Below are 72,089 nucleotides of genomic sequence, written 5' to 3'. Positions count from 1 at the left end.
CAATTTTAAATAAGGTCTAAATTTATCAAATGCAAAAACCACAACTAGTAATTCTTTCTCTGTAGTTGTATAATTCTCTTGTGTATCCATTAAAGTCTTGCTAGAATAATATATCGGCTGAAAATGCTTGTCTCTTTACAGTAAAAAAACTGCAGCTACTACAAAATCACATGTATCACACTTAGTTCAAAAGGTAAATTCCAATCGGGCTCAACCATAATCGAAGCATAGATCAATTTTTCCTTAAGAACATTAAATTCCTCTAAACATTCCTAAGTGAAATTAAATGGTCCATATTTTTCTAACAAGTTAGCTAAATGCTTAGCTATTTTAGAAAATTCTTTAATAATTTTCTTATAGAAATCATCATGTCCTAAAAAGCTTCTAATAGCCTTAACTAAAATAGGAGGAGGTATTTTCTTAATAGTTTCAATTTTTGCTCTATCAATCTCAATCTCTTTACTAGAAATTTTATGACCCAATACAATACCCTATTGAACCATAAAGTGATATTTGTCCCAATTAAGCACATGATTAGTTTCCTCACACCGCATTAACACTCATTTCAAATTTTGATGGCATAGATAGAAAGAGTTACCAAACATCAAGAAATCATCCATGAATACTTCCATAATGTCTTCAAAAAATCCATCAAATATAGTTAGCATACATCACTGAAAAGTAGAAGGTGCATTATATAATTCAAAATGCATTCTTTGATAAGAAAACGTATAATATGGACATGTAACTGTCACCTTTTCTTGATTCTCTAGAGCTATCGAGATTTGAAAGTAGCCAAAAAGTCCATCTAGAAAGCAATAGTACATTTGACCAAACAACCTCTTCAACATTTGATCCACAAATGGTAGCGAAAAATGATCTTTTCTTGTAGCATCATTTAACTTCTTGTAGCCAATGCATACCTCCACCCCGTGACTATTCTTGTAATGATCAAATCATTCTTCTCATTAGCCAAAACAACCATGCCTCATTTCTTAAGAACAACCTGGACAGGATTCACCCAAGTACTATCAGATATAAGGCAAATAACTCCAACGTCTAGAAGTTTAATTACCTCAGCCTTTACAACTTCCCTTATGTTGGGATGTAACCTCCTTTGAGCTTCCACACATACCTTCTAATTGTATTCTATCAAGATCTTGTGGGTGCAAAAAGAAGGATTGGTCCCTCTAATGTCTGAAATCTTCCAGGCTCTATCTCTTTTGTGTTCCTTAAGTACTTGGAGTAACTCATCATTCTAATGTAGTTTTAATCACTGGGAATGTAGAATTGTCTCTAAGGAAGGCATACTCCAGATAATTTGGCAATTATTTCAACTCTACTTTAGGAGGTTTTTCAATAAAAGGCTTCAATTTCAAATCCTTAGTCACCTCAATCATCTCAAACCTACTGTGTCTGCATGATGGATCTTTAGCGTCCATGAACTACCATTTCACTTTTCATAACATTGTCTTCATCATCCCCCTCACCTTTAAAAATACATAGTTCCAATGTGTTTTTATAGATAATTTCTTACAATGAAATTTGAGCTGTATGATCAATAGAATCTATAAAATAACAAGTATCATCTTGCTGAAAAAAGACTATCATAGCATCATGTATTTGAAAAATAACTTCTTCATCACCTACTCTAAGCACAAGTTTACCATTACCAACATCATTAATAGCTCTAGCAGTAGCTAAAAATGGTCAGCCTAAAATCTTGGGTACTTCAATATCCTCATCTATGTCAAGTATTACAAAATCAACAGGGAATATAAATTTATCCACTTTAACGAGTACAATCAATAATATCCCTAGGATACTTAATGGATCTGTCAACTATTAATGTTGGATCTGGTGCCCCAAGTATAGTATTTTTGTCAATATACATTTGTAATTTGTCTGAACAGATTGGTTAATAAAAAATTCATTGATTACATTAATGTACTTTGTATAATTTTCCTCAAATGGTTTTTGCACGCAAAGAAAAATGGAAGCAAATGTTGCTTATTGGTTGTTTAAATGTTTAACTAATACTAAGCGGTATTGCGTGGTCAGATTGTAGCACGAAAAGACAACTTGTATTAGTAGACAAACCTAAACATGCCCTTAGTCTAATCAGAAATGAGAAAACCAATTAAAAGACTAATATGTCATCTATCAAGTCCAATTGGGGGGATGCATTATCTTGGGCATTAGAGCGGATGACTCCTAGAAGATAGAAACATAGATGTGACTGATTGGACTGACAGTACATTAGATAGGACCCTAGTAAAATAGATCCTGAATTTGTTTATCGATTTATTCACTTGTGATGTTCATAGTGTGGCATACCTAAATCCTAAATGGATAGCAGGCTATGAATGTTTGATTCATACACTTTGATGTCAGTAAAAGCCCGAGTTCAAATAAATAAAGAATCGAAAGCTAATACGTCGGGTGTACGACTTCTGTAGTATGTAGTGTCATTCACATCAGTGGAATTTATAGCCTAAAACATGGGTAAATGATATCCTCTTATTGGTATTACATGGCTAATGAAAAGAAAACATGGCCACGGGTCGTCCGTTTGTATGGCCACTAGTCATCCGTTTGTGTGATGGATGACCTAATCACTATTTGACAGTGTTTGAATTTTTATGAAGGAAAATGTAATGGTTACTACGAGATAAAATAGGATCCTATGAGGGTAACACACTAATGACGAGCACTAAGTAGTTGGATGAGCATTAAGTAGTTACTTTTGTAATGGTATGTCGTTAAGGAGAGCTCAGTCATGATACTCTAGTGGAATGGCTTCATGACTAAATGAGTTTATAATTAATTAGTGAAAAGCCAAAACTTAATTATAAATCATTTGAGCCTCAACTTCATATGTCCAATTGGTCCCTCTGCTAACTCATTGAAACCAGAAATGAAATGAGAAACATTTAGGAATGATTATGGTTTTCTTCAAAATAAAGAAATGGAATAATTTGGAAATGAATATAGGTTTCAAAAAATGGAAATGAAAATGAAAATGGAAACTTGGAATCCTATATAGGGTTAATTAAAAAATATGGAAGAATGATTTTATGTTTTTAAACTGTTTTGAAGCTCGAAAATGAAAATAAATCATTTAGTCACAGTGAACATGTTGAGTTGTAACATATTGAACGAATTTTTTCAAAATTTTATTAAGGGTAAAATTATCAAAATTTTATTGGGATAAAATTGGGTGAGAAAATTATTTAATATGTAGATATGAAAGTTTATTTTGGGAAATAGAAAAACTTAGTCGGGTTGGGTCATATTATAGAGTACGGGGTCAAAAAAGCCCAGGAAGTATTCGTAATTGGAACTAATGTGAGAGACACCAAAAACCTCTCATATAACATGAAGGGGGCGACAACCCTAGTAGTAAAACAAGGGTGAGTCGTTCACCTTTCTCTTACTCTAAGTCGGATTGTTTTTCTATTTAAAATAAACTTCTACAACTCTACAAGGATTCTACTTTCTCTTCTTACAAAAAGATGGCACCAATAGAGCTATTTACACAATTTTTGAGAGATTGTTATTTTGACAAAAAATAGAGAAAATTTATTCTCAATTTATAAACATATTTTTCAAAACAAATTGTTATTTTGACAAAAAATAGAGAAAATTTATTCTCAATTTTATAAACATATTTTTCAAAACAACAATTTTATTGGTTTCTATTAGGGAAGAGAGAATTTTCGTTTTCTCCCCGAAAGAAATTTTTTTTCTAGTTCTATGTTTTGATTCGAGCCCACACCATGCAGTTCGCGGTACTAGAATAGCGGAGACGATAATTTGGTTAAAAGGTGGAAAAGATCAAGGATCCATTTATTCAAAAACACAAGTATGAATTCAATTAAGGTTTATTGCTATAAATATCACAAACCAAGTCGATTTTCAAAATTTTAATATTTCGTTGTGCAAGAAAACTGTTTTCAAACTGGTTTTTTTTAACAGTGGAAAATTCATCCTAGTGGGGTTCGGTTCCCCAAGACTAAGTTTCTTGAACATTTTATAGGGCATCAAATTTATACTAGCACCTAAATCAGCTAAAGCTTTCTCAACAGATAAACTACCAATAAAACAAGTAGTAAAACTCCTTGGATCTTTAAGCTTGGCTGGTAGTTTGTTTTGGAGAATAGTTGAGCACTCCTCATTAAGTTCCATAATAGACAGCTTCTTTAACCTCCTCTTATTTTTCAAAATCTCTTTTAAGAATTTTGCATATTTGGGCATCTGCGAAAAGCTTCAATAAAGAGTAAGTTAATATGCATCTGTTTAAAAATTTCAAGAAATTTATCAATTTGTTCAACTTTGCTAGGTATGTGATTAGGGGTTTGTATTCTCTCAATACTAGTTTTTGCTCTTTCTTTCTATCCTTAACCCAATTATCTTTCTCAACAGCTTCTTGTTTCAGCTTCTCTTTAGATTCGGGTAACACTTTTCCACTCCTCAAAGTGACTGTTTTTACTTGCTCTTTTAGGTTAGTTTCATTGTTACTAGGTAAGCTACCTTGTTTTCATTTTTAAACCAATTTAGCAAGCTGACCAATTTGATTCTTGAGTCCCTAAATCGGTGCTTGCTCAATTTTAAAAATTGCTTCAGTATTTTGAAATCTAGTTTCTGACACTAAAATACATTCAGCCAACATCTTTTCAATATTTGGCATCTTCTCTTGTTGATAAGGTTGCTGAAAGCCGGAAGAGGGTTATGATCATTGATTCCCTTGACCACCTCAAGAAAACCTTAGATGATTCATCCATCCTGTGTTATAAGTATTGTTAAAAAGGTTATTCTAAGGTCTAGAACTATTACCCATAAAGTCCACTCGCCCATGCCCTATGTTAGACTTCAAATTCAAGCATTCCTGCCTGATCATACCTACTTTAGTCACATTACATTACATCACAAGAGTCTTTTATTTTTCTAAACTCAAACCATCAATTTTTCTACCAAGAGATTCAACCCGACTTGCCAACATAGTAACTTCATCTACATTAAAAACAATAGCTCCTTTAGCAGGCTTTGCTCTCGTAACTTGCCGTAGATAATTATTCACTGGCATCTCCTCAATAAAATCCTAAGGGATTCAAACCATTATAAAAGGTTTGAACCTGTAGCCATAAAGGAAAACCATGATAAGGACATCTTCGTAAAGGATCCTTAAATCTCTCCAATGTATCATAAAGGATCCTTAAACCTCAAGCTCTGATTGGGAAAACGAAGAAATATCATTCCTTAAATTAGCTGTTTTTGCCGATGGAAAATACTTCAACTGGAATTTCTAAATCATCAAAGCCCAAGTAGTGATGGAACCCCGTGCAAGTAAATTCAACCATTAGGAACAATCTCAACCGTATGACATCATCACAAATACCATTGATCTTGAAAGTATCACAGATCTACAAGAAATTGCTAGATGTACATTTGGATTTTCATCTTGTAACCTATCAAACTGAACATACTAATGCACCATCTGAATTGTATTCGGCTTGATTTCAAATTTTTTTGCAGCGACAGTTGGTCTAATGATACTAGACTCAGTCCAAGTTAGAGTTGGTTTGGTATAGTCATACATCGTCAATGGAGGAAGATCTATCTTTTCAATAACGTTTTTCTCTCTTGACTGTCTATAACAGTCTAAAGGTGACTTGCCTTCCTTCTCTAGCCTCTCTTCGATTTCTGTGAGTAGTTCTTTTAATCTCAATATAAAAAATTATCAATTCCAACTGGTTACCTCTAACCATAAACCAAAAGTACCTGTCAAAAACTAAATAAAATCGAATCAAAATCTCAAAATTAAATGAAAAAACGAAATTAATATAAAATAAAATAAAATAGGTTAAATTAACAAAAATAAGACTTTCTTGATATTTAGTCCCCATAAATGGTGCCAAAAACTTGGTGTCCACTAAATTAACTAATAAATCAACTAAGGCAACTGTACCTATCAATTAATAGTATAGCTATGATGAGCACAAATATCGTTCCCTCGAAGACTACAATTACTAGTAATTATCATCTCTCTATTATTTAACCTATCAACTAAAATGATTGATTAAAACTAAAATTAACTAATGAATGCGCCAAATAGCAAATCATGAAAATTATCAAATATCAATCAAGTGACAAAACAACACCTAGGTAAGAATCCACCTAGATTTCATCTATAACTTCTGTTTTTAGATCTTTGATACGTAGAAATTTCTTTCTAATTAAAATTCCTATTATTGCATTAATTCACTTGATAGATCCTCATATTAGATTTGACTCTAATATGATAGATTTATGTCATCCTATTTCTAGGATTGCATGCAACTCCATCCAATTATGCAATATCTAGTCGCAAGAAGGGTCTATTCAACCTCAACCTCAGACACATGAAACATGGATTAATACTCTAGAAATATTAACCAAAGAACAATTAAGCATTCATAATTGAAAACAAGGAAACTAAGATTTTATTGAATAAAACTAGAAATTAAGTAATAGAATCCATCTTAGGGTTCATCTCCCCTAGGTATATAGAAAATTAGTTTATACTTGCAAGAATAAACATCGAAAATACAATATAATCATAAAAGTAAAATAAACCCATGATAACTTCCTAGGAAATCATCTTGGAAACTTGAATATTGATGGAGAACTATTTAGAAACCAGCTTCAATGGTGTTCTTTTGGGTAATTTTCGTGCTAAACTTAGACAGCAGGTTCCTCTTTTTTTATCATTTATACCTACCCAAAGTGCCAAAACACTTAAAAAATGAAATTTCCTATTCTTAATGCACATGGTCCACGAAATCGACATGGCTTGGCTACATGCCTGTGTGGTCTGGGTGTGTCCAGACTACTCCAATGTTTTTAATTTAACTCATTTTTCGCTGCTATTGCTCCCAACGACTCTATTAAGCTTCAAAACATGAATTTAAAGTATTAGAAGTATATAATTCATAATTAACAACATTTAATCGCCTAAAGAGGCATTAAGAATGAGACTAAAATATGTTACTTTTGACACTTATCAGGTGGTGACGACAAAATGACGACGTGAATCGATTTGACAGCATATGTCAATGGTGGCACAATAGAACTCTCAAAGTATGCTTTGTTGTGACTTTTTAATTTTTTTTCTAGGAAAAATCATGGAAACGTTGGCTGGTCAAGGTGCTTTTATTTCTAATAGTATGATGATATTTATTTGACTGCGTATTTATGTTCATGCATATGTATGATAAGCATGCCATATAGTTTAGGGAAAGAATGTCACATGTACTTGTCATGCATTTCTAAATAATTCATTATTGAGATCGGACATTAAAAACCTTGCATGTTTTTAAAAGATTCAGTGGGAAAAAGTCCCCAAACAAGACCTTCGACTTCCATCAATGGTCTCTTGTGACGACATGGTAATTTAACTACCTCATGGTAGGATTTCCATGTAGATCATCACTAATGAGATTTCTTGAAAATAGGTAGAACTCTCTTCTATTCCTATGATAATTAGATCGGCCTTTATGGTAGGTATTATCATGCAATATTACAAAAAATTATTCTCCAAATATGACAACTAGTTACAACATGTTACTTGGTGATATTGTCCAGGGATGACTCATTTGTGGTACATAATATGATAGTTATTGAGTTGATGGTTATACATTCAAGATGTTCTAGTTAAGCAACTTCTCATTAAGCTCTACTTAGGTTAGAATGATGGTCAAACGTTAAATGATAATTAGTATGTGTGAATGCCTGAGGAATTAGGTTCATGTACTAATTGGATGAAAATCCAAGTTCTTACTCTCTGTAAAATCACCCCACCATGACTTGATTCAATGGATTTAAGAAATTATCATTACAACGACTTACTTTCAAGCTGATGCTAGAAAACATTGAGAGGAGTCTTATGAGATAGCTCATTGCTATATGCTAAAAAGCATGACCAAATTCCTTTATAAGCAACTAGAAAGTTGTAAGACTGCCAAAGTGATTCTAGACAAACCAAAGGACATGTTTATAGGCCAAGCTGCCTTGGCTTTACATTTGGTTATAACTAGTTTGGTGAATGCCCGGTAAAAGACCGACACTCCTGTCAAAGACCATATGATTACTTTTATGGGATACTTTATTAATGCTACAGATAATGAAGACAATCTAGACCAGAACACACAAATAGAGACGATGTTTAAAAGTTTTACCAAGGACTTTGTAGGCTTTAGGGCCAAATATAACCATGGGAACAAGAATATGACGCTTACACAACTCATGACAGAATTACAATCCTATGAGTCGATGTTGAATGATGGTTAACCAGTCTAAAAAGCAAAAAAAAACATAGTTGTTGCTTCTTTCTCCTAAGGGAAAGGAAAGCATGCTAAAACAAATGAGGCTCAGTTCTCTAGGTAACCTCAAGTGGAAAGGAAGAAAACCTAGAAGTCTAAAGATTTATCCAAGTCTAAATGTTTTTTCTTCAAAAATAAAGGGCACTTCAAGCCAAACAGCAAAGGGTGGAAGGATTACTGATCTGCCATAAATCATACTATAATTTACATCCCTTTTTACACATAACTATAGCTTGTTTAATAGTAATCTATGATTTCTAATAGTTTTTATTACATTTTATATATCTAAATAAGGTTACATGGTCTTGTAGGTCAAGTCGGGAGCTAAAAATGCTTATTCTGGCCAAAACTGATGCCTATGTTTCGACACTAAGATACTGACGTCTCAGCATCGAATACAGAAGCTAAAAATGAGTTTTAGAATGAAATTTCCTTCGATGTCACGACATAGCCCTTGCACAACCCAAAATTCTTGCACATTTTAACTATGTTTTGGAGACAAATTAGGTGTATTTGTCCTAATTGAACTCTAAAAACTTCAAGGATAATTTAGGCACTTTAATATTCCAAGTTGAGCCTATATAAAGGTCATTATAATCAGGTTAAACATACAATTTGAGGGTTTTGATTCTTAGGTTTTTCTTTAATTCTTAGTTTTTACTTAGGTTATTTTATGTTCTTGTAATCGGAAGAGCTTCTTTTGAAGTGAGACTTCCGCGAGGGGAGATTGTTCTGAAACCACACTTTCATTGATAAATTCATGAGCATCATTTTTCCTTATTCTCTTCTATTATTTCTCTCTTTAACATTGTTAGAATAATGTTTGTGTAAAGATTAGAACCAACTTGTGCTTTCTACATATTTTACATGTTTCAATTATTTTAACTTAATTAATTGCTTCAATGATAGAGTTTCTTAGCAAATCAGTTATAACATGAAACAAACCTTAGGCCTGACAACCTTAAGAAGTCATTTAGATGGTAATTAATCAAAAATTGGTATGGCCTATCTGAGAAACGTTAACCCTGAAATGGTCTGGACGATGAGGTTGGAAGATAAGTAGTTGTTGCTAACTCATTATTCTAGTGGAAGATCGAAAGATCTTGCTAAGGTATCGACTAGTTGATTGGTTAGAACTGTACTTCAATAATTAATTAGGTATAAAATTGGATCTAGGCTAAATGGAACTCACGTAGTCAAAACAAGGAATAGAAAAAGCCGATACAGGAACGTAGAAGTAGATTTAAGTTTAGTTAAAATTATTTAGTTTCTTATTATCATTATCACCTTACTTCTTGATTAACACTACTAATTCATGACTCAAGTAGATTAGTAATTATTTCCTGTAATTGGCTTGATAATTGTTTTCCCCAAGCTGCAATCCCTTGGGTATGATTCTCAGAATACTTACCAAGTGTTTCATTGTAAACAAATATATTACAACCTGCCCATATACTAGCAGACATCTCCTCAAACCTATATCTTTAGTTGCAATATTCACACTCTGGTACATCCAGAGGCTATCAATTACCTAGCCACTAAGTGAAAAGGTATGGAATTCTTTATTATAGAAGCTTACTTAGTGAAAGATCCAATGACCATTTGTAACAGCCTGATTTTCAGTGGTGACAGAACAGTGGTTTCGGGACCACAAATTAACATTTTGTTGACTTGTAAATATTATTTATAGAATATTTACGGAGACATTAGAGTCGTATTAAAAATTGGTTAAGAAATTTTAATGTTTAGATAGCTAATTAACGAAAAAGGACTAAATTTTAATAAGTGAAAAACTTGTTAATATTACATTTTTGTGATTTAATGGCTTAATAATAAATGTGGGAGGACCAATAAGGTAAATAGGCCTTATTAGTAAATAGTCGACGGTCTAGTGTGGTTCTAATGATTTTAATTGATTTTAAAAGGGTAAGAAGGTAATAAATTAATAATTAAACAAAAACAAAACATGAAATTTGCCATCATCTTCTTTAATTTTCTTGTGGTAAACCAAATGACCATGGCTTCTCAAGCTTGGAGAATTAGCTAGGTTCAAAGCTTTGCGTGTAAGTGATTTTTATATATGTTTCTTGTAATTTTTATGTTTTTGAGATCATTGCAACTAGGTCCAGCTAGCTTGTACCCTCTTTTTTAATCTGTTAAAAATTTTAGAAGTTGCCATTGATGAATATTGAATTTTTTTATGATACTATGTATTTGAATCTTTGATTGTGATATTTGATGATTTTGTGAAATGATTTTTCTTAGATTTTGATTTAAGGATTAAATTGAGAAAAAATCAAAATTTTAGGGTTTGATAGTGAATTTTATGCTTAATAGGGGTTGTTTAAGGGCCTAGTATATTCGGCTGAAATGTTGACTTGAGAAAAATGGTTAATTTGATGATTTTCAGTTAAGGGACTAAATTGAAAAAGTTGTAAAAGTTAGGGGTAATTGTGTAAATTTGAAAAATAAAAGGGTATGAAATGTTAAGTGAATTTGAAGGTGAAATGTAAGCTAATAATTGAGAAATTTTACATTTTAGATCACGATCCTGTTGATATACGTGGAAAAGAAAAAATCGCGGATTAGCCCCTGAACTTCTACAACTACTACAATTCAGTTCAGGTAAGTTATACAGTTTACAATTTAATATCTATATGAAACGTGTGATGATATAATATGATATAATATTTATAATATTTTTATCGTTGAAGTAAAGTTGTTTGAGAAATATTAATGAATTTCAATACTTGAATTGGATGAACATAGGATAGAGTACAATCGAATTATGGCATGTTATGGGAGGATTGGAGTGGAGATTATTATGGAGTGATATATATATATTTTTCCTAAGTAGGCCGAGGTTCAGCATTTGTTGCAAACTCTTGCGTTATACTCCTTGTTTTGGCGTGTTTTCAGTTGGACTAGCTCTTATGAGCATCTGGCGTGTTATCGGGTGGACTAACTATTATGAGCATCTGGCATGTTATTCATGTGGATTAGCTCTTATGAGCGATTGGCGTGTTTCGATTGGAATATCTATGTACTCATATCCATAAATTCTTCATCAAATCGTAAATATCTAACTCATAACTTGTTTAGTGATTTTGATAGTTAGAATATGTATTTGAGCTTTGAATTGAACTATGCAATTTACCGGGTTGAGATTTTGGATGATAAGGAACACATGTAGTTGAATTATTATTGAATAATTTATTGAATTACTTCAGTAAGATTTATCGTTTTTGTACGTCAACTTACTAAGCTTCAATGAGCTTATTTATGTTATTTTCTGTTCTTGTAGATTCTTTGAAGGTTGGACAGTCGGACCGGCACTCAAGTCACACTATCCTCCTCTTTTTGGTGGTTTTTGGAACATTCATTTTGGATTATATGGCATGTAATAGGCTTTTTTGTCATTGCCTTTTTTTTATATATGTAAAACTTTAATGTATGATCTTAAATGCAAGTAGTTAACCTAATATGACATATGTGAACTAAGGAAAATGTTTTAGTGCAAGTTTATGGTAAGTGCTAATGGAATGTCGTGATTAAGGTTCCTATAATAGGCACATTAGTTTAATGTTAAATTGTGTGAATTAACATGCTTTGGGTGATAGTTCATTTTGTTGTGAAATTGTGTATACTTGTACCAATGAGGGTACATTGGTTAGACACTTAGGATGGTTGATTTAGCATGTTTTAAGCTTGTTTAATGTCATTTTAAGTAGGTTTTTTGGTTTGTAAATGGATTACTTAGGGTCCAAGTAAGCTTGAAATGGTAAACTTTTCATTTAAGGTTTATTTGGGTCCACACAGGCATGTGACTCATTCGTGTGAGACACACGGCATGGCGACACGGCCGTGTGTCATCTAATGATTTCCTTAGGCTGCAAGTCAGTGAGTTACACAGCCTAGCACACGGGCATGTGGGGCAAATTTGAAGTTATACGGCCTGGCACACGGGCGTGTGACACAGTCGTGTGACCTTACTTAAAGAGTTACACAGGTGAGGACACGGGCTAAGACATTGTTGTCTGTCCCTAGTTCGATAGTTACACAGCCGTGTGACCCCTATTTTGCAAATTTTTTATCTTTTTCTAAACTTTCCAAACTATTTCAAATTGGTCCTAAATTGTTTCTAAGTTATTTTTAGAGCCTCGAGGGCTCGATTTAGGGACAATATGCATGTGTATGAATGGTATAACGTACAAATGTTTTTGACTATTTAATAATCGTAACCTTAATCTAGCGACAGACACGGGTTAGGGGAGTTACACCATTGAGTCATTGTCTCTAGAGCCACTAATCTTGTGTATGTTTCTTTACAAAGATTTGAGGAAACAAAAGGTCTTAAAGATAAGAGACTATCGTTGCGAACCAAAAATGGGAAATGTGTGGCAACTGAAGTAATGAAAGATATAAATCTTTATTTTAATAATCTTAGGAATATTATTTTAAAAGGCATTTTTTATGTACCAAGTTGGATATTTGTATAGTATATTCGTTTGTGTACTTTTTTTTTAATAAATTAGTGAATAAAATTATTCATGGATTACATTAATTACCTTTATATAATATATTCGTGTGGTTTTTGCATCTAAAGAAAAATAGAAGCAAATATTAGCTCATTGGTTGTCTAACGTTTAACTAATATTAAGCGGTATTACCTGGTCAGATCGTAATATGGAAAGACAACTTATATTAGTACACGAACCTAAACATGTTCTTAGTCTAATCAGAAATGAGCAAACCGGTTGAAAAATTATTATGTCGTCTATCAAGTACAATTGGGGAGATGTTTTGTCTTGGGCATCGGAGCAAATAACTCCTAGAAGATAGAGACATAAATATGACTAATTGGACTAACAGTACATCGAACAAAACCCAAACAGAATAGATCTTGAATCCACTTATGGATTTATTTACTTGTGACGATCATGGTATGACATACATTAATCCTGAGTGGATGGTGGACTATGTATGTGTGACTCGTATACTTTGATGTAAGTAAAAGTTTGAGTTCAAATAGATAAGAAACTGAAAGTTGTTGCGTTGGGTATACGACTTTTGTAATGTGTAGCATCATTCACAATAGTAGAATTCATAATCCAAGACATAAGTAAATAATATCCTCTCATTGGAATTACATGATAAATGAAAAGTTATCGTGGCCACGGATCGTTCGTCTTTGTGATGAATGACTTAATTACTATTTGATAGTAATTGACTTTTCATGAATGGAGATGTAAAGGTTACCATGAGATAAATAGGATCATATTGGGAGAGCGGATTTATCCCAAAGAGATTAAGGATATCTTATAGCGGTAATACACTTATGACAATGTCATTGGACGAGCATTGATCGAGTAGCTTTCGTAATGGTATGTCATTAGTGAGAGCTCAATCACTATACTATAGTGGAATGACTTCATCACTAAATGATTTTATAATTAATATGTGAAAACTTGGAACTGAATTATCAATCATTAGAGTCTCAATCACATATGTCCAATCAGTCCCTCCACTAGCTCGTTGAAACTAGAAATGAATTGCATGTTGAGTTAAATGAACATACCTGGATAGAAATGATAAAGTTGGAGAAATGTGAAAATTTTGGAAATGAATGTGGTTTTCTCACTAAAGTATAGAGATAACATGAGAATTAATTTATAGTTTTTTAATTATTAATGAATTAATTAATTAATTAAAGTTCAAAAATGGAATTAAATTCATTGGTCAGTAAGAAATCCGTTGAATATAGAAATTAAATGTATTTTCTTATAGATCCTTTTACGGTAAAGTTGTCATGATTTTAATGGGATTTGAATTTGGTTGAGAAAATTATTTAATTCAAATTTTAATTTATGATGTTTATTTTAGTGAATAGAAAAACATGTATTGTATTGGATTGAATTATAAAATGTTGGATTAAAAGTCCATGAAACACTTATAATTGAGCCCGATACAAGAGAGACCCAAGAGCCCCTCATAATGAATACAAAGGATGGCAAACCCTAGTATGTTTAAACTAGATTTGCTACCCCTCTCTCTCTTTCTTAATTCAACTAGGGGATTGTTTTTCTATTAAATAAGCATTAAATGTTTTTACTTATTCAACAAAGTTTTGTTTAGTTGGGCTAAACACAATAAGTTTTACACAATTTTCGAGTAAAATTGAGTAAGTTCCCTTATTAAATTCGATTGAATTCATGATTTCTGCTTGTACTTCGTGGTATGTTTTGAATTGCGTATTCTATGGTTGTTGGGTGATTTTTTTGACAATCAACCGGTTGGTTTCCCTTTTAGGCGGGGATATTGGAAGTAGCGAACCCCAAAACGTTAATTTGGGCAATCGTTGTTGATCTTTTGGTAAGTGTTGATTTCGTTGGAGGTTTTGTGTCAAAACTTTCAACATCGATGTTCTACTTACAATTGTACGTTATTGTCGTTAAAGAAAGTTTATTGAGTTATTGAGTGGTCATTTTAGGCTTTGGAAGCGTTTTACGTTGTTACTGCTTTAACATCAGTTTAGGTGTGTACCAAAACCTTTAATTATATGAATTTTAGACGTAGGAAAACATGGCTATCGACGCCACATAGCTACGCACATTGGCGTTTGCCCAGGCCGTGTGGTTGGCCATGTAACTCACTATTCATCGAATTTGTGCCACATAAGAAAGACACACAGACGTGTGTTTAGGTCGTGTAACTCACTATTTATGTTTTAGGACCACACAGCCAGAGACATGAGCATTTGTCCAGGCCGTGTGAGTTACACGGGTAAGGACATGGGCGTGTGTCCAAGCTGTGTGAGTCACACGGGCAAGGACATGGGCATGTGTCTAGGCCATGTGAGCCACACGGGCAAGGACATGGGCGTGTGTCTAGGCCATGTGAGCCACACGGGCAAGTACATGGACATGTGTCCAGGTTGTGTGGCATATAAATAGGGTACAAATCTTGTTTATAAGGCCGTGAGTGTTAACCAACACTAATACTGACCTCCCCAATGCATGAATGATTTGAATTTGATTGTACAAGGACTCTCTGATGCTCTGTGACTGACATATGAATAACACAATTGTATGTGTACTGTGAAAAGGCTATTTCTGATACTGAACTGTATTTTCTATTTGTGAAATGAATTAGGATGACTAAACACATGTTGTGGATATTTGTGCTCTACATTTGCATGGGTTCGGATATTGCAAAGAAGAAAGTAATCTGTTCTAAATTAGTGGCTAAGCCACGATGCAGATAAATATGAATCTGGTACTTTGTCGCATTTCAACCTAGCAACTAAGCAGCATCTCTGTAAATGTGTCAGATAGACACTCTATTGTGTGTAGGGTAGGTTGGGCATTGAACGCCCCTAACGGTGTGTTAGGATGGCCAAAGACAGTAACAGATTAGGGTAGGAATATCTACATCTGAATCTGATTTGTTCTGTATTTGAAATTGAAATTGCTTCTGCATATGTAATTGATTCGTTCTGTATCTAAACTAAAATTGCTTCTGTTATCTAACCGAATCTTGGGATTCGGAATTATCTTATAAATGTGTTCTAATTGAACAAACGTCTTCTACGCATTGAGTTCACAACTCATTTTGTTATTGATTGGATTTTCAAGTGGTTTTCAGACTTGAACGGGTCGGTGCTACGGGAGATCTTTCAGTATTCTAGGATATTATAATGTTTGGGAAGATTATATACTTAGTTAATTGCTGTGATTCATATTATATGTTGAACGGTTCATTTTGACTGTGTTATAAATGTGGTATGCTTAATATCGATGATGTAACTCTCTAAACTTAGTCTAGACGTCTAGGCCGGGTTTAAGGTGTGACATTATTACTATAAATATTACAAGCAGGCTTGGTTTTCAAAATTTTATTTTCCGCTGTGTAAGAAAATCATTTTCGAACCAGAATTTTTTCAATAGTTTTCCCAAAAAAGCTACTCATTCGTAGCCCACTGGCTTTATACATTTAGATGTTTGGACTACGAGTCCAAAAACTTCACATCTTGAAAGTGAAATTAATTGTACTTGAATTGTGTCTATCAATTTTAGCCAATCTATTTTATATCTATACTTTTTTTATAGAATTATTCTAAATTATTATCCTCTTTCATTATTTCAACAAAAATATTATATGTAAAAATGTTGTTGAAAAAATTTTACTCCAGTTACATATTTTCTCACAGTACTTGAATCTCTTTTAGAGTCTTAACGATTATTTGAATCTTTGCTCTCTTTAGGAGCACCCACCTCCACTACATAATCATCTTGATATATTATTTTCTTTTACTAGAATTTTCATCTTTGGAACAAATCGGTCTATCATGGTTTATGTGTGATTTACTTTCATTTATTCTATTAGATTATCTTACTGAGACTTTGATTCAGATTAAAAAATTTTCAACTGGTAAATCAAAATTGGTTACTCTCATTAGGTTAGTGACTACATTTGCAATTGATTTGCAATACTCTGCAAGTGAACTATCTTTTGAACTTTTAATTAACATTACTTTGTAAGAGGATTTAATGATAATTTATTCCATTTAATTTTTTCATAAAGTTAACTATTCTCTCCCTCTATTATTGTGAAAACTATCTAATAAAATGTAGGTTAAAGGTGATATAAACCCTTGATGTTTGACAAAAAAATTAATTAAATTTCTCCATGAAAAATGCACTTAATTAAACTCTTAAATTCTCAAATTGCATCAATTAAACCATTTGACCAGTGCTTTCTATTTTTTATCGTTATGTCGCCGATATGATTGTTATAGTGCTAATGTGGTAGTTCATGTCAATGATACTACCACATTAGTAAAATAAAAATAAAAATAAAAGTTCAAAAAGTTTTTTGAAATTTTAAGGTATTAAATGAACCTGGGCAAAAGATTGTCAATGTTCATTCCAGATTTTTTTTTTAATTATAAAAATTTAAAATTTTTTTATAAATTTGTAAAACATTATTAAAATTTATAAAAAAAATTAAATAAAATTCTAAAAATTCTAAAATAAAAATTATTAAAAATCATTTAAAAGTTTTAGACTAGAATGAATCTGGACATATAATCAAGATGATTTTTTTTTAAATTATATAAAGTTTAAAAAATATTAAAAATATTGTTCTTTAAAAATATGAGAATAGTATCAATGTTTTTAAATTATATAAAATCATTTTTAATATTTTTAAACTTTATATAATTTAGAAAAATCATCTTGAATGAATCTGGAAATCAATATGCCCAGATTCATTTTGGACTTAAAATTTTAAATGATTTTTAATAAGTTTAATTTTTTATGAAAATTTTCAAATTTATGTAAAATTTTAATAATGTTTTACGAATTTATAAAAAATAAAGCCATAAGTTAAATTGTGTGGATTGACAATAGTTTCGACAGAACCCAAGCGAAATCTATCATGAATCTGTTTATGAATTTATTTACTTGTAATATTAATAGTTGTAGTTTACCTCAATCCCAAGTAAGTGACCAACTATGTATATGTGACTCATACACTTTGATATATTGAAAGTCAGTGTTCAATTGGTATTAGAGCTAAAAGTTGACATGTTGACTATATAACTAATGTATGACATGAGTTCACTTGCAATGTTGAAATTCATAGCTCGATTAAAAAGTAAATAGTATTCTCTCAGTTGTATTGCATGAATTATTAAAATGGAACATGGTTATGGATCATTCGTCAAAGGACGAATGATTGTTATTACTATTTGTTAGTAATAATTTTTTTCATTGTGAAATATGCAATAATAACAATGAGATAAACGAATTTAACCAAAATAGATTAAGAATATTCTATAAGGTTAACATACTAAAGACAAGGTCATTGAACAAAGTATAAAACAAAGTTTCTTTCGTAATGATATATAATGGGGAGGTCAATCATAGTACTTTAGTGGATTAACTCCATGATTAAATACTGTTGTAATTAATAGACTAAGAGTTGAAACTTAATTAAAATTTGTTTAAGTCTTAATTATACATATGTTTGATCAGTCCCTTTGCTTGCTCAACACAACATTGTGTAGATACAAATTAGAACCAATATGATAAATGAATGAAAACGATGAAAGAGGAATAGATTGTGTGAATTACCATACGTAGTAAATGCATTTTCTCAAAAGAAACAAGAGATATTTTGGAAATTAATTTAATTTCTTTAAATTACTATTTAATTGAATTTACTAAAATACTTTAAGTTCAAAATGAAATTTAAATTAATTAGTTATCGTAGTTTTATTGAGTATGATAATTCAATTTATTTACTCATATATTCTAACACAATAAAGTCATTTTAATTTTGATAAAATTAGAATTTGGTTGAGAAAATAATTTAATTGAAATAATTAATTAAATATATAATATTTTGGGAATAGAACACTAGTTATTAGATTGGATAATTAAATGAGCTTGTTTTAATTTTCATTAAAAGTGAGATTACACATGTAATTGTATCTAATACATGGAAAGGCTCAATGAGCTCATTTGGTATAAGGGGTGGGCAACACACTGGAAATCCCAATGTATATGCCACCCCCACATGAATCCTAAAATGATTTTGGGTTTCTATTAAAATATTATTTTCACTCTCTTCATGTTTTAATAGAACTCTTGTGATTTTCTCCTATTTATAGGGATGATGGGGTAACCAAAAAGATAGACAATATATACATGGATACTCTGCCAAAATTTAAAGAAAATTTAAAGAGCCCATTTTCTTAGCAATCAAGGGTTTGAGAATAGTGAGGAATGTTGTTCTTTAGATAGTTAGTATTTGACAAATCTTTCTAGACCAGAAACACAAGTACTAAATTTGGTAAATTTTATTTGCTTATATGACACTACAAATATCCAGTTTAATGAATTTTTTTGAAATTTCATTGGGTAACAAAATGTTTTTCATAAATAATTTTTTCCAACATTAAGGTCTTTAAATTTTTAGCTAATGTTGTATGTTGACAAATAAAAAAGTGCCATGTGGCACATTATTGATTTTTTTAATTTACAACCAAGGGGCGTCTACGCAATAAGTCCAATTTCTTTTTCCAAAATTGAATAACTTTTCTTTTTTCCATTTTCAAAAACCTAGCATGCTGGAAAATTTATTCATTTGTTTTCTTCATCACTCATGTTTAATAATTACTGTACCAAATATAAAATTTCTTCCAAGATATTTAGAAATTAAATAATTGAGATAATAAATCCATCAAAAATTGAAATTACAAATGAATAAAAAATAAAAGAAAAAAATTAAATTGAAAACACTAGCAATTTCATCTCCAATAGAATCTTAATTCATAACCATCCACATTATACTATTTCTATCATCTTCACCAAACATCCATTTTGAAGCAAATTATCGACTATGAAAGAACAAACATGACCTTCACTTACGGCTAGTTCTTTATTATTGTAGTTGCAGTTGAAAAATGCTTTTATAAAAAATATTTTTGAAAGGTGAAATAAAAAAGTGTTACGAAAATATATGATTTATTAATTTTTAGTGGTTTCTATTGTTACCAAAAATTATGGTGGAAGGTTAAAGTGCTCTTTTTAAATATGATAGTGGAAACTAAAAAATTAGTTAAGTTATATGTTATTTAAATAATTTAATATAATGATATATAAAATATAAATTAATCTAATTTTTATATGCATTTTAAATAGTTAATATAAACAAGGGCATTTTGATATTTTCCGCCGTGCAAAAGCCAAAAGCACTTAAATCTCAGCTTTTGCATTTTAGTGGAAAAGTAATTTTACCGCACTTTTGGCTCAAAAAGCCAAGTGTGTTAGAACCGTAAGATTTTAATATAAAACTTAAAACCGTAAATCAGGACTTGTTATGTCAAACTCTCAAGAACAAAATTGGATGTTGAAGCGTACCTAAATCCTTGATATATTGAAATAACTAAGTTTTGCGGTTTTGATCTTCCAAATTAACACATAAGTATTTTAGAAAAAGTGATTTTTTTTTCTTTTCTGAAGTTAAGATGTTAGAAAAGTTATGTATGTGTGACTTAGGACCACAACCTTAACATATAACTTTTGCAATATAACCTTAATTTAATCAGCCAATCATCAATTATAAATTAGTCATTAGAGTATCTACACATATTTGATTCATACTTTATTTAATAACTAAAACCCAATAAGTTTTAACAAAATTAGATTACTTTTAATTTGGGCTAACCTTTTTATGATAGTAAATAATTGTAACCTTCCCAACCCGGCCTAGACGTTAGACCCAAATTCGGGAGATTACATCAGTCACCGAAATGGTCTAGTACGATCGGAGTTTTATAAAATAGTCAATTTAAAACATTTATTTATTTCAGAAGAAAATTTTGTCTACTTTCATTAAAACTCACGAGTTAACAAAATCCAATTAGTTTTAGCCTTATTCTTCCAAAATTTATTTATAATCTAGTAGTGGAAAAATGATTTTTACTTGGTTTTAATAAAATTATATTTCATGCCTTAATTAAATAAAAAATCATATTTTAAAATTAAGTTTAAATGTTATGTATGCTAAATAAACTCTAAATATGTGTCTCATGCCACAAAATAAATAAAATAGTATAATTATGAAATAACAAGAACTATAAAAATAAGTTTAATAATACTTTGATAAAAATAAAATGTTTTTGAGCTCCCCGTATGTCACGTCCATGTCCTAGCCTGGTGGGTTATTTGTAAAGATGAAAAGTTAAAAGGGAAGTGAGCTATGAAGCTCAGTGTAAGTTCAATTTTAAAAAAACTAGTGCAAACAGTAAATTAATCAAGCAGAATAATCAACTCATAGAAGAATTCACACTTAATTAGAAATATGGAATATCAGTAATTTAGACCAACTAATCAACATAACATCTTAGTGTTCATAGTCATGTGTATGTCTTATGAATACAATGCAATTTCAATTTATCAGAAAAAGTCCCTAGCCCACCATCACATACCACAATATGAGTTTCCCAAAACTCTTCTTCCTTTACACCACAATGTGGATGAACTACTAAACGTTGCAAATGAATTGCTAGTACGGTATGGATAAACCACTAATAATAAAAAGAGTGGATAAGCCATCGAAGTTTCTCGATAAAAAGTTTTTGTAGATAAGCTTCCAGTAGGTTGTGGATGCACAACACATTTGCATATTAAAGTTGCTAATACAGTGTGGGTAAACCACTAATCGGTGCAAATAAAAGTTGCTAATACGGTGTAGATAAACCACTAAACGGTGCAAACAAGATGCTAGCACTTCTTTCGTACATAGAGTCCCACATCATGCAACGCAATAAAGCAAGTTAAAACATATCAATACAGTTTAATTACGCTTTCAACAAAACAATATGGTAGCAATTAATATACTTATAACAACTCAATACAATAGCAATTAATATGCTTACAACAGTTTAACTCAATAGCAAAAGTCATGCTTATTAAGTGTTTGGTTTAATGGTGTCATAAAGTACACTATACGTACAATCGCAAACACCGAAGCAATAGTCATACGTATTATTCACAATTCATACAATTATATAATCATCTTATTAAAACGGTTAGTCAATTTATGGATTTTGACATAATTCATACTATCAGGGACTTAATTGAATAATATAAGATACTAAAATAATCCGGGAATCAATCAGGGACTAAACTGGATATATCATAAAATTCTAAGAAAAACTGTAAAAGTTGTAAAGTATGGGACAAAACTGTAAAATCTAACAAAATACGAGAAAATTATAAAATCTAAAAAAATAGTGGGAAATTGTAAAATCTAAAAAATAGGGGACACACGATCTTGTGATCAAACCATGTTGAGGTGTTACAAGATCATGTGGCTAGGCCACCTGGAAATTGCAAAATCAAGGTGTAGGGGAGACATGGTTATGTGACAAATCGTGTGAAGAATCCTAAGCCATGTGAGAATCAAAAAACCTAGGGTTTCAATGGGACATGGCCGTGTGAGGGGTTGTGTGGCTTACACACCCATGTAGTTGGCTGTATGGCTCTATCCCGAAGCATGGTTTGCTCCAATTTGCTTGTAAAAGAACACACCTTTCACCGAGATTCCGAGTGACATCCCTCATGTTCAAACATAGTCTGATGCACCTGTAACGGGTCTTTAAAACGATATTTGTGTAATAGCCCAAATTTGACCGGGCTTAAATAAAGAAAAAGAAATTAGATAAATAAATAAATTAAACAGTCCAAGTTACAAAAGCCTATACCCGGTTACAACCCAATAGCCAAATCAGTACCTAAAACTACCCAGCAGGCCCACTACCCAAAACCCTAAAGTAGTCCCATAGCCCAAATACAACAGATCCAGCAGCCAAAACTTGACCCTACCTAGACCAGCCTAACTTAAACAGACCCACCCGAAGGCCCAAATAGCGGGAGCCCAAATGAGTTTCGGATAGGGTTAGAAACCCTAGCTCTCCTTCTCTTCAGCGCCGCAATGAAGTTCTGGAAGCTTCGAGTCATCCCAAGCGTCTCGACCCTTCGATGCATGCCGTTCCAATAACACCATCAACACCGTGATTCCAGGATCCGTGATCGGTGCACTAATTAGAGGCCAGAGACTCCGTCGCTCGATTACCTGCAAAAAAGAAGAGAAAACAGCAAAGGAAAGAAGCAAAACAAGGCAAGAAACATGACAGATTTGTATACCAAATTTGTATTGGTTAACAGTGGCTATAAAGCCTGGATCTAAACATTGTAAAAAGGGGGGGACACAGACATATATTGAATATAAAGAGCATTTTTTAGAAGAAAGGTGATTCTTATTTTTTTTATATTTTTACTTCTTTTTTCATTTTCAGTATCGAAGCATATTTATATATATATATACATGAAATATTTCAAAAAATAAGGAAGAAAAGGGGCTACCTGTGGAACGCCTAGAGAAAGGAGGGCTTTTGGCCTTCTGACCACCGCGAGCGGTGGTGCATGTGACGGAGTAACCGTCGGGGGGTTTGGCCGAAATTCGCTAGGCCAGAGAGAAAAGGGGAGCGTTTGAAAGTTTTTTAAAAAAAAGAAAGGGCTAAAAATGTTTTTTTTATAAAATTTAACTTATATAGGACCCGTGATCCGACTCGATCCGAACCGAAGAGTCCGCGTGTTTTAAGAAAAAGGGATATTTATCCCTTTGGTCCTTCCGGTTTTTTTTTTACCTTTTAAATTAAGTTTATTATAATTTAATTTTTGCCCATTATTTTATTTTGGTTTCAATTTGGTCTCTGGCCCTTTTAAACACGGATTGAAACGCCGCCGTTTTGGGAATAGGGTAATTTGCCCAGTGAGTCCCTTTAATTTTACGCGCGTTTTAAATAGGTCCTTAATTCAGTTTTATTCCTTTCAAAGTTTGCCCCATAATTTTGTTAAACTTTAAATTTAGTCCTAGATTTATTATATTATTCTATATATATATTTTATTTGTTTTATTCTAATTTTACTTTTATATTATATATTATAAAATTATTTTGTTATAAGTATTATTTTAAATTATATATTATTATTACTTATTATATATTATTTTTCTTAAATTATTATTTTACATATTATTATATTTTCATATATTATATTTATTAATTACTTATATATATTGTTTTATATGTTACTTCATATTATATCTATTATTTTTATTATATTTTATTATATAATCTTTATTATGTTTCATTTTTATATTATTTATTTATTTTTTATATATATGTTATGTATATCATGTATCACAAATTATATTGTTTTATATATATTATTTTAAAAATGTAAATTATTATTATTAAATCATATTTTTTTTAACTCGCATTATACACACATTTCATTTTTTATTTATTTACTATACATATATTATTTCATTTTAAACTAATATTGTTATATTATGAAATCTCTTACATACTTTCAGACCAATATATTATTATATAATTATTATTCTTTTATTCTTGTTACTATGTTATTATATTATATATTAAATACTATTGATATGAAATGTCTTGTTTTTAATTGTATGTATATTTTGTTAGCAATCAATCATTTTTTTTTATTAGTTCTTCTATATGTTTTGTATTGTATGTATTATGTATGTGTTAAATTTTTTTATAATTATATGCATATTGACATTACAATTATTCTATTTGTACATCATGCATTATTTGATTATGTTTGTTTTTATATCACGCATCATTTAAATATTATCTCATATGTTTATATATCTTGTTTATTCGTTCTCAATACATGCTATATATCTTTGTTTGCATTTTTTTTGCTTTATATGTATCATTCTTTATATCGTAGTATTCATTTTTTATCTACCTAGTTCAATAATATATTATTATGATTTAATACAATTCTCCACACATCAAAGACAAGGCTCCAAAATTTTTAAAAAAAATATAAAGGCAATGCTTGGTGTTTGGAAATTTCGGAAAAGTAGTGCCCTAACTTATTGGGTTGCAACTTTTCTCGTTAAGTTCGAATAGTTAAGTACCCTTCTAAGTTTTTAAAGGTTTTCAAAATATAAGTGATTGTCTTGGAATTGCGAAGTGATATATCCTAACTTATTGGATGTAGCATTTTGTTGTTTCGAGATAGAGGTTCCTAAAAAGGCTAACTTATAGTCAATACTTTGATACAAGTGAACCCAAAATTTTCAAATACTTTAAAGAGGATTACATCTTAAGATTTTTCAGATTTTCGACATTAAAGACATTTGATAATCAATTAGGTACCAATTCTTGGGCGTTATGGGGGTGCTAATCCTTCCTCATACGTAACCGACTCCCGAACCCGTTCTTTTATTTCGTAGACCAAAACCGACGATTTTAAAACAAATGTTTTAAAGGTGATCCAATCACACCTAAAAGATTGGTGGCGACTCCTTTCTTTCGTTTTTTTAAAGTCGATTCCCATTTTCAAAACCTCGATTTAAAAATGGTCTCGACAATTTGTACATTGGTTAAGGTTTGTTTTCTAAGGTTTATCAAGATTCAACAATATTAACAAAAGCTTCGTCAAGAACCGTGAAAGATCAACTAATTGATTTGAAAGATCAATATCGAATAGAAATTCTACGAAATTTGGGGTCCTAAACTTTAGATCAAGATGCACTTACCGAACTTGATGAAATTATGGAGGTTATCAATGGTGAATTCAACAATCGGCAGAGAATCGATTTATCGAGAATTGATTTGATATCGAGAGCAAAAATAAATTTAGCATTGAAATGACCAATTTGATGAAAAGAAAATGGGGAGAAAAAAAAAGAATGATTTAAAGGGAAAAGAGGGAGAATTCAAGTTGAAATAGAAAAGAAATCAAAATTCTAAGGTAATTAGGAAAAGAAATTAAATATCTAAGTTTTGAAACTTTATGGGTTGTAGGGTAATTTACCCAAAATTTCAGCTGAGAGAAATAAAAGGTATGGAATTGGATAAGAAGTGGTTCAAACTTAGGTAAGGGAAGGGGAAACAACTGTGTTTAACCATTTGAGCAACTACCTATTCTTGTTTAATTTTTACTCTATTTAATAATTATTTTAATGTGATTTTTCATCCTAATTTATTGATATTTTAAAAGGAAAAAAATAAGAGAAATGTGGTTTGAACCTAAGATCTTTAAAGAAGATATAAGCTAGTTAACCATCAAGCATGTTCTTGTTTATTTATTACAATTAACGTCGTATATTTTGGGGTGTGACAATAATAATAATAACATGTAATTATTCTTATTATATATGTAATGTCTATATTTTTCTCAATAATCTCCCACTTGGATCACATATATATAATAATTACTCTATGATTACATGTCATTATATAACCTCATAAGCTCAAAATCTTACTATCATATCCAAAAAGTATTCCGAACAATCTCGTCCAATAACCATGTTAACATAGAATCAATGTGACTTTCGTTACATATATTGTAACTAAATCCATCCAAAATCACGTATATCAACATAATCAACTGATTCATGAGCTCAAAATCTTTCTATCATATCCAAAAGGTATTCCAAATAATCTTGTTCATTAACCATGTTAACATAGAACTAATGCGACTTTTGTTACATATATTGTAATTAAATCCATCTCTAATCACGTATATTAACATAACAAAATGACTTAGATCAAATATTGATGTGTAGCTTGGAAATCTCATACAATGTGATCTAAACATGTCTATTTCCAACTTATAAAAATAAAAATTATAAAAAAAAATTTAAATTAAATTTTTAAAAATTTAAAAATTAATTAAAATTGTAAACTTTTATAAAATTTATAAGAAGTAATTTATTATTTTTATATTTTAAATTACAAAACGAACATCAATAATGTATATTATAAAATCAAGATTAACAATCTTTTTAGTTATATTTTTTGCCTCTCTTTTTTCAATTGGCAGAAGTTATATTAGTCAAATAATTTAATCAAAATAGGAAAATTTTTAAAATTTTATGATTTTTAATTCATTTATAATAAATTTTATTATAATTTTTTTTCTAATTTTTTATGCTTTTATAATTTGTTTTTATAATTATTAGTCAAATAATGTTTTTTAATAATTTTATGTTTTTTATATTTCTAGAATGAAAATAGTTAAATTAGTGTCCAAACTCAAATGATTCTGGACAACAATTTGTCCTGATTCGTTGTGTGCTTATTTTAAAAATAATTTTAAAATATTTTTTGAACTTTTTTTTGCTTATTAACATTGCCACGTCAACAATCGGTGCTCGCTAGTTGTGTGCTTATTTTAGAAATAATTTTAAATAATTTTTTAATTTTATTTCATTTTTTTAATTATTACCATTGCTACGTTAGTAATCGACGTTGATGTGGATGTGGCATCTATTAACGGTCATATCAATATTATTGTTAAATAATAATGGTAAGAAACTCAAATAAACCTATAAAATTTGATAAATATGCATCGAATTTGAATTTAAGTGAGTAAACGTAAGTATGCCACCGACAAATCACGGTATTAGAATTTCGGGATGCATGTATCATTATGGGACCAATCATATTCAATTTAACAAAATGAAATAAACACTATTTGAATATTTAATTTTTTAAATTATTAAATTAAATATTTAATTTTAAAAATATTCAAATATTAAAAAAAAGGGAAAAAAAAGTCCTATGCCTGATTAATTTATTGTACGTTTAGAGAAAGAATACGATTAAATATATTAAATAGAAGCATTTCTATTTGACATTAACAAGAAAAGAAAAATAGAAAAATGTTATTAATAAAAGGAGAAAATATTATTCCCCACTTAAAGTTAAAGAAATAACAGAAATAACAGAAAAAAAAATTAGAAGCATTTGATTTTAATAACAATAATACAACTAATAAAATTAATTGGTTTTTAATTTAATAAAATAAAATAAATTCTGCTTAAATATTTAATTTTAAAAATTATCAAAGTTAAAGTTACGGTTTTATAGTTAAATTAAAAATTATTAAGGGCATATATGTTGCTCACTATTTACAGTTTTAAAGTTGGTGCTTTTATATATATAATAATATATTACTACTAATAATTTTATCATATATGTATGTAAGTAGAAATTACGTATTTAAAATATATGTTTAATTATGAATAATATTAATGTATAGTTTAAAATTAATGATAACATAAATGTAATATTTACAAAATAAAAATAAAAAATTAAATTTAAATTATGAATAAAAAAATTAAATAAGTAAATATATCGTAATAATAATATTAAATTTATTCCAATTATTTTTCAGTTTTTTTTTTGCTGCACATCAAAATATTATTACGTTAACATGTTATTAAATTGGGGAAAGAAACATTCAATATTAAAATATAATTATAGAAAATATTCAATATCAAATTAATTTGTAATATTATTTATTACATAAAACATATTATTATATTAAAGTCTCTTAATTCGAATTAAATTGATCTTGTGAGATTTTGGAACAAATAAAGGAAAATTATTGTAGTCAGACAATAGATGGTGGGAAAAAGGGAATTATGAGTTCAAAAGCTTGGAAGTATTTATAAAAAAAAAGTTGGATTGTATTTTTTTTTTAATGTTAAATTAATTTTTATATGTTAAATTAAAGAATATATTAGTTTGTTTGTTAAGAATATTGTTAATTTTTATTGTTAAAAGTTAGTATTTATATGTCAAAATGAGATATATATAACATGCCACGTATCAATATTTGATTATTATATAAGCGATGTTAGTTTTTAATAGTAGAAATGAATGAAATTTTAAATAAAAAGAAATAGTTTGCTTTTTGATTTCATGTACAATAATTAATTTACTCATCTTTTAAGTAAATGAGACAAAATACAATCTTACATTTAATATAAAAATCTCTAGTATATTTTAGAGTTAAATTTTTTTAAAATTTCCAATAACCAAAATTTAAATTCTATTGATGTAGTTGTCTCCCAAAATGAAGAAAATAATAATAATTTGGTAATATGATAGAGGAGTCACATTTCCAAAAAAAGATGATGGAGTATTACTTTTAATATTAAATAATACCCATGGTATATGTGTAAAAATGTTGGTTAGCAGAATTTTTTTGGCTTGTGGGGGCAATTAACCATGGAAAAAGGATATCTAATCAGACAAACAGTTTGAGATTTAACACTTCAAAATAGACACACAATATCTTTGTCAAGGATCAATTTTTCTTCCAATTTACCCCCACACCTCTAAAATGTTTATTACTTATTAACGCCTTTTTTGGTTATAATTTTAATATATCTCTTAACATTTATTTATTTTTATTGACAAGGTATTTGGTTGGAAACAAATATTACATTTATTAATACTTATTAATTCAAGTAATAATTTACTCAAATATTTATCTTATTTAATCGACCAATAACTCATATTTAACTCATCAACAAGTACTTGAAAAAGGTAATCATCAACTCAAACATAAACTCAAAATGGATATATAAAATACCAAAAAATAAAAATAAAAATTTGAATGCTATTGAAATGTAGATGGTAGTGTATTATCTGTTACTTTAAACTTTCCGAATTTGTGGTATGAAAAATGTCCCTATCCATACCTACAAAAAAATAGGGGTATTTATTATATATATTGGTTAAATCTTATAGTATCCTTTTATATTTAAATTCTACCTAACCAACCATTAACAATTTAATTGAAGTTAGGAAATTAGAAGAAATGTGAGCATCCAAAGTCCTAATTTCCCTGGCTGGATTCTAGTCATTATTTGCTGTTCCTTAATCAATACTTTTTGAAACCAAAACTGCTTATTTCACAAGTTTTAAATTAATAAGCAAACAATTATTTAATTTGGGATTTATTAATAAATTGAAACAAAAAGCAGATTAATAACTTTATCTGTCTATCTTGATGTGGGTTTGGAGTTTCCTTAGTCTTTTTCTGTTTTCTCTATTTTGTTTTTCTTCATAATTAGGTATTGACGAAAACATAAATATGATGATGCCAGCTCTGGGACTAGGACTAGGACTAGGACTAGGACTAGGACTAGGAGCCATTGTCCCCAAATTAAATGCGGAATAAAAATTATATATACACAATTCTTCCACTATATATATGGTTGAGTGTGAGTCAATAGGTAATTATGATCCATGGGTATATGGTTCAAAGATGGAACCAAATTAACATTTAGCAACTACCTTATTCAATGCTTCTGCCTTTGTATACATGTACTATTTCTGTACAATACTTTTGCGACATTCATCATCCCTTTATTATGTATAAGCATGTTTATATACATATATTTGTTTTATTTTGCTTTTCATCTTGCATACTTTTCAGAAGTATTTTGTATATATATAAATAAGAAAAAGAATACGAATAATATTCAGTCTTTTTTAATTGGTAAATTTTCGCAAAAGAAAATTAAAGATATAATAATTACGTAAGCCTTAGGTCATAAGTTTATGCTCCATAAACCATTTAATATGACATATTGGGCCGAAAGCAAAAAAAAAAAAAAAAGTAATAGTCTCCAACTATGTCATTAGTCTAATAAATACTACAAGATTTCAACAAGTTTGATTTTCTTATCTCCAATCACACACACAAAAAAAAACATATATATTAAAAATGTAAACATATTTTCACATAAAAAATAATTTAAATTGACTTTATACGGTTTTAAATGCTTGATGAAATATAATGATATGTTTTGATGAATAGATATATATTTATAAGTATATACATACAGTTTAATGCAGAAACATTGAATCAAAGCATGCAATTATTAAAAATTTATGTTTTCAATGATCAAATAATCCAGGTTTGTGCATAGTGACAAAGTTAATTCCCAATTATTTTCTCTGCATGGCCCGTTTTAGAGAATCTAAGAAACCTAATTCCTATTTTTGTTCCCCAGGTTTTGGTATAATTATTTCATAGAGACTGAAAAATAATGGATTGAAGTTTTTTTTTTTTCATTTTTAAGATTACAGTTAATTTAGAGATTGAATATCACATATGAGATATGTTATAGACAAGAATATTGAGCATCGATTTTCTTACATTTAACATATGAGATATGTTCTTTTAGTTTTTAGGGTTTATGTGGTCACGCGAGATTGAAAGTAGTGTAAGGTTTATGTCATTACGAGATTGAAAGTAGTTTAGTATGGAGAACGATTTAGCGAATTTGCGTATTGACAACAAGGAAGATGAGGCTTGGGAATTACATGGGGAGGAGGGATTGGGAAAATCTCTATACGAGTACTGTCTAGTGGGCTATTTTCTCGTAACAAGTGTGGTCCACTTCCAAGCGGTGCGAAATGCAATAGCAAATCTTTGGCACCCGCTTAGAAGGGTTCTAATATCAGATTTGGGGGAAAGCACTATTTATTCAAGTTCTACCGTTAGGTGGATATTGATTGAGTGATTAATGAAGCTCCATGGACTTTCAACAATCATCTTTTACTTTTCCACATATTAAAAGGTGAGGAGGATCCATTACAAATCTCGTTGGTATATTCCTATTTTTGGGTGCAAATCTATGATTTTCCTCCTAGATTGTTCTCGAAAGGAAGCACAAAATAGTTTGGGGATTTTATTGGGATATTTCTAGAATACGATGCAAAGCAGATTTCTTGCTGTAATATGAAGATAGGCTTGTGTTTGGGGGATTTTCGAATAAGGGGAGATCTTAGGTTACTTTAGGATTCAGTTTGGAGGATAACACTACGGGTAGTGGTGGACAGGAGACAGAAGGTTTAAATGAAATTGTGAAGGACTTAATGGATCATGATTCAAAGGACAGGCCCATTGAGAACATGGAAGGAAAGAAAATACCAAGAAATTCTAATCAAGAATCATATGCTTCTAAATCATCAACTTGGGAGGAACATAATGAAAGGATATCGACAGCTGCCATGTGGTAGGCTAATCGAAAGCAATGAAAATCCTAAGTTAGAATGTCTAAGGATTGGGGAGCTTGTAGGGAAAGAGGAGGCTTTAGCACGTACTGAATTCTTATAATCCCTAAATTGTCTTCCTAATAGAGACAAAGTTGACTTCAGATTGGATGAAGAAAGCTCAAATGATAGGGGAATTTTTTTGTGGCATTGATGTACCGTAGAAGGGACATAGTGAGGACTTAGCATTAAGTGGAAAATTGGGAGTACAATCACATTGAGAAGTTATTCAAAGAATCATATCGATACAGAGATTAAAGAAATTGATAGTGTGCAAAAATAGTGTTTTACTGGATTCTACGGATCTCCTGATTTATGATTTAAAAAATAAACTTGGAACCTTTTGAGAAGGCTTAAGCAAGATCAAAGTTTGCCTTGGCTAGTGTATAGAGATTTTAATGAGTGTTTAAGAAGAAAAGAGGATTGCCAATAGAGGAAAAGAGAGTGGAGGATTTTTGGAGTGCTTTATTGGATTGTCAGCTGGAGGATTTGGAGTACATCAAACCGTGGTTCACATGGAAAAAAGGAAACTTCAAAGAAAATAATATTCAGGAATGGATAGATCGTGGTATCGTAAACTTGACATGGTGGCTAGATTTTCTAGGCTTTTCACTTAGTCACTTGCCTCATTCCTTCTCAAATCATTGCCCTTTATTGTTAACAACGAGTAATGAGGAAATAAAATCGATTTTAGCTTGATAGGTATTGGAAGAATCTTGCCAAGGGAAAGTTCAACGACTATGTGAAAACAGCCAAGGAAGGGTACCCATTCAACTAGATTTCTTTTCCAAAGGAATGAAAAAATGGACAGAGCATCTGAAAAGGCAATAGGAAGTAGCAGTAAAAGATCTTTACTGAAAAATTGCTCAACTTAACGAAAGGGAAAGAGATGATGAGGTGTTAGGGGAGACAATTGAATCTAAATCTCATCTTAATCTAAAAATTGATAAAGAGAAATTGTATTGGAAGCAGAAGGCAAGGGTGATCTGGCGAACGGGGATGGGAACACGACATTCTTCCACAGATCCGCTACTCAAAGAGAACAAGCGAACTACATAAGGGGTTACCAATGAATGATGGGCAGATTCAATCAAATAGGGAAAAGATGGTTGATATTACAAAGGAGTATTTCTCTATCCTTTTTACTTCGTAAGGGGTGGGAGATGTAAGTCCTATTCTTTCGAGGGTAAGCCAGAGTATTTCAAACAACATGAATCAAGCCCTTATTGCTGAATTCAATGGGGAGGAAATTTGGGTGGCGCTAAAGGAAATTTGAGTTGATGGCTTTCTAGTAATGTTTTTCCAAAGGTATTGACATATTGTGGGATGTGACGTTAGTGATAATTGCCTTGGTATCCTAAATAGAGGTAATCCATTAGAATCCCTAAATACCACACATATCGTTCTTATACCGAAGGTTGCTCAACCTTCTAATTTGAAGCATTTTTGCCCAATTAGCTTATGCACTTTACTTTACAAAATTATATTGAATGTCATAGCAAATCGCTTTCAGAAAGTTCTTTATGCGTGTATTGATACAACACAAAGTGTTTTTATGCCTAGGAGGCTTATTATGAATAATGTGTTACTTGCTTATGAAATATTGCATTCGTTCAAGAGGAAAAGATTGGGGAGAAGGGGTAATTTTATGCTCAAGTTAGACATGAGCAAAGAATATCCCAGAGTTGAATGAGATTTTTCTGCAGTGCATGATGCTAAGAATGGGTTTTGTGGCTTAGTGGGTGGAACTCATAATGAGTTGCATTAGTACTCTTTCTTATACGATGGTGATTAACGGAGAGGTAAGGAAGAGGTTTAGACCAGAACGTGGACTTCGTCAAGGTGACCTACTTAGTCCGTATTTGTTTCTAATATGTAGTGAGGGATTATCCTCCCTTATGCGACTGGCAAAAGATGATGGTTTGGTATCGAGAACAAAAATATGTAAGTAAGGGCTCGTAATTACTCACTTATTATTTGCAAACGATTGTATCTTATTCGGGGAAGCTACTGAAGAGGGTGTGAATTGTTTAAAGAATGTTTTGCAAAAATATGAAATCTACTCAGGACAATTTTTTTAAATATTGTTTATTAAATTCAATCTAATATCAATTTTTATGTTTTTAAAGATTAATTATTTGAACTTATATATTTTTAAGTTTGAACTTCATAACCATAATATTAACGAAATTCTATAAATTAATTAAAAATTTTAAGAAATAATTAAATATAATTTAATTAATACATACAATCAATTTACGCATCATAATAGTAATAGTAGAAGATATACATAATTACTAATTAAATAAAAAATTAAAATTTTAAAAATAAAAAATAATAAACAAAATTGAATTACCTAAGTTATATATATGAATTTAAAATAATGTAAGCTTGATTGAAATCAATCACCTTTATTTCTATATAGTGTACAGCTGTTATTTCGCTAGTTGAATGAAGATATTAAATCATTCCACGTACAATATATGAGTGATAATTGGAGTAAGGGCGGCACACTTCGCTTTATATCCTTTCACAAACTATACATTGCCTTTTTGGAGGGTTCAATTTGTTATATCATTTCCGTTTAAAACCATACATAACTGCACTTCCCCTCTCATACTCTTACCGTTCTATTTCTATTACTTTTATATTAATTTCCTTCATTTAAAAGTAATAAAATTTATTTGTCAGTTTGATTAGTATTAATATTATTGTCAGTGAAAGTATATTGAAACGTATTATCCTCCTATTAAGGGTTAGAGATGGGTTATGAATAATTCTAAGCATTGTATCAAAAAGAATGATATGATAAAAATTTATAATGAGATTAATGTTAAAAAGTGATGAATTTTATTAAATATTTATTAAACTAAATCCTATACACACTTGAATGCGTTAACGCTGTGGAACAAATCAAATAATGTTTATATCCAATTATCCGAGTATATATATATATATTGATAAAATTATGGGAGTATATTTAATTTCTTGAATTGATTTATAATGATAAAATGCATATGGTGATAATGATTTTTATTAAAAGAAATTATAATTAATCATTTTCGGAATGAAAAAGCTTAATTGGTAATATAGGTAGATTGATTCTTTGGTGGCAAAATTTTGAAAATTAGACAACATGTAATGAGAGCCCTAGAAAGTTGAAAATGGTTCTGGGGTTTTAAGTATTGATGCACGCAAAACTTGAATGGTGGGGTGGAGTGAGTAGGTGGTTTTCATATTGCACATGGTGCCACAATATAATATATATATATGTATATTATAAAACTGGGATTCAGTAATAATGATAGCAATGCAAAGATTTCAACATAATTGTCATTGGCATATGGAAATTGTAACATATTTTCACTTTCCCATCATCATTTTGAATCCATGCCCATTGCCACTCCTATCACTCAAATGCCCCAAATTATAATCCAGTAGTTTTATACTACCATCACTTTCAATGGAGATATTTTTATTGTACCTACTATATATGCTTTTTACAAATGGGTGGAAATGAATATTTGATGAAAATTGGTAAAGGCAGCAAGAAACAAGTAAGTGTAAAAATGTTGTGAAAGTGAAGCTCCAAAATAGCAACACCATTATGGATGAAATGTTTCAACTGGATACTCACTATTCTGTTACAACCATATATAAATCATTTAAAAGGAGTTGAGGATGAGTTTACATAAATATTATAACTAAAATACTTACTATTTTGATTTTATTAGAAAAAAACTTGTTTCATACTTTTAAAAGAATAAACGATACGTCTTCTATTATTCTAATTTTCTCATCTCATTTATTTAACAAAAAACTAGTTATCCTTTCGTTTTTTTCATTTAAATAATATTTTTCATATTCATTATTATTATTATTATAGCTAGATGGGAGGATGGTAATTAGAAACAACATTTATACACGTCATTTAGTTTTAATCATCATAGAACTGGTGGTAATAATAACTCCCGTACCTTTTAAACGCCAACAAACAAAACCTCGACATGAGTACCCTCCAAAAATGGAATCCCGTTTCCCGGGAAAATCCTACCCCCCAATCAAACCCTAAAATTAAAAAATATAAAATTAATAAAAATCCTCAGATTTTATATCCCAAGTCCCAACCCAACAGATACAATTCAACAATCAACAACTTCAAACCCAAAACCATTCCTCCTTCTCTCCCTCCTCCTCCTCTTTATCCGTCGCTCACCCGCACACAGGCACCCTTTTTAAAATATTATCTCCGCCGCTTTGTTTCGACATCGGTGATTACTAAATCTACTGGTGGCTATGGAGAGATAATGAGGAAGTTTGAGCGGCTACCATTGCCGTCATCGCTAGTATCATCAAAACCACTATCAATATGTCGTTATCATGTTCCGATCGCTTCACGGACTTACTCTGCGCCGAGGATTCCAACGAGGTGTTATCCGACGATTCGCCGGCATGCTCGTCGGAGCTGGACTCTCAGGCGTCCTGCATCGAGGAGTCCAGCATCGATGGCTTTATTGAAGATGAGACAAACTTCGTCCCCGGATTTGATTACCTTGCTCGGTTTCAGTGTCAATCTCTTGACGCGTCGGCTCGAGAAGCATCGGTTGCATGGATTCTAAAGGTAAACTGTAACTGACTATACTGTTCAAACTATCTCTGTTCCATGATTTTACAATAATGCCACTGGCGCACTTTAGTTAAAAGTTTCACAGTTCTGCTAAAATGCACCCGGTCAATTCTTCTTAAAACTTTAAAGAAAAATAAAAAAGATCTCATCACAACAGCCGTTTAATGGACGGAGCTGAATAGTTGATTGGCGGCTGTTACTTTCAACTTTTTCGATTTAACTTTTTCCAGTAATGCTAATATCATATGGCCTTTTTGTTTGTTTGCAGGTACAAGCATATTACAATTTGCAGCCTTTAACGGCTTATCTTTCCGTCAACTACTTGGATCGGTTTTTGTATTCCCGCCGCTTGCCGGTGAGCTTTTGTTTTTTTCACTAAAACTTATTAAGGAAGGATTATTTAGTGGATAACAAATTTATGTTGGCGGAATTTGAGTGATTGCTGTTTGATGCGATTATGTTTGACTTTTCAACAACCGTGAAAAATTGAAAAGGACATGAGTAAGTCAGTAATAAATTAAAATAAAAGCGAGCTTCAATTTTTTAATCAAATAGTGGCATGCATTATTGTTAAAAAAAACACAATAATTAAAGCTTGAATCTCAAATATTTCAATTTTTTAAGAAAATTAACGGAGTTCCTTTTACTATTCAGCAAGCTAGTGGGTGGCCATTGCAACTTTTATCTACTGCTTGCTTGTCGTTAGCGGCCAAGATGGAGGAACCTCTAGTTCCATCTCTTCTAGATCTTCAGGTATTTGCCTGTAAATTATTATATGTTTTTTAGTAATTCCATAGATTAGTGTAATTTCAACAAAATGGTGCATGTGTATAAGCAGGTAGAGGGAGCGAAATATATATTTGAACCAAAAACAATTCAAAGAATGGAACTGCTTGTGCTAACGGTATTGGATTGGAGACTGCGATCAGTAACACCGTTCAGTTTCATTGATTTCTTTGCATGCAAGCTCGATCCAACAGGAACTTTTCTCGCCTTTTTGATTTCAAGGGCAACCGATATTATTTTATCGAATATCAAAGGTATTATTTCTCTTTCTGTCGGTTGATATAAATACGTGCATATATAAGCCAACTTTTGTTTTTGGAAACATACTTATATACATGCATATACGATAAGAAAAAAGGGGTTATAATAATCCATTTGATATTGCCAACAGAGGCGAGCTTTCTAGAGTATCGGCCATCAAGCATTGCTGCTGCAGCGATACTTTGTGCAGCCAATGAGATACCAAACTTGTCTCTTTTTAATCCTGAGCATGCTGAGTCATGGTGCGATGGACTGAGCAAGGTAAGTTCACTTCATTATGTTTAAAAAAATTGTGAGTCTTAGTTGAACTAGAAACTCGTATGCCAATTTCAGAAAATATCCAAATATTTGCAGGAGAAAATCCTTAGCTGCTACAGGTTAATGCAAGAGCTTGTGGTTGACAATGCCAGGAGGAAACCGCCCAAGATGTTACCTCAGCTTCGAGTATCAATCCGAGGCAGAATGAGGTCCAGTGACTCATCTTCCTCATCTTCTTCATCACCTTCATATAAAAGGAGAAAATTAAATAACTGCTTGAGGGTGGATGATGATGACAGAAACTCCAAGTAAGGGGAGAAGGGGAAATAATAAATAAACAATAAATAAGGGGTAGAAAGGAAAGGAAAAATGGTGGCCCTAGTTGTCTATAAACCTCAATATATATATATTGGTTGGAGGGGCAGGGTTTTGAGAGTAAATTGACCTTGGAGAGTGATGTAGATTCTATAGTATAAATATATAAATATGTGCATGTAAGAGTTTGGAGATGGATTAAATATAATGGTGGGTGGGGTGGCTGGCTTTGCAGATTCCCAAGGGAGTGGGGGTGTTGGTTTGTTACATAAATATATTGGTGAGAGAAAGTTAGGGGAAAGAAAAGCATGTTTAATATTTAGAGGAAGTAATAAGGTGTGAAAGGCTAGAAGAATTGATTGTTGAACGAACATATGAAAGGGTGGGGAGGAGATGGCGGGTCCCTTAACCACAGCCGAAAGCAAAGCAGAGGAAATTTTCTGAGATGGGTTTGGCGGATTTACGGGTTCAACGTTGAAGCTTGAGCTGTTTTTTGTGGTCATTGATATCATGAGATTGATTAAAGTCAAGCTTCCCATCTGATGATACAAATTAAATATCAAAACCGAAGGAACAATAAATTTGGGTTTTTTTTCGAGTGGATTGTGTGTTCACGCGTTTGGCATGTGTGGCACGCACGTGTGTATGTGTGCTTTTTTGGCGGGAAATGCCTCTTTCCGTTTTTTTGTTCAGTTCCTTTCTTTCTTAATGGCCTTGGCCTAACCTAACCGGATTTTATCCGGTGGTGTTCTTGCGTGCGATGGTAACACGTGTGCATATATTTTTCCTTTTTTTATTTTAATTATTTTATTTTTTTCTACAAAAACAAATTTCCTCCGAGGAGAAGGAAAACCTCTTTCATGACCAGTTTTTGGTCTCAACATATACGAAAGGTCTTTGGGGCCTTTTTGAACTTTGTTGTATTCAATTCGTGAATAAATAAAAACTCATTATTTAGTATTATAATCTCTTTCTTCTTATTCTTTCATTTCAATCTTTTCTTTTCCTGTGCACCGCTCGTGATCGACATTACATAATTTGTAGTTTTCCCATAGGTTTTATACTGTAACTGTAGCAAAAGAAAATCGAATTTCATATTTTGGGCCAAAGGAGTAGAAACTTGAATTGAATGACTGGAATTTAGTGGAGGCATGGATTGAGAGAGTGAGTGAAGGGACTAGAACTTGGTCCCGCAGGCAATAAAGAGGGTTCAATTCATGAACACGACCCCCGGTTCCCGGTCCTAATTGGGAGTTGGCACTGGCGAGCGCCCCATGAAAATGGCAAGCAGCTGGTTTCCTCTCTTCCATCCTTAAATATCACCCAACTATTGAGTGTTGTGTCATCCTCAACATTTCACTCTTTTAATTTTTACTCGGATTTCTTAATTAATTATCCCATCCACATGTATGGTTAGAAAGCCTCTTTATTTATTACATCCGTGATAAAAGGAGCGATACAAGTGAGATGAGGCAAAGATGTTGAAAAAAGCAAGCTCTTTTTTCATCTACAAATAAGTTATCGTAACATCACATATACGAGAAAACAGTCCGCCAAAGAAGTTGTCATTTTGCCCGACATAGGGTATATTACCTTTGCATGTAGTAAGATTACAACAATAACCCTTTAAAAGACGGGTGGTGCGTAACAACCTAACCATGCATCTTAGGCCAACTCAACCAATCATCATGCAAATTGCTTTTATAACCTTATCATCACCTCCACTCCACTCCAAACACGTGGTATTCTCACTCCTTAACCATGCTTCCTCCCGTTCACATCCCTGCCCTTGTTCTCCAACTCGATTATTGACATTAAAACTATTATATATATTTGTGTGTCCGTGGACCACGGCGAAAGTAAATCCGACACTAGGTGACAATTATTCATCGGTACTATTTTATCCAACTCTCTTGGACCTGTTCGCAGTTAGCTTCTGACATCTATTTTCTTCCCCATATATATATATATCAAGGACGACGAACCAGTCTCATCACATAACAAATTCAAGGTATTTAACTAATTTGATCATCAAGTCTTTGTTTAATTCTTCCAAATTTATTTACTTTTTAATTACAGTCCTGGCTAGCTTTACCAAACAAAGGCTTTCTGATTTTACTTGTTCCAATAGTACCATGAATCTGATAATCAAACGTGTCAGAATCCATTTGGGTAATATAATTATGACGAATCCTTTAGTAAAATCCTGGGATTCTCCAATCGATTAATGAGATTTGGTGTTTTCTCATTAGTACAGCCAAGTGGGAGCCATGAATATATTATCAACAACCCAAAAAAAGACATCATCTTCCCTACTAAAAAGGTCATATTAAAACTAAATGCTAATATTTGATTTTATTAATCCCCCAACAGCCCACCCGGCCGTGCTGGTTAAGCCACATGTTAGGATTAATCTACAGGTTTAGGAAATAAATGGGACAGATAATAGGCCAAGGTGTCGGAATACAATGACGTAATTATTAGTTAAAGAAATAGCCTTAATTAATTTTCCATTACCATAGATTGTAAAGTCTAACTAAACAGCAATGCCTGTACTACAAAATATCCCTTTAGGCATGTATAGAGGAATATTGTGTAGGAATACTAAACAGTTATTTATTATTTTATTGAATGGGGTTTTTGGAACGACGCATGCATGATGATGATGGGGTGGAGCGTATAAACGTAACCATCAAGTAGGGGCAGTGATAAGGACGTGACGTTTTGGTGTTTGGGGAGAAGCTTTTAACGAGCGGAAAGAACGAAAGAGGATTTGGATTTTGTGAGCAACAGGTTCCCACCATTATCGACACCATTTTTTTCTTGGGAGTTTTCCTAACAACCCTTCAATTCTTTTTTGTGTTTAACATAAAATTTATTAAATTTTGAAGGATTAAAATTAAATTATTATATCTTGTGAGGGCAAAAAATATATATATATTTTTTCATTTAATCAAAGAGTTAAAAGGACATAAATTATTAATTTTACAAAGCTGATAAATTTTATTATTATTTTATTTAAATAAGAGTAAAGGAATCTATCTACTCTTCCTATCATCCTAGAATTTTAACAGATGATATGAATTCAAATATTTGTAAATTTATAATCATATTCATATCCAAATATTTTATAAAGTATTCAAAACTATTGGCATTTTATTAACAATAATGAAGTGCATAAAACCCTTAATTTAATGGTAAAGTTGGCAACTTTAGGATTTTGAGTTCAATTCTCATCCTCTTTCCTTTTATATATATATATTCAGATTTATTCTAATTAATTGAAATTGAGTTAATTGTTGGATTAATGCTTGTAATAATTGGTTTTACGGAAGGAAGGAATGGCAAGTGATGTTTGAATTAGAGGAATAGGCATAGGGCGAAAAGGGATAAATAGCCTCCAACTAAGCACATCCTCCTTACCTTTGCACTTATATATAAAAAGGGGGAAACCATGCCCACACACTCTTTTATTTTTTCAAAAATGATGTTTAAAGTGAGGAATCCAAAGTATAAGCCCAAAAGCCAAAATTTCTTTCACCTCCCTATATTATGAAAAGTGAGGGGATAAGGGTAGGGTGCAGAATCTAGCTCTTTTACCAACTCTTTTTTTGTTAGTGTTGAGCATTTTCTACTTTAGAACATGGGAATGACAAAATTGGAGGACCCCTAAAGTTGAGCCTTTTGAAATATGGATTTTTCGTTGTAAAAACAACCTCGTGGGGTTCTCTGTAAAAGTTCATATCGGACCCCCATTTTGTTAAAAGACTTGAAAAGCTAGAATGATATGCTCAAATTTCTCAGATATGGTTGTGATTTACTGCTGAATTCAAGACACTTGCATATTTCTCCTCTCCATTGGGCGCTTCAAAAAAAGCCAAGTTGTCCCCATTGGACCTCAGTAATTAGTTGGTGAGTTAAAGAAAAAGAAAAAGGTGTAAATATTATATATTGATCATATATATACATATGTACCCCTTACTCTGTACCTCGGATGAAATCCATATTTTGTCTCTTTAATTATTTGAACATGGACCGCCACATATATCTATTTGGCAGGTTCGTTCAGTACTTGATGCCATGGAAATGCGTATATATCTGAGTCCTATAGAGTCGTATGTTGTAGATTATGGAGTAAAGGTATATACACATATAGATAAAGATAGGTTTGTGTTGGTAGAGGTGGAGTGGTGCAGAGGCCCAGTTTTTAGCTTTCCAACTCACAATTATACTATCTTTGGATGCCATTGGAATTAAAAGAAAGGTGAAAGGGGATGGGTGGATGGTTACGGGTGGCTACTCTCGAGGGAGCGTTTGTTACAGTTCTCAAACATGTTCTTTATGTAGCTTTTGTCATAGTGGCTGCCTGCCTGCATCCCCCATTTACAAAGAGTGGAGGGAGAGACAAAAGAGTCTTCCATTCAATCATCACCATTCAATGCAAGGACCCCTTTTGCAATTAATCACAGTTTAGCTCAAGACACACAACGTGAAAGCTGAGAGACATGCATCACCAAAAAAAAAAAAAAAAGAAACCAGGAAAACAGCGTAGAAAAGCAACAGCTGTAAATAAAAATATATGGTAATTGAAAAGCAAGTTTCAAAGGGTTTTCCAAAGTACAGTATGAAAGGAAACATTAAGATTGGGGTGCAAGGCCATGCATGGTTTAATTTTTCAAACCCAAATCTTTCTTTAATCCATCTAATTATTAACTAAGCTAGCATAGCACCACTTTAATTTGATATAGATATGATATAAGGCTAATGCAGATACTTTTGGTCTGACTTGTCTCTTCTGATCTAAACAATGTGCATATGGTAAAGCGTGAGAAAATATCGGATATAGGAAGTGCATTCCAACTCAAAATCCCACCTCACAAAATATTTTCCAACTCCACGACAAGGGAAATAAAGGAGCATGGAGAAGTAAGATATTACTAGTTTGGATCTTCATCATATATATTGGAAAATCCTCTGATAAATAAGCTGGAGAATGGAGACCAGATATAAATTAATACACCCATAGCTTTTGATCCATTGCTGTCAACAAAGTAAAGCATTCGGCTTTAGAATTTGTCATTTGCAACACCCAAACAGCCCAAAAGGTTGAATCAATGGAAACGTGTTGATTGTGGAACACAAATTGTTGATGAATGGGTATTCCAATAAACTTTTTCCAACTTGATTAATCAATTCTACATATTTTGGTAAAAAGAAAAAAGAATGACGGCTTTGGAAAACCATTCCAGTTGCTAAGAGTTTTTTTTTTAAAGGAAAGAGAGTTAATTAGCACATTGCTTTAATGCAGAAGGTCCCTCCATTTACTAGACACCCTTTTCAGCATACTTTAGAAATTCGTTTAAAGGCTTCGTCCTTCTATTGGTTTTAAAATTGACTTTGTTTTAATCAGCAGCCCCATTTCATAATTAATTTTACAACTTAATACTTGTACCATACTCTGTCATCCATATTCAATGTAATTTGCTGTCTACTCTTTCTTTTTTTTCTTTCTTTTTTTCATTATGTCCATACGTACTCACATTTTGAGGTTTATTTATTTATTGTCTATTTCTCAGGACTTTGACTAGGGTTATCTGTATAGGAGATTGATGAATTATGTATTAATACATAGTTAAAAATCTTTTTAAAATACAGGTAATTAATATTTTTAATCATAATTTAGTGTGAGCTGTGTGTATACAAAAATTACAATCATTTAGGTAAAATGGAGAGTTTCATTCTGATTACAAGTTATAGATTAAAAAATGTGGTTTTGTTGGGAGTTATGAAGCACAACACAAACGATCTCTATGAAAATGGGGCAAATGTTTTGACACCGAAGCCTAGACTTCCAATAACAACACTCTAATTGGGCTCAACTTATTACAAATACAAATGAGAGAGCTCAAACTTGATGTGTTATGTTGAACAAAATAGGCCTAAAGTGATTTCTTTTCTCTTTTTAATTTAATCCTTTAACCCACAAAGTGAAATATGCCTAAAGTTGGTACACGTTTTCTTTTTCACTTTACCTTGATGAACTACTGCTTAAATTTGTTGACCAATATCACTAAATTATTAGCAAATTACGTTTTAATTGTTTAACAGTGTCTGATTTTGATGATGATGCTCCCTTGGCTGATGATTTCCTTCAAGGAAGTGATGATGAAGATGAAGGCACCCATTTGTTAATTCCTTCTAAATTCTTTATTTACATTAGTAAGATCGAATTTAATGGCTTATAGCAAATATGATTTTGAGCTTCAAGCTTTTCGTTTATTCAATAGTTTCTTGTAGGTGCAACTTTGATTTGTGTGCCAAGTACTGCTTAGTAATGGTCCTTGATGAGTTTATGCTTTAGGAACTGAAAATTATAGTTTGCAACTTTCTTGTTCTTCAAGTACCCATATCACGAAAGTGGAAGTTGGCATGTGGGTGCCTGCCACCCATGCAATTAAAAATTTGGAATAAATGGAATACTTGGTACAAATCACTAATATCATTATTTTTTTCAATAAATTTATTAATAACAATAGTTTCTAAATCTAGAGTGAATTTTTCTAAAGTTATCTAAGAATAATGACAAATTTAGTGATGAATTAAAAGATAAAAAAATAATAATAACACTTTATAGTTCCGTGAAATTTTTTAATTCCATAAACATAACTAAAAAATTAGTTGTTTCTTAATGTCAATAGTAGAATTAATAAACTCCATTAGTATCGTATAAAATAATAATTTATATTGTAAACGTTTCCATATGTTATACCAAATAATAATTCATATTATGATGGTCAATTCTCTTTCTAAAATTTTCTAGAATTTTACTGTTTGTTTCTTCCTACATATAGTGGTTATAGATTAATGAGTTATTGTTATTAGTGGATTTCCTTTGATTATTTCTGTACTTATCGATCATCAACTGAAATAATGTGCGAATGGCAAACACCATTTCATTCAACTAAGTTAGCTTAATGAACCATCCATTCTAGCTTCATTCATCTCATCCTATTTCTCTCAAATTTTCATGCTAAATATTTAAAGGGGTGGAGAGTGCCAATGCCATTGATTAGTCTCGTTGCACAATGTTATAAACTCTAATTCTTACTTGTATCTCGAAACTTAAATTATCCTCACGAATTGGTAAAGCTATGTTCTTATCAAAGAAGCCTGTTTGAAAAATGGCTTACATCAAATAACAAGAAGTGCAACTTGTGAAGGAAATAATGATGTAAATTATCTTTTCATTCTAGGAAGGGTTATTCTCGAGAAATTTCTTGACCGGAAACATGTTCTTAGACTATTTGGGGAAGGGAAAGTTGACAGATTTTTGTCTTTCCTTTTCTGCAAACTGACTAGAATTCAAGTACTAAATCATGATTTAGGCACAGTTTCTTACTATGCAAGAGATGCAACAAGCTTTGTGACAAAGCATAAAAGCATCATCATTATCACCCGCCATAGCTTGATTTCCTTTGGCTTCCATCCAAACGTGCATGTTTTGATTTTGAAGGGGAAAAAGGTTTTCACAATCACTAATTAAGCCCTTGCTTAAATCCTACAGCCTTAGGATCATATAACAGTTTGAGAGTGCTGCTTAAATCACATCCCTTTATTCAAACTTATCAATCCAGATCATTTTATAATTGCCTTGTTTGGATTGTTTTATAGCCTTTATCAAGAATGTCCTCTTCTAAATAACTCAATTCAATAATTGACCCAAAAACAAATATCTGGCATGACAATAACTAATCACTCTTCTCTCACTCTCTTGTTTCCGTGGATGTTCGGCCGATGTTAGGATTTCTCTAAATATGAGTATTTGAAAGTTACAATTTCGCCCCGTATTAGGTTCTACCTTCAGAAGATTCAAGTTTTGATACGAGTATTTAAATTTTTGTGAACCTCACTCTTTTTTTTTTAATGATGAGAATAGGTATTTTAACAATTTCTTGGACGGTGAATATGGTGGACTTGGGACATTGTGGGTGGAGCCTTTCACCGGTATGTTCATTGTTGCTTAGAGAAGAAGAAACCTAGAGCCTATGTTATCCGGACTTGGGGTTGAGCCTAGGATACGAATATGTTTTTAATTTATTTATTATTTTTTAAAAATTTCAGTATGGGTCCTAGAAAGAAATGAAGAGTTAGACTAGACTGACATAACTTGGAGCAGCTATGGCTGCAAGGACATCGGACCAAAACTCGCCGAAGTGATTTTCTCATCATAATTCATAACATTCTCTTTCATATTATCATCGTGTTTGTACTGTAGTAACTCATCAAGCTTAGAATATTTTGTATAAAATGTTGATTGGAAGACTTGACTTGTTATCAGCTATGATGATACAACGTGCTCTTCTGAACTCAGAAGCTATGCACAAGTTCTTTATTTCTTGAAACATATTTCAATTTGGGAAGCTGTGATTGCAAATAAGAAATCTAAGTTACCATCTTTATTCCTTCGGGTGAATTTATATTTTTATATAGTTTTTGGGGGGTTCGTAGTGAAGTTGTAGTTTATTGCCACTCCCAAAACCCAATCTTATCTTTACAAATAAAATCCGAAAACAAACACTATTAGCTTCCAAACTCAGAGATGCTCTGTAATGAAGGCTGCCATGATTTTGAACTCATTGCAGCAGTGTTGGCAGGCGCTGTCCTTGGGCGTCGTCTTTCATGTTTTGTCACCTGAGACTGTTAGAAAATAAGCGCCCATGTATTTAGGAATATGAATGAGAATGCTAGATTTAAATGAAACATGAAAATTGCTTCAATTGATTTTGTTAAGGATTCGTGAACTTGATCAGATCTTTTAGGTACTATCCTTTTGGGTTGATGAACTTTATGAATTCGTTCTAGCCTAGAAGGCTAGCTTATATATTCGTATGAGGTCATTGTCCCCATACCAGATTCTGAAATACTAAAATCTAATGAACTACTAATGATAAAGCCTAAGGAGGTGGCGAATGCAGACATACTTGGTAGGACTCTGAACTTAGGTTATTCCCTTGTTCATGCTGCAACTTTTCACTTGATTCCAGGTGTTGCCTTGTCTTTTTTGCATATTTCTTTGCCTTTAGAACCTCCATAACCTCTGCAGCAGCGGCAGCAGCAGGCAATACACAAGTATTAGTTTCTTGATAAAAACAATTAAGAACAAATATATAAGCAAGCTATATAATCAGGGTTTCCGGGGGGGGGGAAGCGGAAAAATCTCATAATCTTGTGAAAAATAATAATACGACACGCACCCTGAGAAGTGACAAGGCGATAAGCATGGCCAAGGGCGAGAGTATCAGAAGGACGAAGAAGCTTGACACGAGTGAAGCGTACGGCCTTATTGTCTTGGTTGGCATCCTCAGAGGGAGGCAATGGTATGATGAGCGAAACATAATGGCCTGGATTCATTCTCATCACTTCACTTGCAAGAATAGGCCAATAGAACCTCTCTATCCTCCCACATGGATGTTGTATCACCAACGCCGCAGCATCTATAGCCTGACAGTTCCCCATCTCTCTGTCTCTCTCAATTTAAGACTGAAATGAAAGATAAAAAGAAGAAAGGAGGGATGAGGTTAAGTAAAACACTAAAACAGCAGTCTTTTTCTATACAGCTCTCCCCACCACCCTACCTATGCATGTATACAAATAAGAGACTGGCTGAAGCAGGCCGTCCCTCATTTCAAAAACAGCATAATTATTGATATAAGATAATAAAAAATAAAAAAGGGGTTGTTATTAGATTATGATTGTTACTAATTAATGTTATAATATAAATTGACAACTTTAAGGCATGACGAACTAGGCCTCGGAAAGCGGCACGACCTCCACGTGGAGAAACAATGTTACGAGTTTGGGAAGTAGTAGTAGGCATAGGTCGACGGGGTCAAGGGTTGAACTTGAGAGGGCACATACATCCAAAATATGTATTTAAAATATAGATTAGCATATGTCTAACCCATGCCTATTGGATGTAGTGGTAAATTTTTTTGGTAACAAGCATAACCCTAAGCCTAAGTAAAGGTAAGTGCTAACAACTAAGCATGCCATGGTGATTCCTTTTGGCATGGCCAGAAAATGACAACCCCACCACCACCACCTGCACCACCTTAGCATGGTTGTGCCTAGCTCCATAGGTTTTTACCCTTTAGGCTTTCGTCCAAATCCCCAACTCCAATGCTGCTTGCTTTTTTTAACCGTACTATATATATTATTTGGTATTTAAATTTAGTTTTAATATTTAATTTAGTATATTTTAAGATTCATTTTGATATATAAATTTTTTAAATTTAATATTAATTTTTTTGTCTCATTCAAGTACCCAATTTTTTATTTGATGTTCAACTTAATACTTGAATTTTATTTTTTTTTCAATTAAGCACGTGTTATTTTACTATAGAGTAAATATATTAAACATTTAATGGGTTGTTTGGTTTAGATATCAAATTAAATATTAAACCAAACTCAAGTACCCAATTTTAAAAAGAATTCAGATATCAAACTAAATATTAAAGCTAAATTTATATATCAAATAATTTTTTCATTAATTTTTACCAAAACAAAAGCAAAACTTTGAATCTTCTTGAACTACCTTTCATCCTTATCCGGTTGTTCTAAAATATATTTATCAAAATCTTTTATAAAAGAAAAAGAAAAGTAGGAGATGCTCAAGATGGAACCGAAGATAATGTAAATTTTGATGTTGAATTTCTTTTTTAAAATATGTAAATTTAAAGTTCACAGTTTTACTATTTTTATTTTAAAATTTTTATTTTTTATTTTTTTAAAATTTCAAAATTTAAGTTAAACTATTATTAATAATATTAAAATTATTTTGTTTTTAAATTTATTATAATGCCATTTTTTAATTATATTATTTTTAGGTCAAATTATCATACTAACACATTAAATAATATTAACAATTGAACTTAACTTTTAAAATATAAAAAAATGAAATAATTAAATTTCTGAAAATAAAAAAACTAATTTCAAATTTATAAAGACTTCTTTTAACCATTTTTTTATCACTTCATTATTAATTCAACAAATTTTCATATATGAAGCAAAAGTGACCCTAGACACTAAAAAGGCACCCACTTTTTTTTGCAAGGAATACAGAAACAGTAAGCACAATTTTTTGAAAAGTTGCCCAGTCCATTGTAATTCAAGTAAACGCAAAGTGATATCTAATCAAATAATTCCCTTGAGATGCTCTGCTAATTACTGAAAAAAAAATTGAGCAAAACCTTTTCACGCGTTGTAAATTTCCCAAATATGTTATTTTAAAAAAAACATTATTGGGTTAGGTTATTTTTTAAAAAAATATGGAATTAATTCGAAATAATAAAAACAAATCCAGGAAGTTGGAAACGTTTTTTGCCCTCATATTTTTTTAAGGGTAAACTATAAAAATAATCACTTTTGTTTGCCTCAGGTTATATTTTAGTCACTTATGTTTGAATGTTACGTTTTAGTCACTTATGTTATTATTTTGTTACGAAGTGATCACTCTTCCGTTAAGTTTCGTTATCTCCCTAACGGTAATTCTACATGGCAGTCCAATTAGATTTTATAGTCAATGAAAGTTGGTAATATTGTAAAGTTGTTTTTAATACTCGGTTTTATAACAAGCAAACATCTGGAACAAGAAAGTCCAAAATTCTCCCTCAACGTTTGCACATTTTTTAAAGTAAGTCCTTATACAATTTACATTCGTAACCTGGAGGACGTATGAGTATATCTGTTAATATATACTTTATCCGACTAAATTATCTGTTAATAGTAAATCAAATGCATAATTTAGCTGGATGAAGTATGTATTAACAGATGAACTTAAAATATAGTTGGACAGCCACGCAAGATTACCGTTAGGGAGATAACGGAACTTAACGGAAGAGTGATCACTTCGTAACAAAATAATTACATAAGTGACTAAAACGTAACATTTCAAACACAAGTGACTAAAATATAACCTGAGGCAAACAAAAGTGACTATTTTTATAGCTTACCCTTTTTTTAATAAATTTTTGGGTGTCACTTATCGTGAAAATAAAACTTACAAAATAGGTTTTTATATAAACTTCAAGTCTCATTTTTCTTATTTTCTTAAGCGATATGAGATATGAGTCTATATAGACTCATAATATATTTACAATTTGTTTCTAGACAACGCGGAATTGCTTACTTTTTTAACCAATAATATAAAATTAAAGGCTACACTTAATTATTAAAAAATAAATACAAAACTTTGTACAACATTAAACTCTAACAAAATATATTTTGTTATCTTTAAATGATATCCTTTTGTTTGCGATTGTTTAGATCATAATTTGAGGAGGTTGGTCGTTAAAGAACTAATTATTATCTTTAATTTATTTTTTGGGGTAATTCAAATAAATAATTCATGTTATTTATTTTATAATTTTTTTATTTTCTTTCATTTTTTATTATGAAAATTTTATGCCCCGTCCGTGCTCCTTTATATTTTGGGCATTCAACTTAATAATCAGTCTATTTTTATATTTTTTTATTTACTTTGGTATTGAACTTAACAATTAAATTCATTTTGGCTCTTAAATTTGAAATATATAAAAGTTTGATGTCATGGCACTCTAAGATTGTGCTACATCATCAATTAAAAATTTTAAAAATAATATAAATTTTCAAGTGATGACACGATATAATCTTAGAATGTCACATATAGTGTTCTAACAATTGAACAAGTGTTCAAACTGGTCAGTCTATTAGTTTCCGATTCAATTGGTTTGATCAGTTCAATTGTTAGATAACAATAATTAAATAAACAATTAAAAATTCATAAAACTTTTAAAAAAATAAAAAATATTAAACTGGTTAACTTTAGGTTATTGTCCTAGTTTTTTATTTTACCAATTTCAAGCAATTTTAGGTTCAATCAATTCAATCCCTTTTTATGGACCAATATACCGGTCGATTCTGAGTCCAATCAGATCCAATCATGTTCCAAGAACACTAATCACATCATCAAATCTTGATAGAATTTAAGTTAAAAGGACAAAAATGGATCCAGTTCCCAATTTCAAGGGCAAAAAATTATATTATCCCGTTGTTATAATAAAAAAATGCTTTTTTTCCTAATTTGTGTTTTCACTTTGACCAAAAAAAAAATTGTTTTACAGAACTGTAATAGTATTCTTGTGTTTGGTTAAATGAAATGATGTTGTAATAGCATAAGGAAAAAACGGAAATGATCAGAGTACTTTTAGTAGAATTTTTTTTAGTTAGATGATTATTGTTATTGTTATTAAATTTTAATAGCATTATTATTAAAAAATTTAATAAATAAATAATAAATAATTTAATCATATTTTAATATAATTATTATTAAATATAATTTAATAAAAATAAAAATATATAATTTAATAATATTTTTGATATAATAATTTTTATATTAAATTATATTAAAATGTTTCAAATATTTTATTTATATAATTTCTAAGTCCAAGTTTTAAAGGACTAATCTGGAAAATAATTTTTTTTGTTACTCAGTGTTGTATGGAATAGTCATTCTTTTGTGATTATCAAAGAGTAGCTATAATAAGAAGACAAATAATAGATAAATAATGATCATTTCATTGAATGAGTATTCGTTCAATCAAATAAAAGAATGGTTTACCATTCAATGAATAAGGGGAATGCCATTCCTCCCAACCAAACACGATGTAAATTTTTATATTTTTTAAGTTTGGGACCAAAATTAATCTAGTTGTCAAATTCACATACTAAAGTGGATAAAAGAAGTACAAAAACTAAAACGGACCTAATTGCTCAGTTCAAAAGCTAAAAATTATATTATCTCAAAAAAAAAATTATTTACAAATTAAAAAAAATTGTGACGCTTTTATATTAAAGGGGCACGGGCAAGGGCATAAAGAAGGGACAAGCGATATCCATCCGTTGATTGTCCGCTCATGGGTCTCTTTTTATTTATAAAATCAAAAATATATTTTCTTTGTTCTTTTGAATTTATCAAAATATCTATTATTGTTATTCTATTATTAAATTTGTAATTTAAATATTTTTATATTAATAAAATTTATTTAATTTATTTAATAATAAATTTATTTGAAAATAAATTTTATTTCATTTATAAATACTAAATTTTTTTATAATTTTGTATTATATTATTGCTAAAATTTATCGTTGGAATATCTTTATCACACTACAATAAAATAGGTTTTTAGCAGCATTTTTTTGGCCTTATAAGCTCCACTAAAATAGTTTGCAGCGCTTTGATAAGCACCGCAAAAAACGCCGCTTTAGATAGCGCCGTTAAAATTTGCGGCGTTTATGTGGAAAAATGCCGCAAGAGAGTCGAGCATGTTGTAGCGTTTGTAGCTAGAAGCGCCGCAAAAGATCATGTTCTTTAGCGGCGTTTGTAGTAATAGAGCCGCTAAAGATCATGTTCTATAATGGCTTTTGTGGGTAGACTTCACTAACATTAATAGATTTTACTAACCCATTTTATTTCATACAGAACCCGAATTTTCAACATATTTTCCTGTAAATTCAAATCCAACAATTAACTTCAAATCTAAATGATATTATCACGAAAGAAATATGTATATGATTTAAATTAATAACTGAAATAACAAAATATATTCAAAAGTTATATTGTTAAGATATTCTCACAATAAGAAAACAAAAGTCTAAGATAGCGGATTCTGCGATTGATTCTGCTAAAACATCTTCATCATATTTTGAAGCTATAGCTAGAGTTCGTCATATTTTCTTATTGCCTCTGCTGCCTTTGCTACTGCCTCTGTTTCCCTCGATGTTGCCTTTACTTTAAGTTGAGCAATTTGCTCAACTGTGGTCGCTTACATCTGAGCCATTTGATTTCTTAACCTCTGAACTTCAGCTTGAGCCTGATTCGCCGAAGGCATGTACTGCTGCAAGTTGGATCCAAAATATTGGGTTGGGCTAACGAAAGATCCTTGAAATTGAGATCGAACCCGACCATATATTTCAGGACCCAAAACTTCAGTAATAAATCGGTTATCAATGTTGTCCAGATTAACAGAATGATCACTTGAAACCGTAGCTTCATACTCCGCCCTTTTATCCTTTAGTTTCTCCTAATAAATCAATTAAGGAGTTAAAAACGAAATATATAATCAAACAAATGCAACATAACTTGGCATTATTTGCATTACAAATGACGAATTAAACCATTATAAGTAAACATGATAAATATTTAAAATAATTCAAATTTTATTAAGTAAATATATCATAATTTCTGTAGCTTTAGTAGTCATAGGATATCCATCTTTCTTTTTATGTATAATGTCAAAAAGCTGACGGTGTCCAACTTTTTGACCAGACAACAGTTCGTACAACGCAGTAGGAAAAATATTATTTAGTAGAAGGTAATTAATATTTGACACAATCAATAAATTCAAAATACCTCATCATCAACTACACAAGTAAAATTTTTCGACCCAGCTGTGTGTGTGAATTTTTATTTTTGCCTACTTGTAGTTCCAATTTGCTCATGGTCCTACATTATAAAATTATTATTACGTATATATTAAATACTATAAACCGAAATAATTATAAGAGTTTGGAAGTATGTAATTCCTTTCCTTTCTTTAAGTTCCAAAATCTAATTACATCTTTCCATTGGTCCCTCAGCATTCCCAGTGGGACATTTCGAAATTTCTTTTTGAGGCTTATATTTTTCTTAAAATATTCTTTTTTTAAAGTACTTTTATGGTCTCTCCATTTATTTGCTAATGCTTTCTTCACATAATTATCCGACACCTCTAAAGCAAATAACACAAGTTTAGAAAGTAAACATAAATGAAAATTAAACCAAAGTATTATAAATTGCATTCACATTATTACCTTAATATTATCCAGAGCATAATTTTTGTTACTATCAAGCATATGGTGCCATGATTCGTAGTTGATTGGCAATAGATTGGCATTTCAAGCTATAATGCCCAAGTATCCTGCTAAAACTCGAGCTTCGGATCCAATAGGTTGACCATGACTATTTTGAGATACTTTGACATGCTCCACAGAATTTAGATTGTATAAATCCTTTAATAGCGTATGTCCTCAAGTTTTCTGCCTCTCACCATTTTCAACTAAAAAAATTGAATATGATAATATAAGAATTTGAAACAAAAATCAATAATAAAAGTCAACATGCATGTAAATTAAAGTTAATGTTACTTTGAATTTCTACAGGTTCGTCAACTGTATTTGAAACATCCGAAGATTTAATAGCAGTCTGTTGATCACTATTTGTTTCTTCCGAATTTGGAGGAATTTGAATAATATTTAGATGTCGCAATCTTCTTCTAGGCATATTATCTGCAATACACATAAAATAGTTGAAATATTAGTAACTAATTACAACAATAATAGTAATGTATATATTTAACAAGATCAAGATTTAAATTATAATATTACATATAATTAAAAAAACGTAAAATCTTACTACATTATGATTCGTAAATATATTCATCCACGTCTTAGCGAACCCATTGAAATTATGTACTAGTATTAGAAATAGTTTCATTTAAGTTTTGTTCTGGAAAAGGCAAAGTTTTTGATCTTTTGTTGATGTCATTTCTACTTCCATTGCTTATGTTAAACAAGTTTCTAGGGGTGTTACGGAGTACAACGTACCGACCCTCATCAGTTTGATCTTTCAAGTAAAAAACTTGTTTGACTTGAAAACAAAATACATACGACTCATCTATCAATTGTTGTTCAGTGTGAATTAATCGAGAGAAGTTCACCATTGTAAAACCAAATTGATCTTTTTTAATTCCGCGAGCAATATTAACATCAGCCCAATCATATCGAAATAAGACAACCTTCTATTTGTCGTAGTAATCCAACTCAATAATTTCCATAATAAGTCCTTAATGCTCCACTTTTCCCTCAACAAGATTACTGTCCCTAGCACTAGCATAAATTGTAATTGAACAATTAACAACTATTCTACAATTTTGAGTCCTCTTCAATCTCTCGCGAGATTTTTTGTATCAAACCTGAATCTTTTAATGAGGAAGGCTGAATCCATTAATGAGAAAGGCATTATATCTTTTTACTACTCTATTCGGACCTTGGGAAAGCCATTTAACTTCTTCATTGACGTCATTTCCACTCCAAATTCAGAATTGAAAGTAAATTGATTAATTATAATGTTATGCGAAAACATTATTATTTATCATTGAAAGCTTCAGTTGCATACTGTCTGCCCTAACCATTCATTAAAAGATTCAGTGAATAACTTATGAATCTCTCGTGTTGTAATCTTCAGGAGCGTGAACAAGATCTCAAGACTTGTTTAAACTTACTATGTTAAAAAGTGGATTATTTGGTTATAAAATAAACAAATGAAAAAGATGAATATTTATCAAATTCTAAGACTTACTTGCGTAATAGTTCAATTAAATCGTGGTGAAAAAGAACATATTGATGTGCTTGTACCCAAGATCTATCATCTAAGTGTGCAATTTCAACTTTGCCGATTAGTTGTCCATAACTTCGAAATAGATAAGTTTCAGCTAAGTTATGATTAGTGAGCCCGACATTTCTACTTGGTCTATTCAGTCTTGTTTCAACATCTTCTAAATATCTAAAGCAGAAAGTCATACACTTCTCTGCTAAGTAACCTTCAGCAATTGGTCATTCTAGATAACGCTTATTGTGACAATAAGACTTCAATTTACATAGGAACCTAAACACGATATACAACATTATCAAAAGTTGTAATTAAAGGTATATTCATGAATGAATGAAAACTTTGTAAATAAATTAGCACCTTTCTATAGGATACATCCACCGATAGAAAATCGGTCTACCAAGTTTTCCTTCATGAGGGAGATAGATTAGCAAGTGCACCATAATTGTGAAGAACGAAGATGGAAAGATCTTCTCCAACTTGCATAAAGTCAAGACGACTTGATCTTGTACTTTCTCAAGTTCTTCAACAATCAAAACTTTGCGACAAATAGCTTTTATTATATTGGATAGTTTAATTATACAAGCCGTCACCTTTTTTTGACATACAACAACGTAAAGCAATTGGCAATAAATCTTGCATCAAGATGTGATAATCATGTGATTTTAGGGAATATAGTCTTCGATCTTTAAGACTCACACATCGAGATATATTTGATGCATACGCATCTAAGACCTTTATATCCTTCAACATCGTGCAGAACACTTCTTTTTCTTTATTTGACATTGCAAAAATAGAAGGCGACAATCGAGATTTTCCATTTGGAAGTAATTAGGGATGAATATCACGCTTGTAATAGCCCGTTTTCAGTGAAATCGGAATAGTGGTTTTGGGACCACAAATTCGAGTCAGAAAGAAAAATTATTTTAATATTATTGCATGGTCTGCATTTTGATAGAAATAATGTATGAAAATTTCGTTAAGAAAATTTTACCGATTTCATGTTTAATTAGGAGGATATAACCAAATTGCATAAAGTGCAAAAGTTGAATTCTAGTAGCTAGAAGGATCAAATAGCTATGGAATTCAAAATTTGAGGTCATTAGAAGGAAAATAGACCATTAATCAAAGTTAGTAAATATTTATAATGATTCATCCATGAAAAATTAGAAAAAGAAAAGGACTAAATTGGAAAGTTGAAAAATTAATGGATGATTAGTTAATTAAATGAATAAAATAATTTCATATTGTCATCTTCCCTAAAATTTTCTATGGAAACCCTAGCTGTAACGCCCCAAAAATTGGGCCTAGAAGAGTTGGGCTTTGAGTCTGGGATTCGGATAGAAGAAAACCTGAATATTGAGAAGTTTTAAATATTACTAGTGTTTAAAAAAATATATATATTTATAAAATATTTATGTTATTACTAATATTTTAATTTTTATGAAAATTATTATCATTATAATTATTAGATACAAATATATTTATAAAATTATTGTTGTTAATTTAGTGTTTAAATTAACATACTATTAGAAAATTTTACTGTATCTATTTTTATTGATTTATGGAAATTATAATTATTATTATTAGGAAAAAAATATATATATTATCGTATTTGAAATTTTCATTATTATGGTTATTATTATTATTATTATTATTTTAGTTTTTAAATAAATTACAATGGATTTAAAGTGTGGGAAAAATTCGGATCAAGACTCTAGCAAAAAAAAATTATTATTTTTGCTCCTTTAGGGGATCTGGGCATTAAGGTTTATTAATAAGTTCGGCTAAAATTTGACATAAGGAGGAGTCTGGCCTAGTGGTTAGGCGTGTTAAGCAGTAGGAAGGGAGAAGGGGTTTGATTCCCTGCGTGCGCAAATGTGAGTTTTTATTTCAGGAAAACCAAGGGCTGTCACAGGTAGGCCTTATTAATTGTTCAGGCTATTTCATGTCAGAAGCAAGCATCTGGCCTAGTGGCTAAGTATGCTAGGAGGGCGTGGGAGGAGCCTGGGTTCAAGGCACGGCGTGCGCAATTTGTGTGTTTTTTTTAATATGCAGATCGCGGCTAGATAAAGGTTAAGATGAGTTGCGAGTATAATTTAACACAAAAAGAGCTTATGGAACAGTGGCAGCAGCGCGTTAAAGGGACTGAGAGGGCACGAGTTTGAATCCAGGTGCTGGCGTTATTTTGGTTTGTTGTTAGGCGGACCAAGACTTCAGCAGGTAAGGTTTATAGTTAACTGTGACCGTTCATAAGTAAAGAGAGAAGCATGGTGCAGTGGCCAGCAGCACGGGCGAAGGCACAAGGGCAAACGGAGGTCTGAGGTTCAAGCCTCATTTCGCGCACGGAAGGCTTGTATTTTTGCTGCTCACGTGGGGGAGAGTCAGAGTTTGACCGAAACTCTTCCCAGGCAGCAGGCTGAAGCGGTCAAACGGTGGATAAGGCTGCTAGGTGGTTGGATAAATTTCAAATGCCTAATTCATGGAGCAAAGCAAGGGAATTTGAAATTAGAAAGAATTTTTATTAAGCATTAGGTACCGTATTTTATTCTTTTAATTTTGGCTTTTATGAATTATTCCCTTTTTTGTTCATCTTTCCTTCATCGATAATAACTGAACCTATCTTCTTTTACTCTTCTTTTCTTTCTTTTCTTTTATCTCATCTCTTCCTTCTTTAATTTCCTTCAAAGCCGAATTTGTACTGTCATCTCCTCTTTTCTATTTTTCTATTTTCTCTTTTTCATTATACTAAAATCTGAAACATCCATACTTTAGTGATTCGAGAATTAATTTTTAGATCTATTTCCTACTTGCGATTAAGATAGATTCACAGTGGATCTAAGATTTGAAAAGTGTTGGAAACGCTTCTGACAAGAACGTCTTTGGTGGTAAGCATTCAGATCTTATTTTTTTATTTAGTAATTCGAGGATAGGCTAAAAACCCCTAAATACTTTAGGGAGACTATCGATTTTTGCCAAGATTAAAATTAAGTATTTTTCATTCAGTTTTTTTTATATGTGCGCATCGAAGGCTAGTGATCAAGATCTATTTGGAGGCTAGTAAGATCAACAAGGTTAATCGTGGGGGAGATCTCGTTAGCGAATCGTCATAAAACAGGTGTGTAAACGACACCCACTCATAGACTAGATCGGCAAAAGCCGAAAAGCCGAAAAGCCGGCATTTGTGAACTTGCGAGCGTGCGAGCGCTTGTGAGGTGGTTTGGTTGTTAATTTTGGTAATCACAAGTAGTATGATTGCAGAGTGCGCAATTTCGTGCACTTCGGTATATTTGGGCTTAATGGGCCGAAAACGAGTTAGCGGGCCAACGGGCCCAATTCGGTAAAAATGCTCGATAAGTGCTTCTATTAATGTGTTAATGGTTATAATATGTTTGTAAACTCTAGAATAGTAAATTTTACTGAAATACCCCTAAGTATGAAAATTACCATTTTACCCATAGGTGCAAAATGACTGTTATACCCCTAGGGTTAATTTTGACTGAAATGCATGATAATCTGATTCTGTTTGTTATATGCCATGACATGTATATCTGTTGCATGGGGTTGGGTTTTGTTATGGAGGAAGAACCCGTTCTGGTGGGTGTGCCATATATTTTGATATAAGCAGCTTTGCTGCGGATTATAGTTAGTGCCGCAACCGGTGCTAACACTGTAAGTGTAGGGATGGCGTGGGTGATTTATTCCCCACAGGAAGTGTAGGGATGGACGGAGGCAAGTGCAGGGTTGGATGGGGTTATCATGCACTAATCATATGAGACTGTATTGAAATGGGCTCAACTGTGTCAATATGGGCAAGGCCCAATATATCTCGACTTGTAACAGGGCTACGGCCCAGATTGATACTGATATGGGCTAGGCCCAGTATACTCTGTTACTGTAAGGGGCTATGGCCCAGATTAATATTGATATGGGCTAAGGCCCAGTTAACACTAAATTCTGAATAGGGCTTAGGCCCAGTAAAGCTTGAACTGATTTGGGCTCTGGTTGGGATACTTTACACACTGAGTTTTCCAAACTCACCCCCCTTTTTCCCATCTTTGCAGGTGAGCCTTAGATCGATGGACTTGGAGCTGGGCGGGATTCAGAGTGGCCACGAAGATTAAGTTTCTGTTTTCTTTAAAATAAGTTTCGCATTTATTATTTTGATCATTTTTATTCTGGTTTAAGTTGTAATAAGGCCGCTCTTTTTATTATTTTTAATATTTTGGGTTATTAAATTGGTTAGCTCTAAAGTGCGTTTTATAAAATTACTTATTTTTAAAATATCACGATTTCCGAGCAAAGCTTCCGCAACGTAAATGTTTTCAAAGGAAATAAATATTTTAAATAGACTTTGTAGCGACCTAAAAATTGGGCACGGGCGCTAATCGAAATAAATATTGAAAATTTGAAAACAGAATCTCGATCTATTTGAAAAGAGAGTCGCCACCGATCTTTTTTCATAGGTGTGATCGGACACCTACAAAATTCTCTTTTCAGAAGAAAAATTTATTTTTAAACTTTTCTAAAAAAGAGGCATTTTAGGTCCACGTAAAAATCCAGAGAAAATTAGGGTTCGGGAGTCGGTTACGCGCGAGGAAGGTATTAGCACCCTCGCGACGCCCAAAACTGGTATCTCGTAAAACGCGCGTTGTCTTAATTTTCAAAAATACAAGTTCAATTTAATATTTAATTGTGATCCGATTGAAACTTGAGAAAACCCTTTTTTTTGTTTTTAAACACGAGAACTTTGAAACAAAATAATAATTTTTGAAAACACGAAGATTTTTGAAACACGAAAATTTTTTGAAAACACGAAAACACAAAATTTTTTTAACACGGGAATTTTTGAAAACACGAAAATTTCTGAAAGACGGGAGTTTTTTTTTGTTTTTTGTTTTATTTTAAAACACGAAAATTTTTCATTTGAAAACACGAAAATTTTTTCATTTTAAAACGCGAATTTTTTTTTAAAACACGAAAACTTTTGAAAACGCGAAAAGTCGAAAAGTCCTAAAATACGAGTAATTTTTAAAGACACGAAAATTTGAAACACGATTTTTTTTTTAAACGTACCGTATTTAACACGAATCGATGATGTTCACCCCAACATAGCGATGAAATCGACGAATTAGTGTCAAACCAATTCAACTTAATATTTAATCGGAATTCCATTAAAACACGAGGATTTTTTTTTAAATACGAGGATTTTTGAACATTTTTTTATTTTAAAAGGACGTCCCGAATTTAACACGAGCTATCGATATCCACCCAACATAGCGATGAAATCAATAGCTTGATGCTAAATCGGTTCATTGCCTTATGCATTAAAATAATTTTTATTTTAAACATGCAAATAAAATGACATAATAATATTTATAAAACTATTCTAAAAATGTATATTTAAATTAAATGAAACACCATTTAAATATATGAGTTAAATTAAAATGGCTTTAAAAAAAGTACCAAAAGCCCAAAATTGTGGGCTTGAAGAATAGGCCCTCTTCTCTTTGCTTCTTTTTTTTTGTTGGGCTGCTACTTGCGGGCTGCAAGGAAATGGGCTGAATCTGTTGGACTATTGCGCTGGGCCTGCTGATGAACTGGAGCTGCACGGGTGGGCCACTGCTGGTGGCTGCTGCTGGTCCACCAAAACTAGCCTGCTGTTTTTTATTTTTTATTTTTTATTTTTTTTCTTTTTTTCTTTTTTTTTTCTCTCTTTTTCTTCCTCTTTTTTTCTTTTTTCTTCTTCTCTTCTTCTTGTCTCAAAGCCTTGGCCCTTCTTTTCACCGCCGTCGGTGTCTCCTGGGTGCGGTGGTTGGACGGTCACCGGCGTTCTCCTTTCCCTCCTCTCTTCTTCTTCTTTCTTCACTTCTTTCTACTTTACTTTTTTTTGCTTGCTTGCTGCTATTTTCCTTTCTTTTGTTTATGCTTGCACATTTCTTAGCTTGACTTCGGCGATGAGCAACGATGATCGTTGCACGGCGATCGTGGTGGCGTGTGTACGGTGGCGGTGAGCGTGGGATCGGCCCATGGGAGTATTTTTTTTTGCTGCTGGAATTTTCTGCTATTTTTTTTGCTTTTGGTTTCCGAAAAATCCCCCCCTTCTCTTCAATTTTTCTTTTTTAAAAGCTCCAAATTTTGTCCTCTTTCTCTTTGTTTTCAGGTGGCAGCGGAGAGGGGAGGCCTGAAAATCTGGGAAGTGGGTGCCCCAAATCACGTAACCTGTCTGAAGGACCAAATCACAAATGCAGCAAAAATTCTGGGGCTAAATGTAATTTTTAGAAAATTTAGGATTAAAATGAAATTTAATGAAAGTTTAGGGGTCTAAGTGAAATTTAAAGAAAGTTTAAGGGTCAAAATGAAATTTAGGAAAAGTTTGGGGGTCAAAATGAAATTTTTATTTTTTTAATTTTTTTTTGAAAATTTGAAAATTAAACACAAATTCTAGTCGGACAAAAATTTAGTGCTTACAGACTTAAACTTAATTTATTGTTCGTGGACAAGTAATAGGCTTAAAGTGTGGCAATGGATGTGTGCATGTCTAGGATTGGATCATGGAAGAGCTAGGTACTTAAGCAGTCTAATTGACTCACCTCCTCCTTTCTTGAATCCTACCTGGTGCGTAGTATCCATTCACTTTAAGCCATGACAAAGAATGTTTGATACTTAACTGTTTTTTTAAAATAACATGATTCTGCCACTACAAAGGTTTACAAGTTTTCAAAGTTTCCCATAAGATTTTACAAGGTTGTTAACAATGTTTTGATTATTACAATGAATCACGTTTTGGAAAAAAATAAGGCTAAGGTTTTATTCAAGTTTAAACGATGAAAGTTTCTAAACATCAAGAAGGGTTTTCAATGAAAACATGGTTTTCGAAAAACACTTCAATGTGACACGCCGGATTCGGTCGTAACGTCTGGGCCGGGTTTGGGGTGTTACACTAGCAAAGAGAGAGAATTAAGCAAGCTTAATTGGGTAAGTAATCATGTCTCGTTTTTTGTAAGTTTTACATTTCCGAGATCGTAATAACCTAATCTATTTATTTTGGGGATCAATTTACAACGTTATCAAAGTATTAAAATTTTTCTGTGGATGAGTATGCTGAAATTTTAAAATTTATGGAAGAAAGTGAAAGGTTTTTAATAGATAAACAACTTTTATAAAAGAAATTTCCATTAAATTGTGATTGAAGGACTAAATTGAAAAGATGTAAAATTCATGAAAAATTTCTAATTTTTGTGAAATACATGAGCTGTAAATGTTATATGTAAAAATCGGCTAGGCTTGGAATAAGGACTAAATTTCACGAATTTTATTTTCCAAGCCTAGGGACGAAATTAGAATTAACTAAAAGTATAAGGGCAAAATTGTACTTTTGCCTAAGATTTTGCCTAAGATGTGAATGAGTTGAATTGAATATGAATTGTATTAAATTTAGTTAAATTTACTCGTATAGATTCAGATAGACCTAGTACGGAGTTGGATCGAGAAAAACAAAAAGTATCGGATTAGTAGATTCTCGTATTCAAACAAGTGTCGAGGTAAGTTCATGTAACTAAGTTGTGTGTATTTATATGTTTAAATTAAATGTTATATATGTAAAATTGTATAATTCCATATATGTGAAAGTGATTAAATATCTGAAAATGCCCAATAAATGCTAAGTTTCATTTGAACAAATGAAAATCGATGGATACAAGTTTCTCGTATTGGTTGTAGTCCTGCATATGTTGCGGACACACCATAGCTCGGAAGAGCATCCTATTATAAACCCTCTCAAGCTTCTGTTACATGGTTCCTGCGAGCATCCTGATTGGTAATTATCTTGTATATGTTGCGGACATACCGCAGCTCTTTGTGAGTGCCCTGTTATATGATCGGATGGGTCCTGCATATAATGCGGACATACTGCAGCTCTTTATGAGCATCCTGATATAGGCTCTTTATGAGCTTCCTGATATGGCTCGCTTGAACTTCTTGTTATAAGGCTATCCGGAGCTTCCTGATAATAACTCTTCGGAGTGTTCCCGTTAAGCTCACATGAGCTTTCTGTTTTAAACTCTTATGAGTTTCATGTTATTAAGCCCGAATAAGCTTCCTGTTATAAGGCTCACACAAGCTTCCTATTTTATTGTTTGAGAGAGTGTTTCCTGATTATGTGCTCTAATGAGTACCCCTGAATATGAAGTAACGGATTATAGTTTTGTACACTTTAAGTGTACTACATATGTATCCATCGATATTTCAAATAAATTCAACGGGCAAAGTTTTGACATGGCTAAACTGAGCTTGAGATGATTTATCATAGAAATGTATATGTTATATGGAAATATGATAAGAAAAGTATATGAGTAAGAAAGTTATTACATGAAGAGCTCATTCATGTTTCTTGACAATTGTGTGAATTATAATGACTAACATGTTTTGATGAAGTTGGGTGTTTAGGCTATTAGTCAAACTTATTTGATGCATTTTGCATGTTTATTTTAATGGAAATGAATGGTAAGTTAAATTTCCAGTTATATGAACTTTGGTAAGTTAAATTCCCAGTTTTATGAACTTACTAAGCATTATATGCTTATTTTATTTATTTTTCTCTATTTTATATTGCTCGAAAGCTCATAAAGGTTGGAAGTTGGTCGCAGCATCATCACACTATCCTTCAGCTCGTTTTGGTATAAATAGCAAACTTATTTTGGTATAATGACATGTACAGGTTAAATTTCCCAATGATGGCATGTATATGGTTGGTTGTAACTAGCCATTGGAATGACTAGTTATAGTATATTTGATGTTTGTGTAGGAGATTATATCATGTTTAATATATATGTGCTTGGTATAATAGATTGAATTTTGATAAACTTATATGATTATACAAATAGGTAAGTTTGATTGCTTAAATACGTGTGATGATATATCATGTATAAGATTGGTTTTGGCTTGGTTTTAATGTCTTGAATTGGTTGGTGAATGTATTTAAGTGTTGTTGTAGGTGGAAAGCAAATTTGGGTGAGAAAAGTGGTCTTGAAAATGACCTATTTTCGTCCACATAGGTAGACACACGGGTGCGTGTCTCAATCGTGTGTGACACAAGACCATGCCACGGGTGTGTGGTTTGGCCGTGTGTCCCTTGCATCTTAAAATTTGAGAAACATAATGCTTCGAATTGCTCACATAGGTAGAGACACAAGCGTGTGTCCCAGCCGTGTGTGACACACAGCCTAGTACACCAGCGTGTGGCTTGGCCGTGTGAACCCTGCACCTAATTAGTGCAAGTCAGTATGCTCACACGACCTAACACACGGGCGTATGGCTTGGCTGTATGACCCAAGTCAGTAGCTACCCTAATTTTGAGCATGGGCTAGGATACGACTGTGTGCCTTACATCGAATGCCCACACGGCCTAAGACACGGGTGTATCACTTGGCCGTGTGAGCCACACGGCCTAACCACACAGGCATGTGTCCCCTGCATCTAAGAAAAATTTTGAAATTTCACGAGAAATTCTCTTAGTTTCTGATTTAGTCCCGATTTGTTTCTAATGTATAAATTGAGTCTCGAGGGTCCATTTAAAGGACAATATGATTGAATATGAATGGATTTAGATATGAATAGTAAATGACCTTAATTAATTATGTTTGTTCTGTAAATTTTGATAATGTCCCGTAACACTGTTCTGGCGATGGATTGGGCTAGGGGTGTTACATTGTCGAATTCCCATGTCAACTGGATCAAGTCGACTCTTAAGGTTGTCTTTCAATTTTCTATCGACATTGAGAATTGTCTCGATGATGTTCTTGCAAGCATTCTTTTCAATATGCATGACATCAAGATTGTGTCGTAAAATGTGATGCTCCCTATAAGGTAACAAAAAAAAAATTCTTTTTTTTTCCACAAGTCAGCCGCATTAGGATCATCCTCTTCATCAGATTCATCATCACTCTACCGATCAACATCGCTAATATACGCCTCTCTTAGTCTTTTTTTGTTTACATTTTGGGTGGTTGATTCATCTTCCCATAACTGAAATTGATATCTTTTAACATGAACAAGATTTCAGATCCAATGGTCTGCTCATGTGCTTCTCTGAACTCTTCAGTACAATCAAATAGAGTCCTTCTAAATCAATGATTTCCATCTAACCACCGATGATGCCCTATATAAGAGAACTCTTTCCCATTATATAACCACTTCAAACATGTTTACACTGCACAACAAGGACAAGCATAATGTAGATAAATTGGCATAAGCCGAGAAATCATTAATAGTCCACAACAAAGCAATACGTAAATAAAAGTTCTCATTTCTCAAGATATCATATGTTTCAACACCCACCCATAACTGTTTCAACTCTTCAATAAGTGGCTGCATATAAATGTCAATATCATTCCTGAGACCTTTCTCTCTAGAGATAATCATAGATAAGATAAAAGAAGATTATTTCATGCAAATCCAAGGAGGCAAATTGTAAGGAGCAAGCACTACAAGCCAATTATTGTACGAAGTACTCATGATTTTAAAATGATTAAATCCATCAGATGCTAGCCCAAGCCTCACATTCCGAGGATCACTTGCAAAGTTTGGAAATTTCCTGTCAAATGATTTCTAAGCTACAGAATCTGCAAGATGCCTTAATAATTCATCATCGGTTTGTTCATCAGGATGCCACCTCATAGACTCGGTTGTCTTTAACGACATGAAAAGCCTTTGAAGCTTTGGTATTAGTGGAAAATATAGCAAAATATTTACTGGCTTCTTTCTTGATTGTGCCTCACCTTCATCCTCATTCACATCTTCCGCATTCCTATTCATCCAATGAGATTTACCGCAAACATAACAAGATTGTTGGTTTTTCTGATCACCCCAATACAACATGCAGTCATTTAGGAAACTATGAATTTTGTCATACCCTAGGCCTAAATCCTTTATTAGTTTCTTCATATCTTTGCATGAATAAGAGATTTTTGCAAACAGAAATATATCTCTCAAAAACTCTAACAGCAGCGTAAAAGAGTTTTTGGCCCACCCTCTCAAACATTTTAAGTGAAAAAGACGAATGTAGAAGGACATCTTTGAAAATTTCGATCCTTCATAAAGTTATTCATTCATTTCATAAAGTAACTTGTAAAATTTCATCGCTTCTCCATTTGGCTGTTGATCAGGTGCATTTCTTCCCGTTTTGGTAAAAGCATTTCCACCAATATCACAATCATCTGATGTAATAATTTCAGGGGAAACGATTGCAAACGATAACTATGTATATTAAATGCATCCCACAACATACCTTCCATGTCATCTTCTATAATAGACTGATGGTGAGCATTATGAGGATAAGCCTGATTAATCGTTCAAGAGGTTCTACGAGGTGTACACTTTCCATGGAAAATCCATTTTTTATACCCCCGAATAAAGCTATCAACAATTAGATGTTCATAGACAACTTCACGAATATGCCAATTGATGTTGCCACACTTCTTCCACGGGCAAAGAATCATATTCTCTTGGCTTGCATTTTGAAATGCAAAATTTACAAAAAGTTTGTACTCCATTTTGATAGTCATTGCTTACCATTGACAAATCCATCCAACTCTTATCCATTTCGTAGTTCTTGAAGTCTAAAGTTGTCAATAAATTACGGTTACTTAAGTGTTCTAAATAGATTTAAATAATGTCATTGTACTAAAATAGATAATATATATCAAGTATCTAATTCGGTAGTTTTCTAATTCTCTATTTCTAATTAAAACATATAAGTAATAAATTTACCACAACCAAATCAAATAAACAAGCAATTTAAAATTTTAATTCAATTAAATTAAAACATGTAAGTAATAAGAGATACTTACAAATGCAATTAAGGAAAGCTTAAAATGGAGTTGTTTGATTAGGCAATTCAAATGAGCCTATCAAATACTTCTTTTGTAGGGATCCAATTCACTGTTTCAATAAAAAACATAATAAATAAATGGAGTTGTCTTTAAGTCTCTGCCTCTGTGTCTCTTTCCCAAATACAAACACAATCTTTATATGAAACTAAGACAGACTAGAAACACTAATAGGTTGAAAATGCATGTTTAATCGAGGGGAATCTTATCAAAAATTCATGGAAGCTTTGCTAATCAAATAAAAACTTTCACAAAGGAAATGCTAATTATGATTAAATAACAAATAAAATAAAATCAACAAATCACAGTCCAAATCTCAAACATAAATTATAAAAAAAAATCATCACATAAAATGCCAACTAACCAGGTTATGTTTGTGTCTAAAAGATCTAACGCTAATCAGCCATACAACAATACAGCGGCATACACCAATGCCAAGACAACAAAGAAAACAACTACTAACAAATGCTAAAGCAATAACACAATTGACTCCAAACAACACTAAAATAATGACCCAAAAACACGAAAAACAGCTGCTAAACCGACGTCCAGCATAGCAGGAAACCAAAGATACATAGAGATTGCTAATATTTTTCAATTAAATTATAGAGTTAAAATTCAAAGTTGTTAAAAGAACTGACCTGATTTGTTGAAACTCGAACTAATCGAGTAGCGATAGACGGAGTAGAGGACTGTCAAGCTTCAAAATAAGAGTTAGACGAGCAGAGGATTGTCGAGCAGTGATGGATGAAGTAGCGTGGATGAAGGAGATGGAGATCGATGGCAAATGCACTATCAACGACGATACAGCAGACGGATGATTGGATAGACGACCAACAGTAGACAGATGGGAAAGAAAAAACTAAGTTAGGGATTTGGGGAAAATAATTTGAGGAATAAGGGTTGGGGGCCAGCTATCAAAACGATGCTGTTTCAATAAAAATTAAAAAAAATTCGCGGCGTATATGGGCAAAATGCCGCTATTGCTTTATCTTTAGCGGCGTTTATAAGAAAAACGCCGTTATCATTTTTAACCAACGACGTTTTTACTATTGCTTTACTTTTTGCAGCATTTATGGGGAAAATATCGTTATTGTTGTTATACCTTTAGCGGCGTTTAGGGAAAAATGTCGATATTTTTTTACTTGTTGCAGCGTTTATGGGAAAAACGCCGTTAGCGCTACTTCCATTTGGTGTACCTTTGCAGCGTGTAGCATAAAACATCACTAAATATGTACTATTTGCGATGCTATTTCCACAACGCCACTATAGAATGACTTATTGCAGCGTTTTTCTATTAGTGCGACTAATGGTATATATTTGTGGCGTTTTTAATACAAACACCGTTAAAAGCTCAACCTTTGCAGTATTTTCGATCCATTAAAAACTTAATTTGCTATAGTGTCAATAAATAAAAATTCTAAAGACTAGGAAATTGTTAAATGTTATAAACATTATATATACAAAAAGGAACCCACTTCTCAATTGTCTCTTTTCCTCCTATCATTCATATATTTTTGTTACAGTAGTGTTACGGTATGTGGTAAGTTTAAAAGACACTTGAATAGTAAACCTATCACAGGAAAGTCAAGATATCAACTTTGAAATCATCCTTCCGAGAGGACTACCACCCAGATAACGGATGGCCTGGTCTTCATTAGGAACATGAAGTCATTTGGTCACCAAACATAAAATGGGTTCAATTACTTTATCCCATCAAAGTTAGAATGAACGATAGGATCTGTCCGGTCACAAACATCCTCGTCCTATCGAAGACATCCTTCTCACACATTCTGTAATGATGGCTAGATAACAAGTCCAACACATTAATACCATATTACACGGGACCTTTGTTTATAAATATCCCCAAGAAAGATGAAGAGAAGATCGACTATAGAAGGATAGTAAGCCTACACTCTCTCCACATCCATTCTCTATAACCTCTAGCTTTCCCCTGACCGAGTGAACTGACCTTCTCAGCAACTATTCTCCTTTTTTCTGTACTCTCCCATTGTTGAACACAATATCAACAGCTGGTGCATGAGCCTAGACAACATGACTTCTGAATCATCCCAGTTGATCAAGCCAACCAAATCAACAACTTAGCTGACCAAGTCAACTCTTCCATTCCACTCAACACCTCCATAGTACCTATCTCAGGTGTGTTTATTAGCTTGAAGTCTACATAGACCCCTTCTTTTGGCTCCATTTTTATTAGAGCTCAATTGCAATATGTAAGTGTTCTTCCTTCCACCTTGAAACAATTGGTAAAGGCCTTGAAAGCCCCTCTAGCCTCCAACTCTACCACTCTAATCCTCCTACCAGGTACGACTCCTTAGTCACAACCTAGTGTAACCTCTTCTAGAGCTTTTAATCAGATAGCCCACTACTTACAAGAAATTGTAACTTGTCTCACAGTCACATCCCCTCCACCAACAACAACTTCCATTCCATTAGACTAGCTTTCCCATCAACAAGTATCAAGACTTTAGCCTCATGAGTTGAAGACCCAAGAGAAATTACGGCACTTGAAAGAGTAGTTTTCTCAGCAAAAACACTACTTCAAGGAGAAACATGAGTATTAGTGTATCTTTGATCAAAGGAACACTTAGATAGGACATCTTATCGTAGAGTTGAGAGTTGCGCGAGGAGTCTCGAGGTGAAAAAACCCAGAGCATCAAGAGGAGGAAGCTTAATCTGTGCTCCACAAGAGGAGGTAACGGGCGTGATAATTTGGAAGGCCTTCATAGGTGTAGTGCTGACCTCCTAGTAGCATCACAACATTCTCAAGGAAATAAGAGTATCTCCGTGAAAGAATAGCTCGAGGCTTTCAAGGCAGATCTAATGCAAGAGGTAAAATGAGAAAGATCTGATGAATCTATTTAGAACTATTCTAATGAATTGTTGGCACCCATAGTTCTAGAAAACCACATTTCCAATTCCTTTAAGTTCCCAAATTGATGACATCTCAATCTACTTAAAGCTTTCCTCTAAGGTTTGTAAAATTCACTCAACTGAATAACCATAGCAAGAATCAATTGCTATAAAGCACAATCTAACTGGTAATTAAAATACATCCAGATATAGTGTTAAACTAAGCCTTAATGTTCAACATGTTTTGATATAACAAATTAAAGTGTTTTTGAATAAAAGTAAAGTTGAGCAATTTCGTAATATCAAGTTGAAATGATTTCAATTTAGTAAAACATTTTCAAATATGTTTTAATAATTTTCAAACAAGTTAGAATTGCTCAATAATTTTTGTCTAAGTAGCGATATTCTATAAGATACAGATACCCTTATGTTAATTGAGGCCAAATTGACATTCTGGAATTTGTAACCTAGCAGATATCCCTACTCCAACAGTCATTAAAATCAATATTAATTACAAAAAATATCAATACCCTTTTAGTAGGTATAGATACTCATTGCTGTAGGTGAAGTTAATAACCTGGTATTTCATCCCCAACGGCTATATTCACTTCTGCAATTAATCACAACGGTTGGAAATCAATTAAAGGGTATAAATACCATCTTCCAAAGGTTTAGCAATAATAAGAGCAATGTGCAAAGCTTAAAGATAAATCAAAACAACCTAGAGCTTGTAAGGATTGTTTCTTTGTTTGCTTATTTGTTTGTCATTGAGAGCGGGTTAATTCTTAAGGTTTGGGTAGAAACCTTAAGGGAGTTGTATCTTAAGATTTTGGGGTATAAATCTTAAGGGAGATTGTAAGGTTAAGCCTTGTCCTCAAAAGTTGCTAAATTAATGAATTTGGGAAAATCCTTAGTTATGGTAAGCTAAGGTAGTGGAGTAGGCAATTGATAAGCTATAAAAGTAACATATTTTAATCTCATTCTTAATGCGTTTTTGGATGATTAATTATGTAAATTAGTAAATTTGATGCTCCTAATCCTTTAAATTCATGTTTCTATACTTAAGAGAGCATTTGGGAGCGAAAGGAGTGAATAACGAGCCAAAATCAGACAAATAAAGCTGTTTGCAGTAGCTATACAAGCTGAACACACACCCATGTGAGCCACACAGGCTGGACACACGCCCATGTGCTAGCCCGTGTCATTTCACACCCTGCTTTCCAAATACACGGAAAAACCCAATTTTTAGGCTTTCTGAGAAATCTAAAATCTATAAATACCAATTAGAAGTAGATATAAATAGGGTATCAGAGAAGATCGAAGAACACCATTGGGAATCAACTCGGAAACGGATCCCCATCAAGATCGAAGATTTCCTTTTAATTTCTTTCGAAGTTTTTTTGAGTTTCTTTATGTCTTGTAGTTATTCTGACTTTGAGATGTTTCTATTCAGGATTATGAACTAATTCCCTAGATACCTAGCGAGGATGAAACCTATGATGAATCTGTTTATTTAATTTTTATTTTTACGCAATAAATGCTTTATTCTTGTTCTCAATTATGTATGTGTATTTATTGTTTTAATATTTCCGGGACATTAATTCATGTCTAATGTGCTTATTTCAGTGGAGAAAAAGTTTCTGTTTAAGATTAGATCTAGCATAATTGAGTGGAGTTGCATGCAATTCTAGAAATAGGATAACATAAATCTACCAGATTAGAGTCAAATCTAATAAGGGAAACCATAAACCGAGTTAATGCGACAATAGGGGTT

At 32.0% G+C, this 72,089-nt stretch overlaps 3 protein-coding genes, 1 long non-coding RNA gene and 1 pseudogene across 5 annotated transcripts; 3 read left to right on the top strand and 2 right to left on the bottom strand.

Moving 5' to 3' along the window:
- The first annotated feature begins 5,151 nt into the window (after positions 1–5,151).
- On the top strand, positions 5,152–5,266 carry LOC121225438 (uncharacterized; annotated as a pseudogene).
- A 17,395-nt stretch (positions 5,267–22,661) lies between these two features.
- Positions 22,662–29,934, bottom strand: LOC121218341 (uncharacterized). The gene is made up of 3 exons (XM_041095449.1): positions 29,883–29,934; positions 23,297–23,478; positions 22,662–23,006 (listed from the first exon to the last, which is right to left on the bottom strand). The coding sequence occupies exons 1-3, from the start codon at positions 29,932–29,934 to the stop codon at positions 22,839–22,841; spliced, it is 402 nt and encodes a 133-aa protein (XP_040951383.1). The 3' UTR covers positions 22,662–22,838.
- A 5,824-nt stretch (positions 29,935–35,758) lies between these two features.
- LOC107943708 (cyclin-D1-1) lies at positions 35,759–39,051 on the top strand. Its single transcript, XM_016877487.2, has 6 exons — positions 35,759–36,463; positions 36,738–36,824; positions 37,124–37,222; positions 37,308–37,509; positions 37,647–37,777; positions 37,871–39,051. The coding sequence occupies exons 1-6, from the start codon at positions 36,212–36,214 to the stop codon at positions 38,084–38,086; spliced, it is 987 nt and encodes a 328-aa protein (XP_016732976.1). The 5' UTR covers positions 35,759–36,211; the 3' UTR covers positions 38,087–39,051.
- A 7,382-nt stretch (positions 39,052–46,433) lies between these two features.
- LOC107943707 (uncharacterized) lies at positions 46,434–47,988 on the bottom strand. The gene is made up of 3 exons (XM_016877486.2): positions 47,344–47,988; positions 47,071–47,186; positions 46,434–46,786 (listed from the first exon to the last, which is right to left on the bottom strand). The coding sequence occupies exons 1-3, from the start codon at positions 47,603–47,605 to the stop codon at positions 46,670–46,672; spliced, it is 495 nt and encodes a 164-aa protein (XP_016732975.1). The 5' UTR covers positions 47,606–47,988; the 3' UTR covers positions 46,434–46,669.
- Positions 47,989–58,139: 10,151 nt separating this feature from the next.
- On the top strand, positions 58,140–59,669 carry LOC121220293 (uncharacterized). 2 transcript variants are annotated; one of them, XR_005917550.1, is made up of 3 exons: positions 58,140–58,441; positions 58,585–58,671; positions 59,618–59,669. It is a non-coding gene; the product is annotated as an uncharacterized lncRNA (long non-coding RNA). The 2 variants fall into 2 exon arrangements; XR_005917549.1 differs by having other exon boundaries at positions 58,560–58,671; positions 59,618–59,664.
- Positions 59,670–72,089: the final 12,420 nt, after the last annotated feature.

The sequence above is a fragment of the Gossypium hirsutum genome, chromosome A03, assembly GCF_007990345.1.
Source record: "Gossypium hirsutum isolate 1008001.06 chromosome A03, Gossypium_hirsutum_v2.1, whole genome shotgun sequence".
Lineage (NCBI taxonomy): Eukaryota > Viridiplantae > Streptophyta > Magnoliopsida > Malvales > Malvaceae > Gossypium > Gossypium hirsutum.
Note: the sequence above shows the minus strand (reverse complement) of the source record. Positions and strands in the feature narration are given on the sequence as shown.

Bases quoted from the DNA above. Each gene is read 5' to 3' on its own strand.
- LOC121218341 (XM_041095449.1), bottom strand. From the start codon at position 29,934: ATGGCTCCTAGTCCTAGTCCTAGTCCTAGTCCTAGTCCTAGTCCCAGA. The intron at 23,479-29,882 runs GCATCATCATAT...GTCCTATATAAG, and splicing joins TAGTCCTAGTCCCAGAGCTG to TTAAATTTTATAAAAAAAAC. The intron at 23,007-23,296 runs GTAGCCCCTTTT...TCTTTTTTGCAG, and splicing joins TTTCTCTAGGCGTTCCACAG to GTAATCGAGCGACGGAGTCT.
- LOC107943708 (XM_016877487.2), top strand. From the start codon at position 36,212: ATGTCGTTATCATGTTCCGATCGCTTCACGGACTTACTCTGCGCCGAG. The intron at 36,825-37,123 runs GTGAGCTTTTGT...TTTACTATTCAG, and splicing joins TGTATTCCCGCCGCTTGCCG to CAAGCTAGTGGGTGGCCATT. The intron at 37,510-37,646 runs GTATTATTTCTC...TATTGCCAACAG, and splicing joins TATTTTATCGAATATCAAAG to AGGCGAGCTTTCTAGAGTAT.
- LOC107943707 (XM_016877486.2), bottom strand. From the start codon at position 47,605: ATGGGGAACTGTCAGGCTATAGATGCTGCGGCGTTGGTGATACAACAT. The intron at 47,187-47,343 runs GTGCGTGTCGTA...CCGCTGCTGCAG, and splicing joins TCGCCTTGTCACTTCTCAGG to AGGTTATGGAGGTTCTAAAG. The intron at 46,787-47,070 runs GTATGTCTGCAT...ATTTTCTAACAG, and splicing joins TAAGTTCAGAGTCCTACCAA to TCTCAGGTGACAAAACATGA.